The 60,948-nt window shown below is 40.5% G+C and overlaps 1 long non-coding RNA gene across 1 annotated transcript; it reads right to left on the reverse strand.

Annotated features, from left to right (window-relative positions):
* Positions 1-24,511: 24,511 nt before the first annotated feature.
* Positions 24,512-57,823, reverse strand: LOC138735933 (uncharacterized). The gene is made up of 2 exons (XR_011340026.1): positions 57,537-57,823; positions 24,512-25,103 (listed from the first exon to the last, which is right to left on the reverse strand). It is a non-coding gene; the product is annotated as an uncharacterized lncRNA (long non-coding RNA).
* Between the last annotated feature and the right edge of the window lie 3,125 nt (positions 57,824-60,948).

Genomic DNA, 60,948 nt, shown 5'->3' on the forward strand with positions numbered 1-60,948 from the left:
TGGTAATATTTCACTTTTTTCCCAATTAACTTTATATCCAGAAAGACATCCATATTGTATTAAACATTCCTTCAAGTGCAAAAGTGACTAAGCTGGGTTTATTAAATACACCAATACATCATCAGCAAATAAATTAATTTTATACTCCTCGTCTAAAACTTTCATACCTTGTATCTGTGTATTTTGTCTTATCAATTGTGCTAAAGGTTCAATCACTAATGCAAACAAAGCCGGTGATAAAGGACAACCTTGACGAATTGATCGAGATAGCTTAAAAGGTTCTGAAATCAAACCGGTACTCTAGCTACCGGTTTACTATATAGAGCCCTAATCCAACCAATAAAAAAAGGACCAAACTTGAATTTCTCCAAAACTTTTAACAAAAGTTCCATTCAACTCTATCAAATGCCTTTTCTGCATCTAGAGATATCACCATCGGATAATCTGAAGATTGTCGAAATCTATTAATCAAACTAATCACTTGCAAAATGTTATCTGAAGCATATCTATTCTTTATAAAACCTGTTTGATCCATATGAATCAACTTAAGTAAAAATTTAGCCAATCTATTTGCTAATATTTTAGCTATTATTTTATAATCTACATTTAACAACGAAATTTGTCTATATGAAGATACCTTCAAAGGATCTCTATCTTTTTTTCGAATTACTGTAATTAAAGCACTAGCACAAGACTCGGGTAATTCATAATGTTCTCCAACTTGATGTAATACATCCCCAAACACTGCAGATAAATCATCATAAAATATTTTTATAAAATTCAACTGAAAATCCATCATCACCAGGCGATTTACCATTTGGCATTTCCAGCATAGCCATTTTAATTTCCAAATCAGTAAATGGTTCTTCTAACTCCTGTATATCTGCATCCTCTAATATCGATAAATTCAACTGTGATTAAAAAAAGATCAATCGATCCAGTTTCTTGTTTTCCTTCAGATGTATATAACTTTTTATAAAATGAGTAAAATTCATTATTAATCTCACGAGGTTTATAAGTAATAAGGGAATTCCGTCTAACAGCATCAATAGTCCTTGAAATCTGTTCTTTCTTTAATTACCTCGCCAGTACCTTATGTGCTTTCTCTCCCCATTCATAATACCTTTGCTTAGTCCTATTAATCACTCATTCAAATTGATAAGATTGCAAAGTATTATATTCCAATTTCAACCTAGATAATTCTATTTTCTGCTTTCTGAAATATCTTTTCTAACTCATCAATCTGTTTCTCTAATTCAAAACTCTGATTTAATTGATTCTTCTTTTAGTATAACTAATTATTTGTCCTCTCAAATAGGCTTTCATAGCATCCCATAATACAAACTTACTTTGAATAGAATTAGAATTTTCTTTAAAAAAAAATTAATTTGTTTTTTCAAAAAATCAATAAATTCCATATTTTTTAACAACATTGTATTAAACCTCCAACGATAAGCCACTTGGATTTTCTCAGAACTTGCACATGTAAAATATAACAAAGAATGATCTGAAATCACCCTACTTTTATATTCCACTTGTTGTATTTTTCCTTGTAAATGTGCCAATACTAAAAAGAAGTCAATCCTTGAAAACGATTCATGTCTAGATGAATAAAAAGAGAAATCTTTCTCTGTTGGATTAAGACGTCTCCAAATATCTACTAAATTAAGATCTTTCATCAACACTTGAACCTGAATTCCCATCTTGGATTTCTTAACTTTCTTCAGAGATTTATCTAATAAAGGTTCCAAAACACAATTAAAATCACCAACTAAAATATTATCATTAGCCTGACCCAAACATAAAAATGCATCTGAAATAAATATTTCATCATCTGCATTTGGGGCATAAATATTAAGTAAAGTCCAAAATTCACTAAAAATCTTACAATTCAATTTAAGAATACATCCTGCCTTTTCCTCCATTGATTGTAATTCAAAAGATAAATCTTTATGTATCAAAATTGCTACACCTTTAGCCCTAGAATTAAATGAGGAAGAATATACATGCCCAACCCAGTCCCTCTTTAATTTCATACTTTCCTTCACATTCAAATGTGTTTCTTGTAAAAAAGCAATATCAATTTTCATTTTCTTAATATATGCCAAGACTCGCTTATGCTTAATCGGACTGTTTAATCCTCGAACATTAAATGTAGCAAATCTCAACTTTGACATATCTACTATTGTTACTAAATACCAATAATATCTTTATATGAAAACTCAAATCAACGTATATAGGCCCTTCAATAGGAAAAAAAATCACAAATTAAAAATTAATTAAAATGAAAATTAAAAAAATAATAAAAGAAAATCCCCCCCCCCAAAAAAGTACCAAAAGGTAGTAATCCCCTAAGCAAAAATTGGGTGTTGGTCACCCACCAGTGGCTGATGACTAGTAAAGAACTTAGAGCAAATCTCTCTCTCCCCAGCCAAACAATCAATAACATCAAAATATCATAATAACAAAAAAAATAGAGTAAGAAAAAAAATTCTTCTTTTCATCCAGAAGATTTCAATCTCAAAGATCCCATTTCAGAAGGAGGTAGACTCTTTCTATTCCTGTTTTTCCCATTTCTGCCATTTCTTCCGTTTCTAGAACAACCAGATTTTTCTTTAGGAGATAATGGTGGACTACGTCTTTGTCCTCTTATATCTGGCAATGAATCAGCAAAAATCATTGCTTCATGATCATTTTCAAAAAACTCAAATTGATAGTCTCCGTAAAACATCTTCAACACTGCAGGGTAGCGAAAAGTAGACTTATAACCTTTACGCCACAAAACTTCTTTAACTGGATTAAATCAACATCAATGTTGAATGACCTCTTGACTCAAATCAGGGTAAAAGAAAACTCTGCTATTCTGAATCAATAACAGAGTTTGTCGTTGTCTCGCATTCTGCACTGCCAGTCGAAATATTGCTTCTCTGTCCAAATAATTCAAACATTGAATTATTACCGGTCTCGGTGGTTGACCAGCTGAGGGTGTTCTTCTTAGAGCTCTATGGGCTCTTTCCGGTACCAATCCCCCAGAAAAAAAAATCTTGCCCTAACATTTGCGGGATCCAGTCTTTAAAGAAACGAAGAAGATCTTATCCTTCTGTTCTTCTCTTCTTCTTTGGCTTGGCTTCGCGGACGAAGATTAATGGAGGGGTAATGTCCACGTCACCTGCAGGCTCGTGTGTGGCTGACCAGGTGCGGGACAGGCAGACAAGGTTGCAGCTGTTGCAAGGGAAAATTGGTTGGTTGGGGTTGGGTGTTGGGTTTTTCCTCCTTTGTCTTTTGTCAGTGAGGTGGGCTCTGTGGTCTTCTTCAAAAGGGGTTGCTGCCTGCTGAACTGAGAGGTGCCAAGATGCACGGTTTGAGGCGATATCAGCCCACTGGCAGTGGTCAATGTGGCAGGCACCACATTATTCCTTCTGCTAGCTCCTTCTCGCGTTCTCCCAATTCTATCACTGATTTTTCAACCTTCAGCACTTTTTCTGTGTTAGAAGCCACTTGTTGTTTACAGTCCAAATAAGCAGTCTGAATTTTTTTTAATTCTTCATAAGATGCACCCACATGTGTCTTAACCATATTTAATTCTGAACTTATACCAGGATTCATTTGAGCCATTTCATTCATTTGAGATGTCAAAGGTTTTATAACAGCTTAAACAATGTCATTTAGTTGGATACACTGTAGGTCAGAAAAGCTCAGCCCTGCTCTCTCTGATGTAGTGACAGAACAAGGTAACTGCAGCTCCTGCTGCAACTCAACAGAAGGCATTTTAAAAGTTTTACTGTGGGTCTGGAGTCCCAGTGACGGCACTCCGATTTCCTCAGGGAGTCGTCGCTGGTCTCCCCCCACATTTCATTTTTTTCATGAAATCACGAAGAAAAGCAATTTCTTCAGATTGAAGTGCTTCCTGATGCATTTCCAACAATGGAGTCATCTTCCTGTGTGCTCCCTCTGTTGACATCAAAAGGCTTTCCAAATCGGGGTCCACTTCTTGGAAACACGCACCTTCTTCCAGAGAACGAGTAATTCCAGCGCCATTCTTCACTTGGTGAGTAATAGACAAGTTTTTTTCAACTCCCACAGGCAGTCTTTGAGGTTTAGACACTGAAGAGATTAAGCCTGAAGCTGTATCAAGTCGTCTAGGCCCCAAATCTTCAGCACTTCGAAAATGTAACTTCTTCTGCACTTGAGGTTTAATCTTTTTACCATTAGTGGCCATAATAATTCCTTGATACTTTAAACTAACATTTTAAAAGTTTAAACGTGAAAACAAAGAGTTAAAAAACAGGTACTTAAAAGTCTGGCCAGAGAGTTCGAGATTACACGTCTAGACTCTACGCCATCTTGCCAAGCCCCCCACAAAGGAGATTTGATGTTGCCTGTATTGTTGTCAATTCTCGATAGACATTGTATAGGCTAGACTTGTTTTCCATGGAGCAAAGGAGGCTGAGGGATGAACTCATCGAAGTATAATACATAAGACCATAAGATTACTTGATATAAGAGAATAAGAAGGCCATTCGGCCCATAGAGTTTGCTCTGCTATTCTGTCAGGAGCTGTTCCACTCTCCCAGTCAGCTCAACTCCCCTATAATCTCTCCATGACTTTTGATTTTCTGACTATTCAGATACCTATCAATCTCTGCCTTAAATACACCCAACAACCTGGCCTCCACAGCTGCCATGGTAGCAAATTCCAGAGGTTCACCACTCTCTGGCTAAAGAAATTTCTCTCTGTTTTAACTCACCACAGTGATGAAGTGTTTTGAAAGGCTGGTGTTAAAGCATATCAGCTCCTATCTGAGCAGCGCCACGATCAGCTCCAATTCTTCTATCATAGCAACAGGTCCACGTCAGGTGCCATCTCACTGGCTCTACACAAAGTTCTGAACACCTGGTCAGCAAAGTGGGATACATCAGGATGCTCTTTATTGACTACAGTTCAGCATTTAACACCATCATCCCTTCAAAACTAATTAGTAAACTCCAAGATCTGGGACTCAACACCACGTTGTATAATTGGATCCTTGATTTCCTCATCCACAGATCACAATCAATGCTCTTTATTGACTACTGTTCAACATTTAACACCATCATCCCAATCAGTGGGCATTGGTAAGAACATCTCCAGAATCTCCATCAGTATTGGAGCACCACAGGGCTACATTTTTAGACACCCTGCTCTACTCGCTTAACATCTATGATTTATTGGCTTGGTAAGACAACAACACTATCTACAAATTCACTGACGATACCATGGCAGAGTGTCAGCATACAGGAGGGAGATTGAATGGTGCACCAACAATAACCTCGTACTCAATGTCACCAAAACCAAGGAGCTGATTCTTGACTTCAGGAAGGGAAAACCTGATGTGTATGATCCAGTGATCATTGGGAGATCAGAGGTGGAGAGGAGGAGAAAATTTAATTTCTTGGGAGTCACTATCTCAGAGGATCTTTCCTGGACCCAACACACAATGGCATCTTGAAGAAAGCATGTCAATGCCTCTACTTCCTTAGGAGTTTTCTGAGATTTGGTAGGACATTGGAAACCCTGGCAAATTTCTACCGATGTGTGGTGGAATGTGTGCTGACAAGTTGCATCACAATATGATATGTGGATACCAATACCCCAGAGCATAAAACCCTCCAAAAGGTAGTGAACACAGTCCAGGACATCACAGGCAAAGCCGTCCCCACCATTCAGAACATCGGCAGGGAACGATGCTGATGGAGAGCAGCAGCAATCATCAAGGATCTATACCACTCAGCACATGCTGTCATCAGAAAAGAGGTATAGGTGCCACATCACTTACACCGCCATGTTCATGAACAGCTGCTACCCCTCCACCATCAGACTCCTCAACAATAAACTCAATCAGGGACTCATTTAAGAAGTCTTAATTTTGCACTTTATTTTTCCCTCTCTGTATTGCACAGTGAGTTGTGTACATTTCTTTATTTGTTTATATGTATATATTGTGGATAGTTTTTTTAATGCACTATCAAAAAGTGGTAATTCTGCCTTGCCCACAGGAAAAAGAATATCAGGGTTATATGTGATGTCATATATGTACTCTGTCAATAAATCTGAAATGTGCATACTTCAATCCTGAAGTTGTCCCTCTTAACTCCATCACCATGCAAAACAACTTTTCCACCTATACTCTGAATGGGCCATGCAACATTCAAAATGCTTCTGCGAGGACCCCATTATTCTGAACTTCAAGGAGAAAGTCCAAGAGCCGTCAAATGTTCTTCATATGCTAATCTCGTCATTCCAAGAATCATTCTTGTGAATCTTTTCTGAAACCTCTCCAATGTCAGCACATCCTTTTTTAAATAAGGAGCCCAAAACGATATGCCATACTCTAAGAAGAGACACACCAGTGTCTTATAAAGCCTCAACATCACATCCCTGCTCTTATATCCTATTCCTCTAGATATGAATTCCAACATTGCATTTGCCGCCTTCAACACCAACTCAACCTGGAGCTTAACTTTTAGGGTATCCTACATAAGAATTCCCAAGTGCCTTTGCACCTCTGAATTTTGAATTTTCTTTCCATCCAAATAATAGTTTTATTCCTTCTACTAAAGTGCATGACTGTACAGTAACAAACATTGTATTTCATTTGCCTCTACTTTGCCTGTTCTTTTAATCTAAGTTTCTCTGTTGCCTTTCTGTTTCTTCCTCACTACCTGACCCTCCACCTTTCTTTGTATCATCTGCAAACTTAGCTACAAAGCCACTTATTCCACAATTCAAATCATTAACATACAATGTAAAAAGAAATGGTCCCGACACTGGTAACTGGTAGCCAACCAGAATAGGATCCTTTTATTCTCACTCTGTTTCCTGCCGATCAGCCAGTGCTCTACCCATGTTATTGTCTTTCCTGTAATTCTATGGGCTGTCATCTTGTTAAGCAGCCTCATGTGTGACAGCTTGTCAAAGGCCTTTTGGAAGTCCACATATCCAATATCCTCTGCATGTCCTTTGTCTAGTCTGCTTGTGGTTTCCTCAAAGAAAATTGCAGTCATATTGTCAGGCAGAATTTTCCCCAAAGGAAACCATGCTGCCTTTGGGCTATTTTGTCATGCAGGTACTCCGTAACCTCATCCTTGACAATAATTCCAACAACTTCCCAAATACTGATGTTGGGCTAACAGGTCTATTATTCTCTTTCTGCTGCCTCCCATCTTTTTAAAATCAAAATACAACTTGTAATTTTCCAGTCCTCCACAACCATAGCAGAATGTATTGATTATCAGATCATTACAATCTCCACACTCTCCATATCTTCTTCTTTCAGAACCCAAGGGTGTTTTCCATCTGATCCTGGAGACTTATCTCTCCTTACCTTTCAGCTTCCCAAACACCTTCTCTCTGATGATCGTGATTGCACTCAACTTTTCTCCCTGACATCTTTGAAAGTCCAGTATACTGCTCATTCAGTTCCTCTGCCATCTTCTTGTTTCCCATTATAATTTTTCCAGCATCATTTTCTCTTGGTCTTGTATCTACTCTTGCCTCTTTTTTACTCTTAAGTATCTCACTCAATATCTCACTTCAATATCTTAGGGCATGTTTCCACCTGTTTCAAGCAGGTATCAATCATATCAGTGCCCAAGAAGAGTGCAGTATCTTGCCTTAACGACTATCGACCAGTAGCACTTACATTAACAGTGATGAAGTGTTTTGAAAGGCTGTTGATGAAGTATATCAGTGGTGATGTGGATCCATTCCAGTTGCCTATTGCGGCAACAGGTCTATGGCAGTTGTGATCTCATTGGCTCTACTCAAAGCCCTGGAACACCAACAGCAATGATGCTCTTTATCAACTACAGTTTGGCATTTAACACCATCATCCCCTCAAAACTATCAGCAAATTTAAAGACCTGGGAGTTAACATCCCACTGTGTAATTAGATCATGGATTTCCTCACCTCCAGAACACAATCATTAAAGATTGGTAAGAACTTCTCCTCCATAATGTCCATCAGTACTGGAGCATCACAGGGTTGTGTTCTTAGCCTCCTGCTCTACTCACTTTACACCCACGACTATATAGCACAAAAAGACATAACACCATCTTAAAATTTGCTGACAATACCACAGTAATGGGTTGTATAAAGGAAGGGGATGAGTCAGCATACAGGATGGAGATAGAAAACATGGCTGAATGGTGCACCAACAATTTTGCATTCAATGTTACCAAAACTAAGGAGCTGATTGTTGACTTCATGAAGGAAAGCCAGAGTTATATAATCCAGTGATCATTGGGGAATCAGAGGTGGAGAGAGTAGGCAAATTTAGGTTCTTGGGAGTCACTATCTTGGAGGATCTTTCCTGGACCCAACACATCAATGGCATCATGATGAAAGCACATCAGATTCTTTACTTCTTTAGGAGTGTGCGCAGGTTTGGTATGACACCAGAAATCCTGGAGAATTTCTACAGAGGTGTGGTGGAAAATGTGCTAACCAGCTACATCATGGTCTGGTATGAGAACACCAATATCCCTGAGTGCAAAGCCCTGCAAAAGGTAGTGGACACAGTCCAGGACATCACAGGCAAATTCCTCCCCACTATTGAGTATATCTGCAGGGAACGCTACCGTCAGAGGGCAGCAGCAATCATCAAAGACCACACCACCGAGTACATGCTCTTTTCTCACTGCTACCATCAGGAAAGAGGTGTAGGTGCCATAAAACTCACACCACCAGGTTCAGAAACAACAGCTACCCCTCCACCATCAGACTCCTCAACGACAAACTCATTTAAGGACTCTTACTTGTGCACTTTATTGATTTTTATTTGCTCTCTCTGTATTGCATTCAGTTGTTGACATTTGTTACCTGTGAACATTTCTTTTAATGTTTACGATGTGTAGAGTTTACTTGTTGCACTATCTATTAGTAGTAATTCTGCTGTGTCTGCAGGCAAAAGGAATCTTAGGGTTGTAAGTGATGTCATGTATGTAGTCCGACAATAAATCTGAAATCTGATATACTGAATAAAGATTTTTTATATTATTTTTGATATGATTTGCTAACCTCCTTTCAAAGATTATTTTTTCCTTCATAATGACCTGCTTACTTGCCTTCTGTGCACTTTTTAAAAATTTCCCAGTCCCCTACACTTCCATTCATTTTTGCTTTCTTGAATGCCCTTTATTTGCTTTTAATTTGGTTTTGACTTCTCTTGTCAGCCATGGTGGTGTCACCTTTCTCGTCAAATTTTTATTTTTTTAATATACCTGCCCTGCACCTTTGTTTTTTCACAGAAACTCCAGCCATCACTGCTCTGCCATCCGCCCTGCTAGTGTGCCTTTCCAATGAACTTTTGCCAGTGCCTCTCTCTTAACTCTGTCATCCTCTTTATTCCACTGGTATACTAACAACTCAGATTTTAGTTTTCCCCCCTCCCAAACTGCAGGCAAATTCTATCATTGCTTCCTAAGGCTTTCCTTTCCTTCAGCTCCCTTATCAACCCTGGTTCATTACACAATTGCCCAATCCAAAATTGCCATGACAGGCAAAGTAAAGGCAAATACTCAGAATCTTTTTTTCCCCATGGTGGCGATATCAAAAACAAAGAGCATAATTCATCTGGGTGTTTATTTTACATAGAGATGGGTTGATATGTGGAACTTGCTGTCAGAGGAGATGGAGGAATCAAATACAATCACTATGTTTAAGAGGCATGTAGACATGCAAGACACAGATGGTAAGTAGGAAATGCAGGTAAAGGGAATGATTGCAGATTAGCAAAACTGTCAGCATGGATGTCGTGGGCCAGAGGATCCATTTCAGTGGTGTGCAATGCTACAACTCTGTTAGGGCTATCATAAGGATCAGGACTTTCTCCCAAATTAGGCATTTTTCTAAGGTGTAATATAAATTTATTGTACAATCTTAACAATTTAAGTAACAAAAAGGTTTATTTTATAAATCTGTTTTGCTAAAATGCTTTCAAATCCACAGCTTCACAACTGCACCTCTTCCGGAACTGAAACCCTTGGCTGTGTTGAGAGCTTCTCTTCCTCCTATTCTGGCCTTTTGTTCTTCTTCAAATGTAATGGATCGACAATGGAAACTGAGCCCTGAGCTCTGGAACTTCCTCCCTAAACCTCTGCTTCTTTATATCTCTCTTGTCATTCCAGTTGCTACTTAAAGCTGAGCTTATGAGCACCTGTCCTAATATCTCCTCACACTGCTCATTTGGCATTGTTCCTTTAAAGTATCTTGGGGCACTTCATTATGCTAATATTGTAAATGTACACCGTATTTTTTTGTATTATTGTGCACCTGAATGCACGCACCATTAATGCACTGACCATGTTCTCCATCTGCAGTTTTACTGAGAGTAAAAAACTGAAATATGGAAACCAAAGCAGGGGATGTTGAAGCATAGAGAGAGTCAGAGTTGTACAGCACAGATTAGGTCCTTTGGTTCAACTCATCTGTGCTGTCCACTGGCATTCTGAGCCAATCTCATTTGTTTGCAGTTGGTTCTCCTTGGCCCATTCTATCCCAAAATCTGTCCAAATGTCTTTTCAATGTCAGAATTATAGTGGCTTCTACACACTCATCTGATGACCTGCCCCAGATATTGACCACACTCTGAGTGAAAAAATTACTCCTCAGGTCCCGCTTCAATCTCTCCTCTCTCACTTTAAACTTATTTCATAATCTACCTTGGGAAAAAGACTGTGAACACTCACTTTCTCCGTGACCCTTATGATTTTAAAAACCTCTAAAGCAGTGGTTCCCAACCTTTTACTTTCCACTCACATACCACTTTAAGTATTCCCTATGCCATAAGTGTTCTGTGATTAGTAAGTGATTGCTTAAGGTGGTACGTGAGTAGGAAGGGAAGGTTGAGAATCACTGCTCTAGACCCAATTATTGCTGAAATATTTTGCTTGAGAAAAATTGTCATTGGCCCATTTCCTTTGGAGTTATGAGACCATCCACATAATGAGTCAATTTGGTACAATTAAAAGAGTGGTTTTCAAACTTTTTCTTTCCACCCATATACCACCGTAAACAATCCCTTATTAATCACAGAACACTTATGGCATAGGGAATACTTAAAGTGGTTATGTGAGTGGAAAGTAAAAGGTTGGGAACCACTACTCTAAAGGGTCACTCCTCAGACTCCTTTGCTCTCGTGATCAAGATCCAGCTTATCCAACACTCTCTATAACTGAATTGGAATTGCCATTCCAAGCAATGACCTTGTGGATTTCCACTGCATCCATTCCAATTTATTGATGTTCTTTGTACAATTGGGAGACTGAAAAACAAAATATTCTTAAGTGTGCTCTCATCGAAGCCTTGTACAATTGAATCACGTCCAACTTTTGAACATAGTGAAGTAAGTGAGCCAAAGGCTTTCTTTATCTTTTCCATCTGATTCGCTACTTTGAGGGAACTGTGTACAAGTATACTTTGCTCTCTCTGATCAACAACAATCTGCCTGGCCCTACCACTTACTGTGCAAGTCCTACCCAGCTTTGACTTCCTAAAGTACAGCACCTCTTCACATTTGTCAGAGTTAAATTCCATTTGACACTCCACGGCCCACCTTCCCAACTAATGTTCCTGTTGTAAAGTTAGATGTCTTTCTTTGCGGTCCACTTCACCACTAATTTTGATGACATCTGGAAATTTATGAATTTATATTAACATTATTGCCATTCATATCACTCTTTTTTAAAAATAGTATTTAATTGTTTGCATCATTACAGGAAGAAATGAATAAAACATTAATTAAATATCCAAAGCCAATGATACAAAAAAAGTACTTTTATATATTTTTTCTCCATGCCCCCCACCCAAAAGTAAGAAAAAGAAAGAAACACCTACCACCTAATATACAATAATATTAGCATAGACAAAAATTAATTGTTATTAAAAATTACTGATTAAGAGGAGTGGATAAGATAGAAGAGGTGAACGGAAAATTGTCCATAAAATCCATAAATGGTTTCCAAATACTATAAAAATTTTCAACTCGATTCCTTAAACTATACATAATTTTTTCCAATTTCGCACCTCATTATACTATCTACTTAATAACACTTCTCTATTATCGCTAGACATTTCTCTGCAGTTGTTATTGCAATACTTAAAAATTTTTCTTGGTATTTGTCCAATTTCAGTTTTATATTATTTTCAAAAATATCTCCAAGTGAAAATATTCTTGGATCCTTTGGTATCTTTATCTTCATAATTTGCCCTAATAATAAACTTAGTTCATTCCAAAACCTTTCCACTTTTTCACAAAGACTACACTGAATGCAAAATAGTCCCTATTTCTTTCACACATCGAAAACACTTATTTGAATAATTAGGATTAAGTCCATTTAACTTATGTGGAGTATAATACAATTGATGAAGAAAATTATATTGAACCATTTGATATCTAACATTTACTGTATTCGTAACACTTTCATAACATAATTTTGACCAAATCTCCTCCTGAATTTGTATATCACTCTTCTAGATTTCAAACAGCAATGGGTTCTGTATTGACTCTTACAGCACACCAGGGGTCACAAGCCTCCAATCACCCTTTGACTTCTTTCACTCAGCCAATTTTGAACCCAATGAGCCAGACCCACCACCGCCCCCTACCATCCCTTGGATCCCATGTGGCATTCAGGACCTTATCAAAGGCCTTGATAAAGATCATATACAAGACTACATACAAGTCCACTTACCTGCTTTCATCAATCCTCTTGGTCACCTCTTTAACAAAACTATCAGATTCAGAATATGCATTCCCCCACGCACAAAGTCATGTTGACTAAATTCAATCTAAATGATGATAGATTCTAGCACTCAGAAACTCCCCAGCAATTTTTGTCATGCTCACTGCCTTGTAGTTCCCTGGCTTGTCCTTGCTACCTTTTATAAATAATAGCACACCCTTAGCCATTCCCCAGGCACTTCACCCAAGGCCAAGGACAACATAAATATCTCATCAAGGGCATCTGAAATTTGTTTCTTGACTTCCCACAAGGCCCTGAGGATTTGTCCACCTTAATATGTTCTAAAACCACCAACATTTTCTCCCTGGTGCATCTTACATGGATCAGGACATCACAACTCATTTCCTTCCATGGCTTCCATGACCTTCTCCACAGTAAAGAGTAATTAAAATATTTGTTTAAATAGGACCAATTCTCTCTCAAGCCACCTTTTGACGCTTTATATATTTGGGATTTTCCTCTTGGAAGCCTGCCTTCCTTCCAATCATTTTGCCCTTCTAATTTTCCTCTTGTGTACTTCTACACTTCTACCCATTAAGGATTCATTTGATCCTGACTGCATCAATCAAGATTTTCTAAACTTGCCAACATTTCCCTACACTCTAACAGGAACATGCAGTGCCTGAATTCTAGCCATCTCATCTTTAAAAGCTTACCTACAAGCATCATCTCCTAATCAACTTCTGCAAATTCTTACCTAAACTAGTCCAAAACAAGCCTTGCCCTTATTTAGGACATTAAATTGTGGACAGTCCCATCTCTCTCCATAACTATTTTAAAATTGATAGGGATATGGCCACTGGTCCCAAAATGCTCCCCACTTCAACAACCCCTAAGAGGTCCAGTGTAGGACTCACAATTTGAGAAAGTTCTCATGGATACCCTTAACAAATCCCACCCTGGCCCTTGTATATGGGTGCCCCAGTCAATATTAAGGAAGTTAAAATATCTCAGTAATAGAACCATAGAGCACACATGTCAAACTCTGGCCTGCGGGCCAAATTTGGCCCGCGATATAATTATATTTGGCCCGCAAGATCATATCAAAAATGTATTAGAGGTGGCCCGCTGGCCGCCGCGCCAGTATAGCGCATGCACAGTAACCGCTGTGTCCCAGGGTGAGAGAGAGAGAGAAAAATCCTGGTCCTTGAAAAGTAGTGGTGGGTGGTTTTATAAACACGCTGTCGTGTCCCCCCGCCCACCCCCCCACCGCAGCGCGGCCTGGCCGGTGTCAGGGGAAGCCAAGGTCACTTCCCAGCGCCCGGAACCCCAGTGGCACAGCGTTTCTTGGAGCTGGAGATGGAGTCGGGACGCCGGAGGGAAGATTGGGGCTCCCCGCCGGGCGATGGGGGCGCTGGCCGCCGGCCGCCCTGCGCCATCCCACTGGACCAGCGGCGGGTGCCTGGATTATACGTGGAGAGCGAGGCTGGTCGGGCAGGTAGGGTGGAACCCCCCGCCAATCTCAGGAGTGGCGTGGGCTGGATCGGGATTAGCTGTGCTCACCTGCTCCTCCACCGCTGACCGGGATCCCAGCGCGGTCCTGAGCGCGGAGACTGCCCTGGAAAGGTCCTGGGACACCGGCACGTAAAGAAGAGCAGGGTCCGTAGAACATTACAGATCAGAAACAGGCCCTTCGGCCCTTTGACTCTACCTCGTGAAAACCCAACACTGCAGAAACTCAGGGGTTAAACCGTATCCTTTATCCAGCAGAGAGGTACCTGACAATGTTTGGCCCTTGATCCCCCTCATCAATGTATGAGCGAAAGTCTGTGGTTCTCGTAAAAACACCAGAAGGGAGAAACTCAGCAGGTCAAAGGGGGTCCGGGAGAAACTCAGCAGGTCAAAGGGGGGTCTGAGAGAAACTCAGCAGGTCAAGGGGGAGGGGTCCGGGAGAAATTCAGAAGGTCAAGGGGAGGGGGTCCGGGAGAAACTCAGCAGGTCATGGGGGGTCCGGGAGAAACTCAGCAGGTCAAGGGAGGTCCGGGAGAAACTCAGCAGGTCAAGGGGGGTCCGGGAGAAACTCAGCAGGTCAAGGGGGGTCCGGCAGAAACTCAGCAGGTCAAGGGGGGTCCGGGAGAAACTCAGCAGGTCAAGGGGGGTCCGACAGAAACTCAGGGGGGGCCTGACCTCGCCAGGACCGTTGCCCACTCCCCCTCCCTGCCGTAGGCTGACCCGCGACTCACGGTGACGGGGCCGCTGATCCGCCGAGATGCCGCCCTGCAGCGAGAGCCGATGCCCCCACACTGTCGTTGTCCAACCCGATCGCCCGCAAACCCCGCCCTCCCGCACACAGGCCTGAGTAAGTATTATGAACTTTAATCTCAGGATAAAACGCTCTTCCAATAGTTTCATGTCACAGTGCTAAATATATTCCTGGTTAAAAATGGTCCTGCACCTGGATACAAGCTCATTAGGCATAAAACTTGAAAAGTGTGTAAATCAAAGGATATCTGTACCAATGGAAAAAGGGCATGGCAAATAACCCTGCTAGAGTTCATGCCCACAATCAGTCACCCATTTGATTGTTTCAGGAATCATGTTATTCTCCCACATTCTCAATAGCCCTCAGATTTTACTATTCGACAGCACACTAGCAACATTTGACAAATCCTCTATAGAGAAATATTATTTATTGAATATTTTATTTCTCATTTGTTAATGGTTCTGGAAAGAGTTTATCCAAAACTATTATTAAACATTTATTTTAATAAGAAAAAGTTTAACATTACATATGTTGAAAGAAGAGAAAACATGCAGATGTTGTTGAAAATTTTCAATAAATATTTAGTTCGGCCCTCGACTTAGTCCAAGTTTTTAATTTTGGCCCTCCGTGAATTTGAGTTTGACATAGAGCATAGCAGCACAGAAACAGGCCCCTTTGGTCCTTCTAGTCTGTCCTGAACCATTTGTTTTCCTAGTCCAACTGACCTACACCCAGTCCACAGCCTCCATACCTCTCCCATCCATGTACTTGTCCAAATTCATCTTAAATGTTAAAATTGAGCCCGCATTCAACACTTCAGCTGGCAGCTCGTTCCACACTCCCATCATTCTCTGTGTGAAGAAGTTCTCCCTCCAGTTCCCCCTTTCACTCTTAACCCACATCCTCTGGTTTATATCTCACCTACCCTCAGTGGAAAAAATCTATCTACATTTTCTCTGTCTATCACCCTCATAATTTTAAGTATTAAATCTCCCCTCATTCTTCTACACTCCAGGGAATAAAGTCCCAACCTGTTTTACCTTTCCCTGCAACTCAGTTCCTGTAATCCTGGAAACATCCTAGTAAATCTCTGCACTCTTTCTAACTTATTGATAACTTCCCTATAGTTAGGGAACCAAAACTACACACAATACTCCAAATTGGGCCTCACCAATGTCTTATACAACTTTAACATAACATTCCAACTCCTGTACTCAACACTTTGATTTCTGAAGGCCAATATGCCAAAAACTCTCTTAACATCCCTATCCACCTGTGATGCTACTTTCAGGGGATTATATATCTCTATTCCCAGATTCCTCTGTTCTATTGCATTCCTCAGTGCCCTACCATTTACTGTGTATATCCTTTCTTGGTTTGTCCTTCCAAAATTCAACACCTCACACTTATCTGAATTAAATTCCATCTGTAATTTTTCAGCCCATTTTTCCAGCTGGTCCAGATTCCTCTGCAAGTTTTGAAAACCTTAGCTCTCCACAACGCCTCTAACCTTAGTGTCATCTGCAAACTTGCTGATCCAATTTACCACATTCTCATCCAGATCAATGATATAGATGACAAACAACAAAGGTCTCAGCGCCAATTCATGAGGCACATCACTCGACACGGACTTCCAGTCTAAAAGCAATCATACACCACTGCACTCTGGCTTCTCCTGTCCAGCCATCGTTGAATCCAATTCACAACCTCACCATGAATACCTGGCATCTGAACCTTCCTGACAAATCTTCCATGTGGGACCTTGTCAAAGGCCTTTCTAAAGTCCATGTTGACAACCACCACAACCTTTATGTCATGAAAGTTTCTGGTAACCTCCTTGAAAAACTCTATAAGATTGTTTAAACATGTACAAAGCCATGTTGTCTATTTCTAATAATTTTCTGGCTATCCAAATAATTGTACAGATAGTCCCTATTTTACAATGGTTCGACTTACACTTTTTCGAAGTTACAGTAGTAGATTCCATTCTGTACTTCAAATTTTGGTTAGGCTATAATGTTTAGTGTTTCCCCCCACCACCCCCCACCCCCCCACAGTCCTGTTTCAGTCCCTACAGCCCCGTGTCGGTCTCTACACTGAAATTACTGCCCTGCTTTCTCTCCACAGCCCTGTGTCAGTCCCCACGCTAATCCCTCTGCCTGCACTCTCCCCATAGCCCTGTATTGGTCCATATACTGATCCTACTGCTATTTTTTGACTTACGATTTTTCAATGTAACCCCATTGTAAGTTAAGAACTACCTGTATATCCAATCTCTAAGAACACCTTCCAATAATTTACCTACTACTGATGTCAGTCTAACTGCCCTATAATTTCCAGAGTTAATTTTGGAGCCTTTTTTAAACAATGGAACAATGTGAGCTATCCTCCAATACTCTGGCACCTCACCCGCAGCTAAAGTCATTTTAAATATTTCTGCAAGAGTTCCTGCAATTTTTACATTAGCCTCCCTCAAGGTTCAAAGGAATGTCAAGTCCTGTGGATTTATCCACTCTTATTTGCTTAAGTAGCAAGCACATCCTTCTCTTTAATCTGTATAGGTTCCATGAACTCACTCTTCATTTACCTTATTTCCCACGACTCTGTGCCCATTTCCTGAGTGAATACTGATGGAAAAAAATTATATCTCCCTCATCACTTTTTGCTCCAAACAAAGTGACTATTCTGATCTTCAAGGGGACCAATTTTGTCCCTTACTATCCTTTTGCTCTTAATATACCTGTAGAAACCCTTAGGATTTTCCTTCATATTATCTGCCAAAGCAACATCATGTCTTCTTTTAGCCTTCCTGATTTCTTTCTTGAGATTTTTCATGCTTTTTTATAGTCCTCAAGTACCTCATTTTCTTCTTGTTGCCTATACCTGCTATACACCTCTCTCTTCTTCTGAACCAGATCCCCAATGTCCCTCGAAAACCAAGGTTCCCTATGCCTGTTAACCATGCCTTTAATCCTGACAGGAACAAACTCTGTACTCTCAAAATTTCACCTTTAAAGGTCCTCCACTTACCTCACACATCCTTGCCTGAAAACAATTTATCCCAATCCATGCATTCTAGATCTTTTCTCATTTCCTCAAAATTGGCCTTTCTCCAATTTAGAATCTCAACCCAAAGCCTAGACCTATCCTTCTCCATAATTAACTTGAAACTAATGTTCCCAAACTCATATTTCTGTCACCTGTCCTGTGTCATTCCCTAATAGGAGATCCAGTTTTGCACTTTCTCTAGTTCAGTGGTTCTCAATCTTTTTCTTTGCATTCATATACCTTTTTAAGTATTCTCTCTGCCATAGGTGCTCTGTGATTAGTAAGGGATTGCTTAAGGTGGTATGTGGGTGGAAAGAAAAAGTTTGAAAACCACTTGTTCTGTGTACAATTTCATAACTCCAAAGGAAATGGGCCAATGACAATTTTGCCTCAAGCAAAAGATTTCAGTAACAATTTAGTCTTGGGCAGTGATTCTCAACCTTCCCTTCCCACTCACATACCTCCTTAAGCAATCCCTTACTAATCACAGAGCACTGATGGCATAGGGATTATTTAAAGTGGTATGTGAGCGAAACAAAAAAGGTTGAGAACCACTGCTCTAGTTGGTACCTCTATATATTGATTTATAAAACTTTCCTGAACACATTTGACAAGCTCCAAGCCATCTCACAGCATGGGAGCCCCAGTCAATATGTGGAAAGTTAAGATCTCCTAATATCACAACTTTATATTTCCTGCAGCTGTCTGCTACCTATCTATAGATTTGCTCCCCCAATTCTCATCTAAAATGCAACCCATGGGTGTGGTCATACCTTTCCTGTTTCTCAGCACCACCCATATAGCCTCAGTAGATGAGCACTCTGGTCTGTCCAGCTGCAGGACAGCTGTGATATTTTCCCTGATGAACAAAGCCAGTCCTCTCCCTTTCATCCCCCTGTTCTTTCATGTTTAAAGCAATGGAACCTCGGAACATTGATCTGCCATTTCCGCCCCTCCTGCAACCAAATTTCACTAATGGTGTTATAATTCTATGTGTCAATCCAGCTCTAACCAATGGAATACATTTATTCATTTCTATGTACCATTGCTGTATTCTCAGGCTCTCTTCTGATTTCCAGGTTGACATTATACATTTTTTTGGTACAGCTGAGGCTATCATAATAAATCTTTTTTGTACTTCATCCAAATCGAGGCCAAGTTCTTTTCTTTTATATTACTTAGAAGAAAGATCTCTGGATTTTTTGGTATGTTGCTTTTTGTGATTTTATTTAATAATTTAATTTAGATCTTCCCAAAACTTTTCCACTTTCTCACATGCCTAAATTGCATGTACTGTTGTTCCCGTTTCCTTCTAAAATGACAGAATGAGAAGAAGACGAAATTAACTGATCCAGTGTGTAAAAGTTAATGACACAATTTTCTTGTTTATTTTCATTGTGTGATGACATTGTTTAATGGGTTTAATGTATCGTATATGTTGAACGTTTAGTGGGTGGGGAGGGGGTGGGAAGGGGGGGGAAAAGGGGAGAAAATAACTGTGCATATTCAAGAGGGAAATGTTTATGTGCATTTTGGTCAATATGGTTCATAGTGTGAAAAATTTAAAAAAATTAAAAATCCAGCTCTAACCTTGTCTGCCTTTCCTACAATACTCCTTACATTGAAATAGATGCACCTGAGAACATTTCCACTATATACAACCTGTTAACTTCTAACAGTGCATGCAATTTTCATATAATCTTTTCCTCCTCCATTCCTCTTTGTACTCTGGTTCCCATCTCCCTGGAAATCTAGTTTAAACCCATCAGAGCAGCATAAGCAAACCTTCCCATAAGGATATTAGTCCCCTTCCAATTTGGATGCAAATTGTCCTGATGGAACAGGTCCCACCTTTCCTGGAAGAAAGCCCAATAATCCAGAAACCTGAAGCCCTCCCTCCTGCTCTATACTACCCTGTTATTCTCACAGCTATCTTCAATTGTCCTGTACATCCGCTCCTCCAATTCTTGTTGACTATTTGGGGGCCTATAATACAGCCCCATCAAAGTTATCATGACCTTGTTTCTAAGTTCTATCATTTAGCTTCACTGGATGATCTCCCCAAAAATATTCTCTATATGCACTGTTGATATAAGGATTGGGAGGAGGGCTTGAAATTCTGGATTCCAGAAGAAGTCTGACAAAAGGTCACAGCCTGAAATATCAAATCTGTTCCTCTTTCTCTACGGATGCTGCTTGACTTCTTGAGCATTTCCCACAACTCTCTGTTTTTTTTATTTCAAGCCATGCTCCTTTCTTCATCTGTGAATGAACAAGAGAGTGTGATCCAATTTGATGCCTGGTTGTAATTGTCAGGTAGTACAAATTAAGTAGCAATTAAATTCCCAGAAAAATTATAATGCTAGCAATTTTCAGACTGAGTACTTTCATCAAGACAACTTCCTTCTGATCTGAGAATATTAGCACATGTTCAGATTCTTTGAGTGTCTGAAACTGTAGCATTGTACTTCCCTTCTGAAATTTCACTCCATATACTATTGAATTCCAGAAGCAGAGAGCAATGAATAGCCCATGATATGCTGTGCTTGATGAAAGACAGGTTTTTACTCCTTGAATCGTTAATTTTTCAACAATATTTCCTAATCTCTAGTGAAATGGTAGCATTCAAACTCAGCAGAAAGCAATCTCACTAAAAAGAAGAGACATGTTTAAGGGGTTAAGAAATTCTATCTGCCACACCAGATTCTTTACGCAATGTCTGGTATCAGGGCTTTCATTTGCAATGTATGGTCTAGGTCTAGTCCTGACCTTTTGACTAAAACTTCTATCAGTCAATACCTTTTAGAAGTACCTCACTTTATTGGTACTCATTTTCAAACATGATAAGTCATTTTGTACATCAACAGATATAATGGAAAATGAAATGGATAATAATAACCAATCTCAGCAATCCCAGTATCTTCTGTCCTTTTGGAAGCACTCAGGTTCCTCTGCATGTGGTAAGTAGATAAATGAAGGCTTGCACTTCTATGACCAGCAAGTGCCTGCAACATTAAGTAATCCATATTTATTGCATCTATCAATTCCTTGCACTGTAATTTGTATTGAAGGATGTATTAGATCTTCCAGCCTCTGCACTAGAGAGAAACAGGCCTCTTTTAGAATAATCATGTTACATTACTGACTGTGAAGCATTTGCACCTGTATTGTGGTGTCTCATCTCTTTCCTGAAGAATAAAAAACAAGGAAAATTTCTTCCCATACAGTGGAAATGTGTTTAAACTAACACAAAGACAGTGAAATATACCCGATGCTATACAGGAGCTAAATGATCATTCTTTTCCTTCATATTAATTTGCTATCTTTAATCACTCTGAACATTTTTAGCAGCCTTTGTATCAGTCTTTGTAAATGTCAGCACTTTATTGCAAAGTCTCAGAATTTTTGTTGGATGAGGCCACAGCAACTGTGCTGAGATTACTGACTGCAAACAGTGTAGTCGTGTGGCTGGAATACATTCCCAATGCTCCCTTCCTAGCTAAATATCACAGCTTACTCTGTGAAAGCTTGAGGTGCCTACATTTGAGAGAAGGGCAAACATTTGTTTAATAAACATAATTTTTCTTGCTCTATTCCCCATTTTTCCATTAAATTTTCTTTACCTCCTTGGTCTCAAGACTTATTCCCAGTTCATGGTCTGTGGTCATCGCCCACTATGATTGAATGCAAGAAGCATTCACTCACCATTAGTCTGATTGGGTTGTAGCTGCAGCCGTTCCTTTAACAGCATCTGCCCTTCCCCCATAGTTGCTGAACCATTTGGGCATGGATACCAGCAAACAACATTTACCTCACAATCTCCTCCACATCAAAATGTGGACAATCACCTCTTCATTCTGTCAGCCAATGTGGACTGTATGAATCCAAGGCATGGAGTTATATAGTCTGGAAACAGGTCTTTAGCTTCATATCTGCCATACAACAAAGTTGCTTACCGAGCAAGTTCCTTTTGCCTACATTTGGCCTATATTCCTTTACATGTATCCTATCCATGTACCTGTTTAAATGTCTTTTAAACATTTTAATTGTACTGGCCTCTACCACTTCCTCTGGCAGCTCATTCCACAAACCTAACACCCTCAATGTGAAGTTTACCACTCAGTACCTCTTTCAGTTTTTCTCCTCTCACTTTAAAATTCTGCCCTTTAGTTTTAGATTTCCCTCGTCTAAGGTAAAGAAATCAGAATTTATTGTCATGAACAAGTCATGAAATTCGGTGTTTTGCAGCAGCGTCATCGTGAAAACATACTTATTATAACCATCTTATGTCATTACTACAAAAAAATAAAATAATAATAATAATAACGAAAAGTAAGGCAGTGTCTTTGGTTCATTGATTAACAGGAATCATGACTGTGTATCCACCATATATATCCCATGGTGATTTTATAAACCTCTATAAAGTCACCCATCAGCTTCCCATGCTCCCTGCCAATCTTGTCTCACCTCCTAAAACTCAACTCCTTCAGTACTGTGAACATTTATGAATATTTTTTGAACCATCTTTAACATCCTGTCGAATGGCAACCAAAACTGCGGGCAATACTTCAAGTGGGGTCTTACCAACATCTCATACAGTTGTAACATGACGTTCCAGTTTATGTTCTCTGTGTCTTGATCAGAGAAGGTAAATGGTTTCTTCATCACCCTGTTTAACTGGGATGCCACTTTCAGGGAATTATTTCCTTCTCTGTTCTACAACACTCCTGGGGTCCTCAATTTCACAATGTAAGGTGCTCTTTATAATATTTGCGACAAAGACACTTTTATCCTTTATTTGCCGCTGTGCTTCACATTTTAAAATTTATAATCTCATAATTCACATGTTATTAAAATGCACATTCCAGATTTTATTCAATGTTATTTGTGTACATTTTGGTTAGTTCCATTTGGAATTTATAACACTTTTTATACTTAGTCCCCTAATTTCAGGGCGCTATAATGGTATGTATATTAAAGTAGTCATGTTTAGTACTTAGTTGTATATCCCTTGCATGCAATGACTGCTTGAAGTCTGTGATTCATAGTCTCCTAATGACTTCTTTGACTTTCATTGGGACAACCCTGGCAACTACAGACTCCAAAGGTGATCAGAAGCTTAGAAGCATATCTCAATCTCTTACACCTGCATCAATGAAGAAAGTAAACCTATCTAAATAATCAAACATCTGAGAAGCCAAATGTCCCAAACATTATGGTGCCCTGAAATGGGGGGACTATGTATAAAAAGTAGTGTAATTTCTACATGGACAAACCAAAATGTATACAAATGACCATGAATAAAATCTGGAAGGTGCTCTTTAATCACATGTGAATCATTTGATTACAATTTTAAAACTATGGAGCACAAGGCCAAATAAAGGAAAATAACTCTTTATCCCAAACATTATATGGAGGACACTAAGTCCTGCCTTGGTCGAATTTCCCAAAATGCACAGCTAAGCTCCCTCAAATATCCAGATAAGTTGCTCCATGTTAGTGTGACTCATGACCATCTTGTAGAATTAGGGCTGCAGTGTTAGTGCAAGGCAGGAAGTGGTTACTTTTCTTTCCAATCTTTTTATTAACATTTCATAATATACACAGTATAAGGAGAATCAAAATAACACAATTGTGAGGAGGTGGTTACTAACTATACCGAAAAATTTAGTTAAACTTTCAAAGCCAATCATAAACTGGTGAAAGTTCTATTTAGATATGAATGCTCTGGACTGTTCTTGAACTGGATTTCAGGCTTCTGTGCATTTTGCTCATGGTAGCAGCGAGAAGAGGTTGTGTGAGATGCTGGAAAGGATTTTATATTAAAATGTGCATATATTTTAAGAACATCAAGGAAATTTCATATGTGGAGGTAGGGCATTGTCATTGTCCTGACCTGACAAGTTGCTAGGCAACCCATACACTTCCGCAGTCAGCTGGTGGTTGAGGGAGAAGTGGAAGGATTTTTGCTATTTAACCATGGATGGAAGGATCTCACAGAATAGTAATGCTACAATTACTGATGGATGGTTTACTTAAGGTGTGCCATGTTATGACTCTCTGGCGATCTCTTATCCTACATCACTAACACTTGAAGTTAGCAATTTGCAGAAGATCGGCCACATAGAGGTTAAGACATCAAAATTGTGCCTGTTCAGAAGCTACAAAGGCCAGTTGGTGCTTAGAGGGTCAACAAGCTAATAATCATTGTGGGTGTAGAAGATATTACACTCATCATAATGTGCTCTTGAGTTCATTCACAAGTGTCAAAATGTCAGAATTCACATAACCCACTGCTGAATGTGAATCAAGTCAGCTTTAATACACTGCCGTCAGCCTCACATGCTAGTTAATAAATGTTTGCCACCCTCCAAAGACAACATTTTAGTTTTGATTGAGGGTGAAATGCATTCTTTTCTAACAAATCCCTTGGCTTCCACAGAAGAATAGTCTGAATAAACTCACAGAAAAAGCAATTCATATGGTTAGTTTATTTTTAAAGGGTTTTAACCACAGATGGAATTGGAGTCAAAGAATTGGACAGTCATTGGCCCAATGTAGTTATTCAAGCTCTCTGAAAGTTTGTTCCCAACAACCATCCACTGGCTAAACTATGCTCTTTGTTCATATCAAATTGTTCATATTGATTTCCTTCAAGTATTGATCCAATCACATTGTAAGTTCTTATTAGAGTAACTTCTATCATCTATTCAGGTAAAACATTCTGGTTTACAGCAACTCACTGCATTTTTGAAGCAAAAGCTTCTCTTAATTTTCATCTCTCATGCCTGTATCCACTTTTATAAAGGCCCCGCTGACAGAATCAGTTGCTCTGTGTTTATGTTATTTCATTTTAAAATATTGACTTAACCACGTCATTTGCTGCCAGGCACTGTGGGAAGTTCTATAATTAGGAAAGATTCTCCCTCAATGATTCCAATTCTTCTTTTTCTTTCTTCCTTTCCCAGTGTTATATCAGTGATAGCGGTGTGCGTCAGGCTGTGCCTCATTAGGTAGACTCAGACTCTTTCTCCTTTCTCTCTGATTTGGATGACTTGCAAACATAAGCTGGAAATTGAAAGATAAATTATGTTTAATTTATTAGATAATTTTAAAAAGAAGATATGTGGATGTTTTATTTTATTTAAAAATAAGATAAATTGATGTTTTATTTTGTTATGATGTTTTTGCAATTGTGCAATCATTTAATTTTATATATTTTGTGTGTGTGTGTGTGTGTGTGTGTGTGTGTGTGTGTGTGTGTGTGTGTGTGTGTGTGTGTGTGTGTATATGGGCACATGCGTGCGCACCCGCATAAATGAACTTATAACTCAAATATCTGTCGTTCCGATTTATGCTAAATGCTAGCTTTTGTTTTCAGTCTGTTTGCTAGTGAGCTGCAGTGATGCTAATAGCTTTGCATTTTCTTGGCATTAGGTCAATAATGAGGACAATTAGTTTAAGTAGATATCCTATTACCTCATTCTTTTGCAGCACAATGCACACAACATGTTTACCTCTCTGTATAAATGTTAGTCAGTAATTCTACAGTCTAATGAACAAATATCGCTTCGGGATAATCAAGTCAAATGACTTAAAACATGTGGAAAGCTCTCTGCCAAAATAGAATCAAATGTTTAAGCAATCTAAGATGTTACATTTACTTTGTGGAATCTGCTCCTCTTAACACAATGCAAAGTATACATGACAATCTCATTTTATTCACAGATTCTTCCAATTGACATTTTTCTTTCCAGGACACAAATCTGCACCCTATCTGTTTGCCATGCATGAAAAGAAACAGTATTAAACTGTATGCTGTCCTGTTGAAAATTCTCAGTGTTGTTTTCCAATTCTTCTGTGCTCTTATCGCCCCCTACCTTTGTAATTCCCTTGGCCATCTCCACTCCTTCATAGCTGGTTGCTTGTACATCCTCGATTTTATTGCTTCAAACTTAGAAGCAATACCTTTGATTGCTAAGATCCCGAACTCTGAAATATCTTTCTGAAAACTCATTTTCTGTCCTTTACCTTCTTAGTTCTTCTAAGGTTCTTTTTTTGTGTCCTTGATTCAAGCATCTTCAGTTTCTTTTGTTCTCTTTTCTTCTCTAACTTTCTTTTATAAGAGTCCTCTAACCTTAAGCAGCTTTGTGTGTTAGCTGACACCTCTCTTGGCACTCAGGATACATTACTAAGAACAAGAATGCCTAATGAAAGGGGATATTGTGGGAATCAATAAAGAAAGATGTGCTGGGATCATCCTGCAAGCCCCTGCCCTTTTAGTTGCTGCTCACTGCTGTGTCAAGAAGTTGGATCTGGAAATCTGATGGTACCCCCACCAATAAGTCACCCACAGCTCATTGCAGAGAGGCTGACGGAGGGATGGTATTGGGAGAAATTAGGTGAGTGGTGCAGTGCTCAAATGAGCTGTAGTTCCCAGGCTTCATCTTGGTGGGCAAGATGAGAGCAGGCCTTTGCTGAGGATGGGCAGCAGCTGATTCCTGTGTTGACAGACCCATCCAGTAAAACCAATGGAAGCTGGTATCTCTGCCCTCAAGACTTCTCCATGGTAATTCATTCAGTGGGTAAAGAGACAGGTACTAAAAGAAACCTCCCGAACTGGATGGTCTGACAACATGCAAAGCAGCCACTCTCAGTGCCTGTGGATGGCCTGCCCTCATCGAGCCCACTAGCCCAGGTGTAGTGTCCAGTTCCAGATCTTAGCACTGTGAGCTCCCTCACAAATTGCCCCAGCTCATTCAGTAGCAGACTCCACACATAGAATGGCCACATCGATATATGGGTGGGTTGTTGATGGGGGATGCCAGCGGATGCACACCCCAAGCAGACACACTTGTTGAAGTACTGAGTGGTGTGTTGCGTGCGTGTTTGAACTGGGGGACTAAAACTTCCAAGCTTGATAGACAGTGAAGCAGAGTACCAATTATTTGGCAAAACTCCTGTGGAATGTTGCTTCATCTAAATGAAGGTTGTTCAGAATTTTATTGCAGCTTAAGGAACAAAAAATTGCATGTTTCAATATTTATGTCTGTTTGAATTATTGCACATAAATATTAATTATTACTCTTTAATTAATGGGGAATCTATTTATGTTGAAGTTTCCTATTTAACCAATATACTTCCTGAGATCATCAATGTTAATAAGAAATATTTTATAAAAAGAATATGAGATTGTCAGGTTTAACAAAGAATTTGATTCAGTTGGCGAATAATTACCTTTCTCCATTGTGAATCCATCATTACTTAGTCATTGTGACTTGGATTTAATTGCTATCTAGGCAGTCAGATGGAAGAGATATATTGAGTCCCCCAAGCTTGCTTGGGACTGGATGGATCATGGCCGCCTCATAACAGCCTGTTCACATTCCCTCCACTTCCTTTACTGTTGGCTTGAACTTGAAAGATTGTTCAAAATCCACAGTTCAAATTTATTGTCAGAGTACGCACATGACTTCACATACAACCCTGAGATTCATTTTCCTGTGGACCACGCAGAATTTCTAATGATCAAGTAAAATCTACTGCTGATTATTGCTCACTTCTGCTGCAATCTAACTTGTCAAATGAAAATCTTTCCTATTAAATAAAAGACTTGTGGAACCATTGCACCTCCTAAATGAAAATTGAAAAATGTTTTGAAATGGTTTTTAGAGGAATGGATGTTGTTGTTATTTATGAAATATGACCACTATTTGTTTAAAAACAATATAAATGTGATTAATTAATCTGTCCTTGGTGATTTGAGTGATAAATATTGGTTTGGAGACTCCAAAATGTTCCATTGTTTTAACACAGGTCAACTGGACACTGTGAAGTACAGGATCCATAATCAAATGACTAATTTACATTGTTTATTGCTGAATTTCACTAAAATACTTATGAGGAAATTAATCTTAAAATCTCGTCTCCTGAACCATGTCCTCAGGCTGGGACAGTTTCTATGAGGAGTATGGGTGAGTGGGTGGATATTTAAGGAAAATAAGAAGCATTCATTCTGACCCATAACTGTACATTCGAGCATCAAGAGACAGAGAGCACTAAGCTTCCCATATTTGAATCTACTGCGCTCTGCTGTTTCATGCTGGGAGCTTAATCTGAAATTGAGCATTTCTATTGTTGAGTTTTGGTCCAGTTTTATTTTTTTAAATTTATTTCAATGTAATTTATTAACAATAGAAATGAATAATTTTGCCAATTGATTGGTTAAAATATTTGTGGTCAAAATTAGTTTCTATTCTGGATTCTGTTAGTCACAGTCATACAATGCGAATCAGGCCCTTTGGCTCAACTTGTTCATGCCGAATACATTGGCCGTCTGATCTAGTCCTAGTTGCCTGCATTTGGTCCGTATCCTTCTAAACCCTTCCAATCCATATAATTCACCAAATGTCTTTTGAACATAATAAGTTTACCTGATTCTTCAGCTTTTTCTGGCAGCTTGTTCTAGTTACAGACTTCCTTCTGACTTGAAACAAATGTCCCTTAGGACCCTCAGATCTCTTCCCTTTCAACTTAAACCTACACTCTTTTGTTTTAGATTCATCTGCCCTGGGAAACAGACTGACCATTCACTTTATCTCTGCCCTTCATGATTTTATAAAATTCTGTATGATCCCCTCTCAGCGTTGGAAGTCTGAGGGAATAAATACCAGCCCATCTAGCTTCTCCACATAACTCAAGCCCTCCAGTCCTGGCATCATCCTAGTGAATCTCTTGATACCCTCCTATATCTGGCTGATTAGAAATGCAGACATTGTTCCAAATGTGGCCTTACCATCACCTTGCACATCTGTACCATGATGACCCAATATTTGTGCCAATATCCTGCCCACTGAAGGCAAGTGTGCCAGATTGTCCTCCTGAGTCACCACTTTCATGGAACCTGTACCCCTAGGTTTCTGCATGTACAACACTCTCCAGGGCTCTACCATTTACTGTGCAAACCCTGTCCTGATGTTACATCTCACACTTGTTAGAGTTAAATTCCATTTACCTCTCCTTGACCCACCTTCCCAACTAATCGAGATCCTGTTGCAAACTTAGATATCCTTCCTCACTGACCAGTACATCATCAATTTTGGTGTCATCTGCAAATGTACTAATCATAATCATGTTACCTATATTGTCATTCACGTTGTTAATATAAATAACAATCAACAGTGGACCCAGTACCAATCCCCATGGAACACCACTACTCACAGATATAGCCATAACCATATAACAATTACAGCACAGAAACAGGCCATTACAGCCCTTCTACTCCATGCCAAAACTCTTACACTCTCATAGTCCCACTGACCTGCACTCTGCCCATAACCCTCCATACCCTTTCCATCTATATACCCATCCAATTTTTTCATAAAAGGTAATATTGAACCTACCTCCACTACTTCCACTGGAAGCTCGTTTTCCGCACAGACACCACTCTCTGAGTAAAGAAGCTTCCCCTTGTGTTGCACCTAAACTTTTGTCCCCTAACTCTCAGCTCATGGAAAATGGAAAATGGTAGACTGTGGTGGCTGTCAGGGTTGGTGCTCTCTTGATGGATATTTGAATGTAGAATAATATTTCAATATTTGACAATGGAAGATTGTTTAACTGTGGAAATTATTAAACCAGCTGCATCAGAACATAGCAAAGCAAACAGAATGGGCAGACATCACAGCTGGAATTTAATACAGGGTGATGTGTGCATGAAAGATGGTGAAATGCAACATAATCTTAATGGCACAGTTCTGTACAAGTTACAGCAACATAAAGACTTGAGATCCTTCAAGGGGATAGAGTAACTGAGAGAGCAGTTAACAAACAAAGCATGAGAGATCATGGGCTTCATAAACAGTGGCAATGAGTATTAAAGCAGGAAATTAATGTGGATTTTTTTATGACGCTCAAGCCAAGTCACAACATGCAGCTGTAGTGTAGAAGTTGGAATTGTTTTCCTTCAAGCAAACGTGCCTGAGAGGAGATTTAAAAAAAGGTGGGGAATATCTTAATAAATTTATGCTTTTTGAAGAGATGGCTCAGAGGATTGATGACCTTTTAAAAAGATCCTGCAATTGATCCAGGATGAGCTAGCCAATTGAATGCAAAATTGGTTTGGTGATAGGAGTCGGAGGGTGAGAGTGGAAGGTATATTTTACAGAATAAAGGTTGATGATTCATGGTGTGCCACAGGAAACTCTACTGGGTCCTCTTTTTTTGTCAAAAATGTTGATGATGATGGAGCTGACATGTTAGTGAGTTTGCAGATGGACTAATATTGTTGGTGTAGTGCACATTGAAGAAGATTGTCTACTAATCATAATGATACTGAGTTTATTGTCATACACATATATACAGCGCTGAAATATTTGCTGCAACTAAACAGGTAATTTAGTACACACTAAATTACCCCAATTCAGAAAGGGATAATAAATATATATAGAAAGATAATGAATATTTTAATTACAGTTGATACAAGTGACTTTTCAATTGTACAACAGGTCTTTTTGTGGGGTTGGAGTAGTTTATGATTAGGGCAGTAAGGGGTGATTCAAGAAGCTAAAGATTCTTGAGCTTAGTGGTGCAGGACTTTAGCATTCTATACGTGGTTCCCAAAGGTGGCAGTAAGAAGATGTAGTGACCAAGGTGATGGAGTTCTTTATAATGTTGGCTGCCTTCCATATCACTTTGTCTTCAGAGGATGGAAGGTTTGCTACGTTCTGCAGTCTTTTCCATTCCTGGACAGTTGAATTAAGAAACAACATCAGAATTCAGCCAGTCATCAGTTCCATGATACACTTGCAGAGGTTTGATGGAGTAATGGATGACATGTGAAATCTAGACAGACTTCTTAGAAAGTAAAGGTATAGGTATGTCTTCATTATTGCCTTGATGTGCTGGCTCCAGAAGAGGTCCTAATATGTGGACTCCCAGGAACTTGGAGGTACTACCCTCTCCAATGTCATCGTATCAATGCAGACAGGCGCATGGCCCCTCAGCCAATTCTTCCCAAAATACACAATAAGCTCCTTACTCTTCATGATGTTGAGAACAGGATTGATTTTCTGGCACTCTCCAACCACATAATGGCCAAGAACAGTGATGTATATCAGTGAGTTTATAGATCATGTTAGAACTGTACTTAGCTGCATAGTCATGAGTGTACAAAGAGTAGAGTCAGGGACTAAGCATACAGTCTTGGGTGCCCTTGTGCTGATGGTCAGCGGGGAGGAGGTGATGTGGCCAATCTAAACTGATTAAGGTCTGCTAATGAATCAGAATCAGGTTTATTTTCATATTATGCTATGAAATTAGTTATTTTGTGGAGCAATATTGTGCAGAACAAGGTGCAAGGTTATGATACATTACAATTCTGTAAATATAATATTTTTAAAAATAATTTGTGCAAAAAAAGCAAAATAGTGAGGTAGTGTCCAAAGATGTCCATTCAGAAATCTAATTGTGGAGGGGAAGAAGCTGCTTTTGAAACTTTGGTTCTGTGTCTTCAGGCTCCTGTACCTCCTTCCTGATGGTAGTAATTACAAAAGGGAATGGCCTGGGTGGCAAGGTTCCTTGATGATAGAAGCTGCCTGCTTGAGGTACCACCTTTTAAAGATGTCCTTCATGGTTGTGATAGCACTGGCTGAGTTTACATCTGTCTGTTCATGTCCTGTACCTCCATACCAGACAGTGATACAATTGGTCAGATTCCTCCCCCTCAGTACACCTGTAGAAATATGCAAGAATCTTTGGTGACATAATCAAATCTCCTAAAACTCCTTACAAAATATAGCCGCTAGTGAGCCTTCTGAATGATTGCATCAACGTGATGACCCCAGGAAAGGTAATCAGAGATGTTGACACCCAGGAATTTGAAGTTGCTTACTCTCTCCATTGCTGACTCCTTGATAAAGATTGGTTTATATTCTCCTGGCTTCCACATCCTGAAGTCCACAATCAATTCCTTAGTTTTACTGAAATTGAGGATTCAGTTACAGAGGGACAGAGTCTCAGATCCCATAGCATGGTCATAGGTTTTGCTGGTATGATGGTATTGAATGCTGAGCTGCAGTCAATAACCAAGAAACACCCTGATGTAGATGATCTAATGTAGAGTGGAGGGCCAGTGAGATGGTATCTGCTGTTAACCTGTTGTGAGGATTGGCCCAGGTCCTTTCTGAGGCAGAAGTTGAATTGCTCCATAATCAACCGCTGAAAGCACTTCATCATGGTAGATAAATATGCTACTGGCTGATAGTCATTGAGGCATGGGCTCTGGTATGATGGATGTCCTTTTGAAGTAGCTGGGAACCTCAGACCTTAGCAGTAGGAGGTGGAAAATGTCTGCAAAAAATGCAGCCAGTTGGTTCATACAGGAGTTGAGGATGTGGCCAAGTGCACTGCTGAGGCCAAACGTTTTTCCAAGGATTCCCCCTACTGAAGGTTCTTTCCAGAAATTGGGAGCACAGAGTTGCCTTGGGGACTTGTAAGGATGCATCATTGTTTCCCTTTAGAGGTGAGCATAGAAGACATTGAGCTAAACCAGTTGCAACTGGACCAACTGGAAAAGTGGGAGGAATGGCAGATGGAATTTAACTCAGACAGGTGTGAAGGGATGCATTTTGGGAAGTCAAACCAGAACAGATCAAAGTAAGTGAATGCAAGAGCCCTGAGGAGGTACAAGTACACAGTTCCCTGAAAGAGTCAGGACAGGTAGACAGAGAAGTGATACAGGCATGCTTGTCTTCACTGGCCAACATATTGAACACTAGAGTTGGGTCATCACTTTACAATTGCACTAAACATGGGTTGGACCACTTGTGGATGATTGTGTGCAGTTCTAGTCAACCCCCCATTGTGATTAAGCCAGAGAGGGTGCAGATTTGGAAATTGCCTGGATTGGAGGGCTTCAGTTCAAAGGAGAGATTGATGTAAATGGTGGTTAACGGTCAGCATGAACTCAGTGGTCGGAAGGGGCTGCTTCTATGCTCTGTGCTTCTCCCATTTTGAAATCAAAACAGTCTTTCCGTTCTTTCTGCTGAATTGGATACCTTCAGATTCATTCATGCGATACGATATGTGCCATGTTTTTTGCTCACTTTCTGATTCAAAGTGCCTTGTGGCCTCAACATCATCCCATCAAATCACTTTAATTTAGTGTTGTCTACATTCCTCAAGACAGTTTAGTTGCCTTATCCTCATTTGTCTTGTTAAAACCCCAAGAATTAATATTTATGGTACCCTAGTAATTACTCTCTGCCACGTGGAGAAAGACCCATTTACTGTGTGATTCCAAAACACAATCGACTCCAATTCTATTCCCAATTCCATGTACTTTTAACTGCTTGGATCTTTAGAATAGGATGGAAGCAATATCTTGCATTTCAAAGCACCTACTTGGAGCTCAGAATGTTGGAACTGCTTTCTAGAAAATGAAAAACATTTACCATCAAATCACTGCTGATATATTGGAAACCTGATAGCCAATCCATGCATAACAAGATCCCACAACCAGAAATGTAGCAATGAATGAGTAATCGACTTAAAATATGCTAGATGAGGGACGTTCGGTGGCCTGGGTTCAGAAAAATCTCTCTTGCGCCAACTTATTGAACATCAGAGTTTACTTTGAAATACTGATAGAGTTAATGTCTCATGTGTATGAGAGGACAAGGTGAGGGGAAGGAAGTTTAAGGGAGATGTGTGGGGCAAATATTTTACGCAGTAAATGGCCAGTGCCAGCAACAGGCTTCCAGTGGTAAGAAATGAAAGCAGATACAATAGCGTTCAAGAGGCTTCTAACTAGACACATGAATATGTGGAGATATCTGTCAGATAGAAACAGCAGAGTTTCAATCTGATGTGGACATCATGTTTGGGACAGGCATGTGGGTGTTCCTGTGCTGTTCCCCATTCCATGTACCTGACTTTGGACAATGCAGCAGACTCTTTAAGTTGGACTGCGTTCAAGGATCTTGAGTGAGATAAAACCCACAACCTCCTGATTTTGGTTAAAGGTCTGGTAGTGGGCCATGAGTGAAACAGATCCAGCTTTCTATATGACAGCACATCACAGGCTGTTAAAAAGGTCTGTCTGATAAAAGGCCATTGATAAATAGTTCTCTATTATTTTCACGAGAGATGGATTGTTCGTGTTCCAAGAGTTCTGAGTCCACTCGCCAACTCTGGATTTACCCAAACCATCTGTATTTTCTGGTGTCCTCCTCTCTCCAGTTATTCCTTCACTGCTTAAAGTTTAAAAAAAACAACCTGCTGACATTCTTCCCTTGACAACTCTTGCATGGCTTGGAATTCCAGAAGATACAGAACCCTGACGACCAGTGTAAGAACAGTTTCTTTCCAACAGCTATCACGATCTTAAACCTGTCTTTTTTTTTACACAAGTTAGGGACTACTCTTCTTTCTTTGGCTTGGCTTCGCGGATGAAGATTTATGGAGGGGTAATGTCCACATCAGCTGCAGGCTCGTTTGTGGCTGACAAGTCCGATGCGGGACAGGCAGGCACGGTTGGAGCGGTTGCAAGGGAAAATTGGTTGGTTGGGATTGGGTATTGGGTTTTTCCTCCTTTGTCTTTTGACTACTATGACAAAGGCCACTTTGCACTATTGGAACATAGCTTTTTCTTGCACCATGGAAACTGTGAACATTTATGATCAATCTATCTTTTGTATTTATTATCAATTTAATTAAATGTATGCTATTGTAATTGATTTCTTTATGAAGTACCTGCTTGGCTGGAGCAAGTAAAAATTTTGATGTAGATGTACGTTGTACAATGTGTATGACAATAAACTCAATATCATTATCATCATATTACTGAAAGGTATTTCAGATCAAAATATAAAGGTCCATTTTCCAGGAACCCATGCAGGCTTTTTATGACCATAATCACTTCTCTGTGAGATCCAGCTGTTGCTCAGTGTTAAAAATGTGAGCACTTAATGTGCTCAAGATGGTAACCAGTGGATCAAACAATGTATTGGCGTTAACAAAAAAAAAAATTGTCCCAGAACTTTAAAATGACTGTGGTCACTAAACAAGGTCACACTTCTTTCCTAATGTTACATGAGTAGGAAATTGCTGGGATCATTGTCCAGCTGAGAAAGGTCACAAGATGTGCGGATGAAGTCAAGCTCTGTTTCTCACCAGCTAAACTGATTCTGACTTCAGCTGACCTGAAGCCTAACTGTAAACACAGGGGTTAAAAGAACAGAATATCAGAACAATGGGGTGCCTGTTAAAAATCAGTCCAGTTACTTGCAGTCTTCCCTCCATTCCTCCCTTTCCAACTTTTTTTTTAATTATAGTGGAAGTTGGAGATTGTGGTCTGATGGAGCTCTGGGATTTGCATGTTTGATTCTCAGACCTAATTGCCTATGAAGAGGACATTGCAGTCACTTGCCGAGCAGACGTCTTGCCGCAGTCGCACTCACTGCAAACGGACAGCTGGGTCTCAAGAGAGCAGAGACTTGGAGGGTACCTCCCTTGCTTCAAATCGATCCATTGCTGAGAGTGTTCTACTTCACACTGGAGTTCCAGCTACCCCCCCCCCCCCCAACCCCTCACACCAACAGTTTCCAAGGAGGAGATTGAGGGGGTCCCTGCAGAAAGCCTTTCTCTCATTTCCTATGGTCTCTTCAGTGTAAACAGTATTACAGACTTTCTCTTTTTTTTAAAGTGAAAACTCTGCCAAATATTCCAAAAGGATTGTGTTAGTTATCGCAGAATCCAAAAAGACATAAAACTTTTATTGGATCTGCAGTTCATCCTGTGGGATTTTATTTTATTCAAATGTTGAAGCTAACAGAATTGTTTAGGATCCTTTAGGATTTCAGGAAAGCAGAGTTTTAATAAATGACTTAAACAGAATTTCAAACATGAAAGCCAAAGGAAAAACTGATTTAGTCTTCAAATACCGTGGGTTATTTCAGATATGAATCATCGAGCGGTTTCAAGGTCAAAATGTTAGAAGATGAGTGCGGTATTAAAACACGGCACTTACTCTTGTATAAATGGATCATTATTTCTTCTACAGCATCTATTTTGTGCAGGTCAATTATTTTCATGTATCTCACCTGTTACCTCTCCTGCTACTGTCACAGTTTCACGCAATGATTGAGGATTACGAACTGACAGTGTGCAGAGAATGTGCTGAGTGAGGATGTGATTAATCTAATCCCACACAGCTACACTTTCTTCTGACCAAATGTTGGCCTTGGAACTGTGATTGTGCCTTTTCATTCTTGGGAGGTGCCTGCAACTATGTCTTTTTTCTATATGGTCACCAGTGAAAAAGTTTACACCTTCAGAGTACAGAAATCAGAAGCTGAATGCTTTCCATTTTAAATAAAATTCAACTGAAAGTTAAGTTTGCTTTCAGGGTACCTATACTAGAAGGACTGCAGTCATGTCAGAAGGCAGCTGACTGCCACCTTCTGAGGTGCAATAAACAATGGCCAACTTAATGAAGTTAATGTCTTTTATTGGTTGGGAATATGTAAGATCGTTTTCAGAAAAAGGGAGGGAGAGAAATCAGGAGAAAGAGAAGCAGAAAGAGAGTACAACAGAAAGTGAGAAAGGGGAGAAGAAGGATAATAAAGATAATGAGCTGATTGTTATACAGATAAGAGTGAAACATGAAAGTCTGCAGACGCTTTGATTGCAGTAAAAACACACCAAAATGCCAGAGGAACTTGGCTTGAAGAAGGGCTCAGGCCCAAAACGTTGGCAATATATCTTTGTCTTATGCATGCTGAAAGACTGGCTGAGTTCCTCCAGTATTTTGATGAGATTTTACATGTCATACATATAGGCCCAATATTCTTACTTGCTGAAGCCAAACTGGTCCTTTATTTTTAAAAAATTCTAATATTATACATTAAATCACTAATTCATAAAGAGATAATATGAAAGATAGACAGATAATAAATATTCACAGTTATTGTAGTGTAAGAAAAATAATCCGCGTTTCATTAGTGTAGACAGATCTTTTGGTGATAATGGAGTAGTTTATAGTCAGGGCAGTAAGGGGTGAAAGAGGACAAGGGAGGGAGAGTTCCTTGAGAGAGACCAAAGAACAAGAGAGAAAGCGAAGGGCCGAGAGAAAGGAAACAAATGGGGAGAGAGGGAATGGGGAAGGGTGAGACAGAGAGAGCAAGGGATGCAGAGGGAGAGAGATGCATGAGAGAGAAAGAGTGAGGGGAGAGTGAGAGAGATCATAGGGCAAGAGAGATCATAGGGCAAGAGAGTAAGAGAGTGTGAAGTGACCAAGAAGGAGACAAATCTAGGAGTGAGTGAGAGAGGGAAAGTATGGAAGAGAATTGTGGGGCCATGGGGTGATCAAGAGAGGGGAAAGAGAGACAGTAAGGGGTGTGTGTGAGTGAGAGAGAAAGAAGGGAGAGAGACAGATCAAGGGATGAGAGGGAATGTAATGGTGAGCAAGAGAAAGAGAGTGAGGGGTGAGTGAGAAGGAGTGAATGGGGAGAGAACAGGAAGCAGGAGAGAGTGAGAGAGGAGACAGAGGAAAAGAGAAGGGAGAGAGTAGTTAGAAGAGAGGAAAGACAAAAATGGGACAGAAAGGAGTGAGAGAGAGAGAGGAGCAAGAGGGAAAGAGAGGGAATGAGGGAAGGACCAAGGGTCGAGCAAAAGAGCGATGCATGAGCACGAGAGAAAGAGACTTGCAGAAAAAGAGAGGGGAAAAGAGAAAATATCAGGGGTGAGAGAAAGGAAGGGGCAAGACTGTATGTGAGAGATGAAAGAAAAATCAAAGGGCAAGAGAGAGAAACAGAATGATGAGGTAATCAAGAGAGAGGGAGAAAGAGAGAGAAAGGTAGCAATGAGGTAAACAAGAGAGAGGGAGAGAGACAGTGAGGTGAGAAAGAATGAGCAAGCGAGAGAGAGAGAGAGAGAGAGAGCTGAAACATTGAGAGAGTATAATGGGTGAGGGAGAATGTGCAAGGGGGAGAAAGAGAGGACAAAGGTGATGAGGGAGAAAGGGGGGGACGAAAGATAATGAAATGAGCAAGAGAGAGTGTGTTAGAGGAGCAAGGGAGAGAGCAAGTGACGAATCAGGAGGAGCAAGAGAGAGGGAGAAAGACAGCACAAGGGGTGAGAGTATGAGGGGCAAGTGCAAGAAAGAGTGAGAATCGTGAGAGAGAGCAAGAGAGGCTAAGGACATGAGTGGAGAGAAAGTGAAGTGTGAACGAGTGGTGGGTGTGAGCGAGAGATAAGAATGAAGGACAAATGAGAGAGGGAGAGAAGGTGGTGTGAGCGGGAAATGGAAATAGAGAAGGAATGATAAAGAGAAATTAAGGGGAACTGGAGAGAGAGCAAAAGGGGAGAAAAAGAAAACAAGAGGCAAGAGTAGTTAGAGAGAGGAAACAGTGAGAGGCAGTGAAGAGGGAATGAGGTAGAGTAAGGGTACAAAGAGCAAGCATGAGAGAGTAAGGGGGTGAGCGAGGGACAAGAGCAATTATCGAGAGACAAGGTGAAAGTGAGATAGTGAGTGGCAAATGAGTTAGAAACAAAGAGAGTGATGGGCAAATGAAGGGAGAGGACAAAGAGAGCGGCAAATAAGAGAAGGGGAGGGTGAGGGGCATAAAAGAGAATAAGTGGAGAGAGAAAGGTTGAATGAGAGAGTGAGGGTGCCAAGGCTAAGCGAGAGAGAAAACGAGTGGTGAATATGTGTGTGTGTGTGTGTGTGTGAGAGAGAGAGAGAGAGAGAGAGAGAAGGTGATGGGTAGGAGAGAGTGTGTTGGATAAAAGAAAAAGTGTGAGAAAGGCTGGTGAATAAGGGGGAGGCAAGGGCATATATGAGGGAGGGAGAGAGGTCAAGCAAGATGCAAAGTGGAGAGATGGTGAGAGAGAGATTGAAGGGTGAAAGAAAAAGATTGTGAGAGACAAGCTGGAGAAGGACAGATCGAGGGATGGGACAAGGGGAGAGTGAGAGGGAAAAAGAGACCAAAGGGAGAGAGAGTGTAGAAGAGAAAGCAATACAAGGCTACAGAAAGACAGAGTGATAGGTGAGACAAGTGGTGAGGTAGAGCGAGTGATGAATGAGAGAGGGGATAAGAGAGTGTGTCAAGAGAGAGAAAGGTGAATAAGAGAGGAGAGAGCGAGAGGCGAGAAAGACAGAGAAAAAGACTGATTAGCATGTCAAGTCAAGCTTATTGTCATCTGATTGCACAAGTACAACCTGACAAAATTGCGTTCTTTGATCCTCGATGCAAAACATGCAGACTCCTTGCAACCAGATATAAATACACATACAGACCAACAATACATATGCAGGACAGATACTTCATCTATACAATTAAATAAATATTGTTTTGTGCATATGAGAGTCTTGGATGGTTTGTGTGAGCAGTTCCTTTGCTCGTTTAGCATTCTCATTGCCCATGAAAGAAGTTGTTCCTCAGATGCAGATACTTCTGCATCTCTTCCCTGACAGGAACAGCTGAAAGATGCTGTGTGCAGGGTGGAAAGGATCCTCAATAATTTTGCATGCCCTCTTCAGAAAATGATCCTGGTGATTCTCTCTGCCACTCTTATGGTCCTGTGGATTGACCTTCAATCCATTTCTCTGCAGCAACTGTATCATACTGTGAATCTGCTGGTCAGGACACTTTTGATACAGCTCCTACAGAAGGTTGACCTAATGGTGGCCAGTAAGTAGCCTTACCCACTTCAGTCTCTCAGGAAGTGCAGTCACTTTTGCGCCTTCCTGACAAGTGAGGAGATATTGAGTGTCCACGATAGGTTCTTGTTAAGTCAACTCCAAGAAACCTGGTGCTCTCCACTCTCTACTACAGAGTTGTAGTGGAAGGTGGATGTTCCTGATCCTCCTGAAGTACATAATCATCTCCTTCATCTTGTCCATATTGAGATACAGGTTGATACTCTTGCACCATTTCATGAGATTTTCCACTTCTTCTCTGTAGTGCGACTCATTGTTGTGCTAATGAAGCCAACTACTGTCGTGTTATCTGCAAACGATGACACTTTTAGAGCTGGATCTGGTGATGCAGTCATCAGTCAGTATTGTGAATAGCAGCAGGTGAAGCACACAGCCCTAGGGTGCACCAGTGTTCAACACAACGGTGCTCGATGTTCCGCCACCGACCCAGGCAGACTGTGATCCTTCAGCTATGGAGTCCAGGATCTTATTGCAGAGAGGAGTGTTGAGTCCCAGCAAGGACAGTTACTCCACTAGCCTCTGGGGAAAGATCATATTAAATGCCAAACTGAAGTCACTGAACAGCAGTCAGGCATATGAGGTGTAGTTGTCCAGATGGGCTAGGATGGGATGAAGTGACAAGGCTATAGCATAATCTGTAGAATGGTTTCTTCTATAGATGAATTGAAATAGGTCCAGCATCTCTGGGAGATGTGCTTTGATGTGTTCCATCACCAGACACTCCGAAGCATTTCATAATGATGGAGATCAGTGCTGTAGGGTGGTAGTCATTGAGGCCTGTTATCATCACCCTCTTGGATACTGGGATATTGGTGTCTGTCTTGAACCTTGCGGGAATGATGGACTGCTGCAGTGAGGTGTTGAAGATGTCCATCAAGACCTCTGTCATTTGGTCTACACAGTCCTTCTGTACCCAACCAGGTGCGTTTGGTCCCAGTGTCTTGTGTCAGTTCACCTTGGATAGGATTCTCCTCACCTTAGCCATGGCTAGGCAGGGGGCCTGTTCATGTGAGAGATATGATGGGCAGAAAAGAGAGAGGTACAAGTGAGAGAGAGTGGAAAGAGTGAGCAAGAGAGAAAAATGAAGGGTTTGTGGGATCGAGGGAGAGAGTAAGTGGGAGAGTTGCCTATCTCTGCCTTTTTCTCTCTCTCTCTCTGGAGAGGGAGCAAGAGAGAGGGAGAGGCCCAAGTTGAGGGAAAGTGAGGAAGAGAGAGAGGGGAGTGAGAGATAATAAAGATTCCTTTATTGACATGCAAATGAATATGTAAAAAGCTTTGCCCTTCAAACTAGCTAAGTGTCCCCACTAATAAGAGAAAGAGAAAACAAAGTGTCCCTTCAGAGACATCGAGTGTCTCTGGATTCATCTCCTGCGCTCCCATAACCTCTCCAGTCACATGGCCTCCTGTTTGTTCTAATGGTGAACCCGAACTCCTGGTTCTGGACCTATTCACACCCGACAACTCTTGGGAGGCCTTCTTGCCATCATGACTCCGAGTCCCAATATCTAGTTCTCACAAGCCTATCTCCTGTAGCCCACAGCCTGGTACAAAAGTCCCTCAGCCTCCAAGTGAGAGATAAAGAGCAACTGCGAAGGGTGAATGAGGGGTGATAGAGAGAAAGAGTGAGTGTGTGAGTATGAGAGAGAGAGGGATGAGCCGTGCACTAACTCCAGCCCAAGGCAGGAATTGTGGAAAGGGTGGCATGGGCTATGTGGATCACAAGGCTCCTTGGTTCTTGATTTTGAATCGTGAACTGCAAGGACTGGGCTTAGCTCATATTGATGCATTTCCTCAGAGAGAAGGGGAGAAAGAGATCAGGGCTGAGAGAGAGGAGTAGAGGGAGAGGCAAAAGAAAGTGAGACCAAGGAATGAGTGAGAGATAGAGAAATTGAGGGGCACTAGTGCTTCTACATTCTTTGAAGTGGAAGGAAGTTCATCATGTCCCCCTGTGCCTCAACATCTTCTACAGGTGCAATGTGGTATGGGAGCTGCTGTGCTCAAGATTAGAAGCTACTGAAAAAAGTGGAAGTAGCTCAGAACATAACACAGACTTTCCTCCCTCCATGGACTCCATATTCATCTCCTGTTTAATGGGAAAGCCAGCTGACATACTGAAGGATCAATCACACCCCAGGCACAGACTCTCCTCCCTCTTCCCATCAGAGAACAGGTTAAGAATTTGAAGTATGCACCAACATTCTTCAAGATAGTTTCTTCCCTGCAAGTCGTCAGGCTGTTGAATAGCCCCATGACAGTGTCATGACACTGTCCTTACTTGGTGCTAATTGATCTTTCTTTTCATTATCATTCTGAACTCTCTAAATAGTGTTCAAGACATGGCTAAATATGTAATGTGAAGGATAACCTGGTTTCAGTTCACAGAAGAACCCACTTCACTGTACTTTGTATTTTGTGACAAATAACTTTAAGCCTAACCCATTTCAATACTGCACACAAATCTTTTGGTGGTCCTGGTCTAGTTCATGATTATGGTTGGAAGTGAGCAGCATCCATAGGAGGTAAAGACATATTACCAACATTTTGGCCCTGAGCCCTTCTTCAAGGTGTGAGAAAAAGGAGGCAGTATCTGAATGAAAGAAATGGCAGGGGAGGAGCACAGACCAACAGACAAAAGGTGATATGTGGATATGGAGACCAAGAGAAAGGAAAGGTAAGAATTGATAGGGGGAGGAGCTGTGGTAAAGGTGATGGATGGAAGAGAGAGAGAGAGAGAGAGACAGACAGACAGACAGAGCTGCAAAAAGCAGACATGGGGTGAAGGGGGGGGGTGTTGTTTGCTAATGCAAACCAGAGAAGTCTATGTTAAATGATGTCAGCGGCCTTCCTGTGGCCGCACCTCACATAGATATCTTCAGTAGACAGAAGGTTGGTGCCCACAATGGATTTGACTGACTTTGTCACTTCTTCAGCCTTCTGCATTCCAAACCAGACCGTGATGTAACCAGTCAAATATTTTCCACAGTACACCTGCAGACGTTTGACAGAGTATTAGAGTTGACCCCAATATCTGCAGACTTTCTTGTTTAACTCAAGTCTTCTCAGACTTGTGTGACTCAAACCTTCTTGGAAAGTAGAGGCCTTGGTGTACTTTATGAAGATAGATGTGCTGTCCCTCAGCTTCCCATTCCTAAAGTCCACAATCATCTCCTTGGTCTTGCTGATGTTTGAGATCAAGAATGTTGTTCTAGTGTCACACAACCAGAATTGTCATCTTATTCCTGAAGTCTGACTCATCATCTTATGTTATTTGGCCAACAATGGCAGTGTCGTCAGCTAATTTATGGAGGAGAATGTGAGAGAGAGAGAAAGAGAAAGTGTGTGTGTGTGTGTGTGTGTGTGTGTGTGTGTGTGTAAGAGAGAGAACAAATGGTGGGCGAAAGGGAGAGGGGGCATAGGGTGAGAGAGTGAGGGGTGTACAAAAAAGAGGGCAAGGGGCAAGAGAGAGAATGAGAGAAGAGAGATTGCAAGGAGTGTGTGTGTGACAGAGAGTGTGGGGGACAGGAGAGAGAAAGAGAACAAAGGGCAAGTTAGAGAAAGACACTGAAGACCAAATGTGAGAGAAAGAGTAGGGGTGGGAATGAAAGAGACTGAAAGGCTTGTGAGGGATATTGAGAAATAAGGTGGAGAGTAACAAAGCCTAAGATGAGCTGCAGAAAGAGAGAATTGTGAGGGAGTGAGAGGGAGGTGGTGATTGAGAGAGAGGGAGAGTGATTGGATGGAGTGAGTGAGAGATAAAGATAAGGGAGGAGGAGTGGGGTGAGGAGAGAATAGGGTGAAGTGTAGAGAGAGAGAGTGGGGCAGGGTGGAGGGAGAGATGAGTGAGGGATATGGAAGGAAAAGGGAGAGGTAGAGAAAGAGGGATGGAGAGTTGGGGAGAGGGAGAGGATTCAGAGTGGGAGATGGAAATTGATGTGGAGCATGGGGGAGGCAGGGAGGAAAAGGGGAATGTGGAAATAAAGGGAAGGGGGAAAATGGGTGTGAGGGAACAATTTTTGGCAGGAGGAGAGTGTTAGAGTGGGGGAAACGATGAGAAAGGAGAGGAGGTGAGGGGTGAATGGGGAAAGAAGAGGAAGAGGTAAAGTGGGGAGAGAGGATAGAGTCAGGAAAGTAGAAGGGGGAAGGGGAGAAGAGAAAGAGAAGAGAGATAATGGGTAAGAGGAGATTGACAGGTAGATAGAAAAAGCATAAGAAAAGCAAGAGGGAGAGTGAACATAGGATAGCATTAGCTCTTTCATTGATTGTGGGTCACCTATATCTGTGTGTGTGTGTCTTTCATAGGAATTCCAGCATTTTGAAAATCTTTTATACCCACTATGATCTCTGGCTAAATATTGCATGCAATTTTTGCCATATCACTGACAAGCAACTTGTCTAAAGTTAACAATGTTATTTCTACAAGGACAATAGCATGGATTGTGCTCGGAATATAATAATGTTTTCTCTATTAGAATTGCTGAAGAGTTTAAAATGTAGATTATATGACATGGATCAGAACGAATCAGTCATTAGATTTGTAAAGACAACAGGAAGGACAAAAATACATGAAATAAGATAATACAGGATGAGGAGCCCTGTAAGTTTGTTTCTCCTTGTTTTAAAAGCTAGTCAGCTTGTTACTGATGTTCACTTTACATGGTGAATTATGAATTTATATTTATGATCTGTACACCTAAGCTCTTTGTTTCACTGTTGATGGTTGGGTGCATATTGGTACAGTTTATTGTTAATACACGATTTATTCAATGTGATTTTATTTGTGATGAAATTGGTCACCAAAGTTAGATGTTGAAGATTGTTAATCATTGGTTCCTGTTGGCAGAGATGAATGCAATGAGCAGCCAGTAGTCTTTCATGGTTAGTGCTGATGACCAAGGATGGATTTCATCCTTTATGTCGAATTATATCATGCTTTGGTATGTTTTTGAAGCATTTGAGCATTACTGATTATGTTCCCTTTGGAAAGTGTTTGCATTGTAGCCAAAACTCTTCAATAAATTTCAACAGTTTTTTTCCACCATTGGCAAAATGTATTAAATTTGATTAATTCTGTTTCCACACTGAGGAGAATAAGCAGCCAAGGTTGCAATCTTCATTCCCCGAATCCCAGCACATGTTGCCAGTGTCCCTCTGAGAAATGTCGGTTCATCACACTTTAATCAACTTTGTGGTGATGTTATTTTTTGCACATTATTATTATGAAGGGATGTACTGGTTTTCACTAAGGCAACAAAATAATGAAAAATGATTCCGTTCAGAGTCATGAGAGTTTTCCATAAGCTTTTGAAAGGCAGCTTGATGGGAGTCAGCTATAACTCAATGGATAGCACTCTCATCCCAGACCCAGCAGGTGCTGGGTTCTTGTCTCACCACAATCGCCTGAACACCAGCTTATTCCACTGCTGATGCAGGGAGGGAGCAGCACTGTTGGATACAATAGTTTGGGAGAAAAGCTTCAGCTGAAATGCCATCTGGCTTTTTAGTTGAATAAAAAAGTTGACTATAGTAGTACTTTGAAGGAGAACAGGACAATTTTCCCAATATTTTCCCCCAAAATCACATTATCTGGTCATTGTAAAACAGGACTTTGTTATGTGCAACTTGGTACAGCAATTACTACATTGCACCACTGACTGAATTTTAAGAATTAGTCTACTGACTGTGAAACATTAGATCCTTGTGAAAGGTGCTGTGGAAGTGCACGTCTTTTGTCCTTCATGCTGTTTTTCATCTTCAATAATTGAATGTAGTGTCGATAAATCCACTGCATCATACCATCAAAGGTCATCGAACCCATCAAAAACTATTGGATATATCTCATGCAGCTGACAAAGAATTTCTAGAGGTCAAATAGCTTTCTAATCATATGCTCTGACTAGTATGAGGTCAGTCAACTTTGGGACTGGACTCTTTATCAAGGGAAGCTGATGTTAGTAAATAAAGAGGAAAAATGCTGGGGAGGGGCCCAAAGGTGATAGGACAGAAGGTATGAGATGGAGGGAGAGACCACAAGGAAATGGGGGAGGGGTAAAGAGAAAAAAGTTATAGAGTGGGAAAATTAAATCAGGTTCAGGAATATGTAAGTATGACAGTGAAGTTAAGTACAGGTGGGAATGGCCTAAAATTAGAAAATCAATGTTCATGCTTTTTGGTTTAAGGCTGTCCAGGAGGAATAAGGTGTGTCTCAGGTATACATATGTCCTGACTGTGGATGAGGCCAAGAATAGAAATGTCGTTGCAGGAGTAGTTGGGGGAGTCAAAATAGTTGATCACAGGAACCTTGAATTTAGACCCACAAACAGAGCATAGGTGTTCAGTGAAATGGTCACCCAATCAGTATTTCATCTCACCAGTAGAGGAGACCATGCTGAACAGTCAGCATAGAAGATAGAACTTGAACCTTAAAAATGTCACCCCAAAACCAGTGGTCATCTTATACGCCAAGTATAAAATCCGTACCTTAATATCCTGTGATTTAGAGATGGAGATCAGCATAAAACATTTACCTAACTCCTACAGACCTACCATTAAATATTTAATTTTTTTTTCTACAGAAACTTGCATTTAGCAAGCTGGATTAATAGTAATGTTACATTAGAACAACAAAATTTCTTTAATCAAATGAATTAGGATACATGAGACCAAAGACTGGTGTAAACAGACCGAACACAGTCCTACCAATAGGACATGAAGCACGACTGAGTTTATAAATTAAAGAAGATTCCTGCAGTGTACTTTATGTCAACATTTCTAATATATTACAATAAAATTTTATACATCATTATCAAGTAAATGGAAAAACGGTATCAACATCATGTTCGTTCCTGTAAAAGAACCAATGCCTAAGTGATGTCACAAATGTTTACGTTAAACTAGCTGGGAAAGTTTGATCCATATTATGCTAGGTCATTGATAGTATTTTGTCATGACTTGAAATGAATTGGCTAAATTTTAAATAACCAAAACAGTGTTGCTTTGTAGTGTACTTAACAGCATCATTAAGTACAGTGGAATCACTGGTAAAGAACTATTGGGGCAGTTAGCTCTCAGCAGTAAGTGCCAGACTTGGGGCAGTCTGATACAGCAAATATAGCTCAAAACCTACATTTTAAGTGGAAATTCTTGGAGCTCTCTTATACACCCAGTTGCCTTATACACCCAACATATATGATAGATTGAATAATGTGCATGTAAAGCTCTGCATCCCTGGAAAGTCAATTTCTGGTTTCTGGATATATCTCCTGTTCTGTCAGCAAATGCCTGGGTTCATTGTAAATGAAGTCAACTGATGGTTTCAGATAAAGGTTGAATCAATGCACTTCCTCCTCTCTTCTGAGATGGTGTGTTTTGCTACGAATGGTCTCATCTGTGTTGTAGACTCCTTTCTGAACTATCAGCTTGAGGACATTTTGCTCTGTAACTTGAAATATGAGGTTACAATGGCTGGGGTGAGAATAACATAGTACCTGAGCATGCCTGGACCAACAATCTACCTCTTTGAGCAGTGACATTTAGGAAAGAAAGAGGAGACAATAAATTAAAGCCAAAGTAGACTAGAGCAAAATGAGACCATAAGTAAATCCAAAAATTTTTTTTTTCTTGATAGGTTGGTAGATGGAGACCACACTTCAATTGTTCCAGGTTAGGGTTTGAGAGATAGCAGGGACAAGTATTGGCTTGGCAGACAGTCCCACTGCTAGCCCTCACCTTCTTTAGTGAGTCAAAGGCAAGACATTCAGCAACATCTTGACATTCACATAGAGCTTCAAGGAGGTTTTCTCTTTCCACAAAATTTATAGTGGAGCAGCACAAATTGTTTAACCACCTGTGGTAATTTGCATTTTATGAAGAATTCCATTCTTACTACAAGCTGCGAAGCGATTTGCACATTAATAATATTGAGCGCCTTTCAACCCGCCATTAACGTTCCCAGCCAAATTCAGCTCATCAAGATTGCTCCAGGTGGCTCCAGACTCTTTCTGATCAGTGCTAAATGGAAAACGAGAGCTCAGACCTTTCAGCAAGAGGCTGCAAAACACCCTACAAAATGGTTGCTGCAATTGCTGCTACATCTTCTGTGTTCCCCAAAATATCTGAAATGAAAAATAGTTATAAGTGACTGGCCCCTTTCATGAAAATATTTGAATAGATCTATTGATAATGGTGCTGTTTTCTGCTGCCCAAATGCCTGGGCAAGCTTTGTACAGAGTACTCGTGCGACTGCGCTAATTGGAGGTAGAATCTGCAATTGTCTGTTTTGTTTTATCAACAGTGGTATTTAAGTGATGACACACAGTAATTTGTTCATTGGGCTGTCAGCATAATTTACAGGGTAACAGCAGATAAATATATCTGTTCATGATTCACTTACAGTGACACAGTGACAGTTGAACAATACAGACACAGTGCAGAGCACCTAACTATGAGATAAAGTGGACCCAATGACTTATGTGGTAATTATGGGATAATTGTCATTAACCTCACAAAACAGTAGTTTACCCATATTGTTTGAAAGACTCCAGGATGCATAATGACAAGGTAATCTGTCAAAGCGCTGGGGGAAATATTAATGAGCTTTGCGGAGAACTGAATGAACATGTGCTGAATATACTACATTATGTTAATAGAGGGATGAAAAGACACTTTCACAAGGGCTTCTAATGACATATTTACTTGTGCCTGAAAACCTGCAGCAATTCAGAGCAGTTGGAATAGCCAACAAATTAAGACTATGGGGACAAAGAATATTAAAGGATCAGGACAGTTTTGCAGCAGTTCTGATCTTCAATAGTATAAAATTTAACATTTAAAAACCAATTTTAGTCATTTTGAGGCATTTTACATGCAGTTCCTGAGTTACGTATGGGGTCCCTTTCTGAGAACTCTCTGTAAGCTGATTTCAGTATAAGACAGAAACATCTATTTTCTATTGTAACCCATATTATATATCGCTCTTCATACACTTGCTGTAACTCTTTGATTTCATTGAACTAATGGAGCATAATTAAACTAATGGAATTTAAATTCCATTCAGTCATTAATGAATATAACGAGACATTTTATTGTTATTTATTACTAGCTTGAAAATGTATTGAAGAATTTGTGTAAATTCAGATTTTTGTAAGTCAGGTAAATTTTAACTCAAGGGGGTGGTGGGGGGCTGTATTTGCATGTTCAAGGAGACACTCTTTGAGATTCTTTGTGGAATGGGGGAAGAATTGATTCCCCTTGACTGAACACGAGTTGGGACAGGGTTCAATATTTCCAGCAGTCATTGTCAGGATGGAGTTGTGCCTTTGCAGAAGAGGAAATCAGGAATATGATTAAAATTACAAAGTTAAAATACATTGATTAAATTACACACTGAGAAGGAAGACAAGAAGAGGACAAACAGCTCTTGAGAATCTATAAATATTAGCATTTGAGTGAAAAGAGTAGATTAAAACAGGGTATTCAGACAAAAATTTAAAATGAGGACAAAGTGGTACAAAGGATCACAAGCAAAGCCATGTTTGCAGAAACGGCTGAGTATGAGAATTCTGTCTGGTCTTTGGGTGAGAATGGTTTATGTTAGACTGCAGTAATCCTGGTGACATTACACAGATTGTAATGAAAATATACAACCTACAAAAGGGAAGGAACACTTGCATTCCTTTATCCTCTTGCACATCCTCAGGATGTTCCAAATTCTTTTACAGCCAATAAAGGACATTTCAGGTGTAGTTAGTTGAAATTTAGGAACCTTGGCAGCTGATAAGTGAACTAAAATCCCCAAACAGTATTGCAATAGTGTTAATTAGGAAATAAGTATTGGCCAGAAGATTGAGGAGAAATTTCCTGCTCTTCATTCAGTCATTTTTATGAAACTAAACAAGCAAATGAGACTTTGATTTGAAATCTTATCTGATGCCATCTTCAGTGCAAAATGCCATCAGTAAAATCTTGAACTTGGAGCTATGTTCCCTCTATATTTCCTCATCAGCAGCCCAACGTTGCCTCAGTACTAGCCTTCCTAGATTGCAGTGCAATGCTTTCTTAGTACTGATCCTCTAACTATGCTACATTACCCCTTTAAGATAATATGGTGCTCTCTCTGTGCTACCCCTCCATCAGAGCCACGCTCCCTCAATCTTGACTTTCTGTCCGAACCTCAGTAATGCACCTCCAACACTGTAGTACTCCCTCAATACTGCTACATATCACTGCGGTGCCTTCTTAGTCTGGTCCATCTAACAGTGCATGTAGTATTTCCACAGCAAAACCCCTCTGACAGTGTGTTGCTTCCTCAGCACAAACAGTGCTATACTCCCATACTGCTGTTCATAATAATCCATCCCTTTCTCTCCAGCACTATCTCTCCGATAATGTGGAATTGTCTCTCTGACATTGTGGAGCTCCCTCAATTCTGCCTCATTGACAATGCAGTGCTGTTTTATTACTCCCCCCTTTCTGATGGTGTTCCTTGGGGTTAGGGATCTTTGTAACACTAGCTCCCTGTTCACACTGGAATTCAACAAAAATATTCCAGCCATGGAATATTTTGAAAGAATTCATCATTTGCTTTTTTTTTTTGGATGGGATGTTAAATAGTGGCTTTCATCTGCTTTCTCAGGAGCACATAAAAAGGTGCTTTATAGTGGTGGCTGTTTGCATGCAGCTCTGACAGGAATTAGCAAATATTCTTGTTCAGAACTATTAAAATTCAACCCTAGAACCAGAATCATAAAATCAAACTTACCCATTAATTAAGATATCCTAAGATCACTGGCAGACTTCAGAATTAGAAGAATTGGCAGACTCCGTTGGACTGCGGGACCTTTAAAAAGCCAGCGCTCAGGCAAATTCAACGCCGTGGAAGTTTTAAACAGTCAGCGATCGGCCCATTTAAACTTCGTGAGAGTCGCAAACAGCAGACGCTCAGTTCATTTAAATGTTGCAGGAGATTTAAAGGGACATTGCATAGATCATTTAAACATCACAGGTATTACCAGCAGTAGACCCACAGGCCGCCTAAAGAAGACCCGACCACGTGGGCACAGAGGGGTCTACACATTAAGCTGAGACAACAAGCTCTGAGGTTTCCGCTCACTATTATCTACCCAGCCAATGTACAGTCCTTGGAGAACAAACTTGATGAACTCCAAGCCAGACTTCAACATCAGAGAGACATTAGGGAGTGCTGTGTGATGTGCTTTACAGAAACATGGCTAAACAGAGTCATTCTGGATATAAAGCTACAACCTGTGGGCTACACCCCCAACCGTGCTGATCAGACAGCAGCGTCAAGAAAAACCGGGGAGGTGACATTTGTGTCATCATTTCATCATGGTGGACAAACGTGACGGTCATGTCCCAGTCCTGCTCCCCCCATCTGGAACTTCTGGCGATCAAGTGTCGCCCATTCTACCTCCTGAGGGAGTTCACTGCCATCATCCTGGTCACAGTGTACATTCCACCCCAGGCTAATGTCAGGCTGGTGCTGGAGGGACTGAGCACTGTGATTAACAGCCATGATACAGTACGACCTGATGCCTTCCCGATCATTGTATTTGGCCAACTTGAAGAAGTATCTGACAAACTACCACCAACATATTACATACGAGACCAGAGGAGCCAACACATTCGACCACTGCTGCACCACCATGAAGAACGCCTACCGAACCATGCCATGATTGCACTTCAGCAAGTCTGATCACCTGGTTGTACTTCTACTCCCAGTGTACAAGCAGAGGTGGAGGACCACAGCACTGGTAGTGAAGACTCCACAATATGGTCGAGGGAGGTGGAGAGTCTACAGGACTGCTTTGAATTGATGGACTGGAACATATTCAAGACCTCATCCATTGACTTGAATAAATATGTAACAGTGTCACCGACTTATCAAGACCTGAGTGGATGGGTCTGTGCCCATGAACAAATACTGTACAGGGTGTTCCCCAACCAGAAGCCATTGATGAATCAGAGCATTCACAAACTGCTGAGGGCAAGATCAGGGGCATTTAAGGCCGGGGATCTAGATATCCACAAGAAGTACAGGTACGTCCTGTGGAAGGCCATCTCTGAAGCAGTGGCAATTCTGGAGGAAGCTAGAGACAGAGAGAGACACATGCAGGGAGTGCAATCCATTATATCCTACAAAATGAGGGCAAACACCATAGATGGCTGTGATACTTCATTACCTGATGAGTTGAACACCTTCTATGCCTGCTTTGAGAAGGAGAAACCAACAGTGCCTACTAAAATCCCTGCAAAGGCTAAGTGAGGACCCTGTGAGGACGACATCAGAACATCATTCAAGAGGGTGAACCCTTGCAAGGAGTCAGGCCATTTTCTTTCAATATTTTATTTAAATTTTTCATCCATGATATTATAATTGTAGAGTCAACAATTACATTTTAAAAATTGTAGTGATTTCATGGTATTAACCCCTCCCTCTTACCCCCACTATAAAAGTTAAAATAATAATAATAGATGCAATATATAGTTATATCAAAGAATTATATAAAAAGAAAAAGAAAAGTATAAAGAAAAGATGATATTAATCTAGATCGCACAAAGGATTAGCTCACACACTGGGATCTTACAGTATTTATATTAGACGACTTTAGGGAAGAAGACTATTACAGGTCTTAAGAGGCTGGAAGTACATTTTTACATATTTAACCCTATGGCCGTCAGGCCCTGACAGAGTACCTGGTATAGTACTGAAAATCTGTGCCAACCAACTAGCTGGCGTGTCCCTGGACATTATCAACCTCAATGCTTCAAAAATGGCATCAATCATCCCAGTGCCCAAGATGAGTAGAGTGAGCTGCCGCAACGACTACCGCCCAGTAGCACTAACTTCCACTATGATGAAATGCTTTGAGACTGGTCATGGCCAGAATGAACAGGTACCTAAGTAAATAGCTGGACCCACTACAATTCACCTATCGTCACAGCAGATGCAATGTTGTTGGCTCTCCAATCAGCTCTGGATCACCTCGAAAACAGTAACTCAGACATATGAACTTACTCACTGGAAGACCACAGTCAGTACGAATTGGAAACGATGTATCCTCCTCACTGATTATCAACACAGGTGCACCTCAAGGATGCGTGCTTAGCTTACTGTTCTACTCACCATACACCCATGACTGTGTGGCCAGGCTCAATTCCAATGCTATCTACCAATTTCCCGATGACACCACAGTTTTTGGCAGAATCACAAACGATAATGAAGGAATGTACAGATCAACTCGTTAAGTGGCGTCACCCAACAACCTTGCACTCAGTGTTAGAAAAAACATCTCTGATGATCTGTCCTGGAGCCTCCATATTAATGCAATCACAAGGAAGGCTTAACGCAGCTATACTTTGTGAGGTGTTTGAGGAGATTCGGTACGTCACTGAAGACTCTTGAAAACTTCTACAGGTGTACCACGGAGAGCATTCTGGCCAATTGCATCACTGTCTGGCATAGAGGCACCAACTCTCAGGACAAGAATAAACTCCAGAGGGTTGTTTACTCGGCCTGCGACACCATAGGCACCAAACTCCACTCTATTGAGGTAGTATCTTATAAAAAGCAACTTCTACCCTTAAATACCCCTACTACACAGGCAATGCCCTCTTCACTTTGCTACCATCAGGAAAAAAAGTACAGGAGCCTAAAGATGAGCACTCAGTGGCACAAGGACAGCTTCTTCCCCACTGCCATCAAATTCCTGAATAACTAATGAACTACAGACACTGGCTTATTTCATGCATTTTTTTTTTGTTCTAAGGTGGTTTATATGAATGCTTGCACTGTGATGCTGCCACAAAATACCAAATTTTGTGACTTGTTCATGACAATAAATTCTAATTTTGATTCTGAATTGAACCTATTTTAAAGAAAAGAGCTCTTGGCCAAAATTGCTCACTCGAGGAACATCACTGAAAAGATTAGTTGGTCATGACTACTACACTGCTATTTGTGGAAGTTTGCTGTGTACACATTGCCTTCCTCATTTCCAACCACACGTCAGCACTGGCAGGGTTCCTAAGACCCTTCAGGATACCACTGTGTTCCAAGTCTTTCTTGCTGGCTCATCAGCTGCTCTGAGAAATAATCTGAGCTCAATTAGGTGAATAGGCTGGGATTATTTCTGAACAGAATGGTCAAGTTGAGACCCCATGAAAGATTGAGAAAAATTTTGAAAAGTTTGGCTGAACAAAAATATTTTCTCTAGCTGGGAAAGAACCTGAATCAAGGGCCACCAGCATTAGAGAGAGTCTGAGAAGTCCAGCTATACAGGTGGCACGGTTGGTGTAGTGGTTAGTGCAATGACTTTACAGCACCAGCAATTAGGACCGGATCTGGGTTTGAATCCCGCACTGTCTATAAACCATCCCTGTGACTGCATGGTTTTCCCCCAGGGGCTCCAGTTTCCTCCCACCCTTCAAAATATCATACTGCTGTTTAGGTTAATGGGGTGCAAATTGGGCAGCATGGACTTGTAGGGCCAAAGGGCTGAATTGGCCTGTTACAGTGCTGTATGTCTTTGTCCAGTGAGGAATTCAAGAGAGATAGCACCAGGCCATGGTAAGAGTACAGAACTTTGTCCTACATGGACTGGCTATGACAAGGAAAAGAAGGGATGCTTTTAAGATAAATCTGAAAAGCACACAAAGGTGAACAGAACAATAGGCAGGGTGTGAGGTAGAAGCCCTGATGGACTATGGCCCAGTTGAGCTAAGTAGTCTAATTTTGTGTATAACTTGTGCAATTCTCAATTATAATAGCCTGGCTTTGAACTGAGAGATGGAACAGATTAATACCTATGACTTTGGATAATAAGATCCTAGGCACCTCGTGCCTGAAAGGGATCAGGTAAATTGAGGATTGTTATGAATGAGGGCAATACGTCATTTGAATAGAGGAGGAATAAGTATGGTTTGTCAAATAAAACTTTCTTCTGCTATCTTCAGTTAAGATCTTTCTAAAGGGATAATTTGGGACCATCTATGGTTCTACCCATGTATAGTGACATGAAGTTTCTAATTCGAAGAGGGAATAATGTTAAGTTTATTTCTATGATGTATCTCCTATTCTGAAGTGAGGGCCCGAAGCCAGGCAGTCGAGGGAAAGATCAGAGACAGTCTTGGGCTCAAAATCCATGAGAGGTGCTGGTCAGATCTGTTTCTGGACAGCATGACAGCAGTTATTAATGCCAGGTATAGATTGGTGCAATGCAACTTCCTGCATCAACTATACTTCACACCACAAAAATTACATAAATCCAAACAAGAAATCTCAGAAATGTGCTTTAGGTTTAGTGTGGAGATTGGAACCTTTATCCGTTCAACCTGACTGTGAGGACCTGGGGGATATTCAGTAAAAAAACTACAATGGTGGATTTTCCACAGAATCTGGAATTGTATCTTCTGGGAAACATTATGGATATGAATTTTTAAACTGTCCAGATACCAAATTCATTTTGTGAAGGTCACCTTGGTGGTAGCCAGGAGATGTATAGCGGTCATGTGGAAGTCTGACTCCCAACTAAATATTACATGATGGAATACAGAGATACAGAATTGTATTTCCCTGGAGAAAATATGACACATTCGTTGGGGTATGGCAGCCTTATCTGCACCATATATGTACACAGACATAGCTAAACCCCTTCCAATAGAAGAAAGGTTAAAATCCATACTAATTGTGGGATGAACTGAGATAAATGAAGTGGGTCGTGGAGCATGTGCCCTTGTTTTGTAACTTTTTCATTTTACTTTATGTTACTCTGGGTTTATAATTTGGTTCCTTTGCGGGTATGTGACTCTATAGATTTTTGGTTCTCTATGTTTGTTTAATTTACATAATCTTTTCCTTATGGTATTAGGGTATAGGAGGGAAGGGGAGGGGTGGGCAGGGAAAAAAATGGACTCTGAATGTAATGTAATATATTACTGTTGAGAAGATTGTACTGTTGTTTTGGATTTGTGTGAGTCTTGGAAAACCAAAAATAAAATATTAAAAAATAGAATGTTCAAGAGCCATATATGTATTTCAGCACAGGTCAGGCTTAAATGAGTACACGATGGTAATATATTAATTGAATAACCATGATCACCGGGTATCATTCATCTGAAGGCTAGAGGAATGCCAAGCAGAATATCACTGCACAGATGTAGGAGCATTAATTGGGGTAATGTAAAGGAAACCATAACACCCATCAGGCACTGCCTGCCCTACTTGAGACAGAATCTGTGATACCTTTCGCTGACCTCGCTTGTCACCTAAAAACCCACAGAACTGATTGAGATCAGCTCACCTTTATCCATGATGTCGCTAAAGGTCTAAACATTGGCCAGGAGAGCTTTCTTGTGCTTTGTTGAAATAGTGCTATGGGATCCATTATGTGCAGCTGAGAGTAAATAAGGGCCACTGTTCCACATCCTGTCCAAACATCCATTCTTTCAAAATACTCCATGCCTGGAATAATTTTTTTTTCTGTTGAATTCTTGCCATTGTGAACAGGGGTGATATAAAAGAGAACTAATGTCCAAAAGCCAGTGGAAAACATATGTTGGCCCTCAGAGTTTATCATTTGAAATCAGATCAGTGAACACACAGACTGCTTCTGTTAAAAGTTGATGACATCCCATACATTTGTCAAGGAGACATCCATTAAAAGTTATCCATATTGCACAACTTAAATTTTATTTGAATATTGATCCTATTCTTTCTATCTTGGCCCCTTTGGGCCCTCTCCTTTGAAGTTGTTATCTGTATTTTTGCTGTATTTCTCTTTTATAACTTGGTGTTGGCTTGTAGCATTTTATTTTTCTTTGTTGTGTCTCTGGTCGTATCCAATGTGTTGGGTGATTTATGTCCTTTCCTGCAATTATTGTGTCTGGTTTTTTTTTTCTTTGTGGTCAAGCCACTGTGTGGCTGTTTTTTTCAGAATCATTCATCGTTACAGTATGGAAACATATCTCTTGGCAAGTGAAGCCTGTTCTTACTCTGCTGGTCATTATCCAAAGCCAAGAAATATTCTTGCTATTAAATTAACAACTCAGTTCCCGTTTTAAGGAACGGTGATTTATCAAATTTGTTGTGGGGAATTGTTATTCACCCCAACCTCTTGGAGAAGTATTTTTTATAATCTCACTGTTTTGATCAGTTTTTAATCATAAATATATTCTCTTTCTTGACTGTTTGACAGCCTGTCACTATTTAGCTTGTCGGCTGTGGCTCAGTGGGTCGAACTCTTACCTCTGTGTCAAAGGCTGAGGGTTCAAATCCAACTGCACAAACCTGAAGATAATGCAAGTTGACACATCCAGCATAGGGAAGAGGGAGCACTGCACCATTGAAAATGTTGACTTTCAGGTGACACCTTAAACTAAACTCCTATCTTATCACTCAGGTGGATTAAAAGATACCGAGGCTCCATTTCAAAGGTGAGGTTCTCCCTAGTGTCTTGAGCAACATTTTCTCCTCCACCAAGATCAGCTCATCAGGATTCCATCATATTGGTGTGTGATGGAATTTATGATTTACAAATAATCTGTTTTGTTTCTCAAACCTTGGACTGAGTGAAAAAGCATCAAGACTTAAGGTCCTCTATTGCCATTTACACAAATACATAAGATTTATTTTCCTTTGTTAGCCCTGTAAAGACATGCAAAGAGATGTCATTAATCACCCATTACCATCACTAAGAAGAGAAAGGGAAGCAAAAGAGAGCCCTTTGAGAGATATTGAGTGTCCATATGCTGCCACCTCCCATTACCTCCATAGCCAAATAGCCTCTTGTCCTATCCAGCAGTGAGATCCAGGTATTTAAGCCACTCTCTGTGGCCCCTGGCTCTGAAACACCCAGGTGCTGAAGAAGATGTTGTAACCTGAGACTCCTTGGAGCTTTGCTCTGAATCAGCACCTTCACCAGTCCTGATCCTGATATCTCATTCCCATGAGGCAGACTCCAGCAGCCTGCAGTCCAGCATGAGTCCTTTGGCTACAGAGCCTTTCACTGGTCCTCTGCTGTGGTCTCCTATCCTGTGAGGTCCTCTCCAGTCTTCTCCTTCTTGGCAGGTTGGGGGGGGGGGGTGGGGGGGGAATGTGTGAATGCTCTCCCATTATGATGCTCTGCATTGTTCTGCTGCTCTCCTGGACCCTGCAGTCCTCATGGTCTGGGCCACTGTTAAAATAAGGGCCACTGTTCCACATCCTGTCCAAACATCCATCTCATGATCCAAGTTTAAAATTACAGCATAGAAACAGGCCCCTTTGGTCCTTCTAGTTTGTGCCAAACCATTTTTTCTGCCTTGTCCCAGTCCATTGCCCTTCATATCTTTCCTATTCATGTCCCTGTCTAAATTCTTCTTAAATGTTAAAATTGAGCTCGAATTCTCCACTTCAGCTGGCAGCTTGTTTCACACTCCCCACCACTCTCGTGTGAGCAAGTTCCCCCTCATGTTTCCCCTAAACCGTTCCCCTTTCACCCTTAGCATATGTCCTCTGGTTTGTATTTCATGTACCCTCAATGGAAAAAGCCTACCTACATATATTCTGTCTATATCCCTCAAAATTTTAAATACCTCTATCAAATCTCCCTTCACTCTTCAACTCTCCAGGGAATAAAGTCCTAGCCTGTTTAACCTTTCCCCGTAACTCAGTTCCTGAAGTTCAGGCAACATCCTAGAAAACCTCTCTGCATTCTTTCTATCTTATTGATATCTTTCCTGTAGTTAGGTGACCAAAACTGCACACAGTACTCCAAATTTCACTTCACCAATGTCTTATACATCTTTACCATAACATCCCAACTCCTGTACTCAATACCTTGCTTTATGAAGGCCAAGATGCCAAAAGCTCTCTTTACAACCCTATCCATCTGTGACCCCACTTTCAGGGAATTATGTACCTGTATTCCCAGATCCCTCTGTTCTACCGCACTCCTCAGTGCCCTACCATTCACCATGAATGTTTTCTTGGTTTGTCCTTTCAAAATGCAACACCTCACACTTATCTGCATTAAATTCCATCTGCAGTTTTTAGCCCATTTTTCTAGCTGGTCCAGATCCCTCTGCAAGCTTTGAAAACTTTTGCTGTCCACAACATCTCCAATTTTTATATCAGCAGCAAACTTTCTGATTCAATTTATCACATTTACCACCCAGATCATTGATAAATGAAAAACAATAATGGTCCCAGCACCGATCCCTGTGGGCACCACCACCACCAGTCACAGGCCTCCAGACTGAGATGAAATCATCCACCACTACTCTCTGGCTTCTGTCATCCAGCCATTGTCGAATCCAGTTCACTACTTCACCATGAATATCTAGTGTACGAGCCTTTCTGACTAACTTTCCATGTGGGAAGACAATATCTACAGCCTTTCCATCATCAACTTTCCTGCTAACCTACTGGAAAAAGTTTATAAAAGATTGGATAAATGCGACCTACCATGAACAAAGTTGATCACCCCTAATCAGTCCCTGGCTATTGAAATACCTGTATATCTGATCTCTTAGAACACCTTCCAATAATCTACTTAGTACTGATGTCAGGCTGACAAGTCTATAACTTACTGGGTCACTTTGGAGCCTTTTTTCCCTTTTTAGAATGTTTTTATTGATTTTAATAAAGAGCTTATAATAATTATAATACAATATGAGATGATACGAATAGTTACACATAATTTTTTTTTTAATCGATGCTGGTACACGATCCTTTATCCTGAACCCTTAGGGGACAGTGTGTTCCAAATTTTGGATTTTTCCGGATTTCGGAAAGCCCACCTGAATTGTGCTGCCATATCTATCCTCACCCCCTTCCAGTCGCCCAGCCATCTCCCCCAAGCGCCAATCCCTCAGCCACCTCCCCCAAGTGCCGGTCCCTCAGCTGCCTCCCCCAAGCACTGGCCGCCTCCCCCAAGTGCCGGCCACCTGGCCACCTCCTCCAAGCGCCAGTCCTTCGGCTGCCTCTCGCAAGTGCCGGGCGCCTCTCTCCCCACTTACCGGATTTTGGAGCTTTCCAGATTTTAGAAGGATCATGTACCTGTATATGAAAAACAAATGTAAATTGTAAAACATATCCATAATTCTTAGTCCAGATAGTATTTAAAAAAAGCTAATAATAGAAAAGAGAAAAAAGGAAAAGATAGAAGTAAAAAGGAAAATAATATAAAAAGGAGAAACAAAGCTAAAAGAAAAACCTCAGTTCCCCTTCCTAACAGTGTTGCCAGATGCTATAAATGATCAGTATTAAAAGAAAAATTAAGGGAGGAAAAAATGAAAAAGCTCATGGAAAAGACACAAATTAGACAATTCAATACATTGAAATGAAATTATAAAATAAGAAAGTGAGTCATAAATTACCCCCACAGCATTTATGTCACAACAGGGACTCATATCAGAGTAAAATCAAGACAAATTAACCTTAGACAATTGTGCTCTATGTACCACCTTAAATTGTAATAAACAATGAAGGGCGCATAACAAAGAGCCATTAACCAATTTAAGAATTGTGTTCAAATCCACATCCGATATAGTCAAATTTAAATCCTGTTTCCAAGCATTTTTAATTTTAATGAGTGGTCTGTTTTAAACATAACAATTTCTTGTAAATAATAGATAGTGAACCTTTATGAGAAGGCATTAAACTAAAAAAACTCATCCACAAAATTTGATTCAGATTCTCTTGGAAAATCAGAAAACTGTGATTCAAGAAAATGCCAGATTTGCAAATATCTAAAAAAATTGAAGTTTCGGCAGATTAAATTAGGAAGAAAGCTGCTCAAATTATACAAAGTATTCATCGATGAACAGATCCTTAAAATTCTGAATACCCTCTCTATACCATTTCTGAAAAAAAGCAGCATGTAAAGAAGGTTGAAAAGTTTGGCTGAACAAAAGGGCTTAAAAGAGAGAAATTATGACATGCAGAATGTTTTCTAAACTGTGCCCAAATTCTCACAGAATGTTTAACAGTGGGAGGAGCTTTTTTTAAAAAATGGAACAACATGAGCTACCCTCCAATCCTCTGGCACCACACACATGGCGAAGGACATTTTAAATATTTCCGCCAGAGCCCCTACAATTTCTACACTAGTCTCCCTCAGGATCTGAGGGAATATCTTGTCAGGCCCTGAGGATTTATCCACTCTTTAAACCAGCAAGCACCTCCTCCTCTAATAT

The sequence above is a fragment of the Narcine bancroftii genome, chromosome 1, assembly GCF_036971445.1.
Source record: "Narcine bancroftii isolate sNarBan1 chromosome 1, sNarBan1.hap1, whole genome shotgun sequence".
Taxonomy (NCBI): Eukaryota; Metazoa; Chordata; class Chondrichthyes; order Torpediniformes; family Narcinidae; genus Narcine; species Narcine bancroftii.